This window comes from Blennius ocellaris (assembly GCF_963422515.1).
Source record: "Blennius ocellaris genome assembly, chromosome: 9".
Classification (NCBI taxonomy): Eukaryota; Metazoa; Chordata; class Actinopteri; order Blenniiformes; family Blenniidae; genus Blennius; species Blennius ocellaris.
In genome coordinates, this window is record NC_137658.1 from 20,360,486 (window position 1) to 20,432,574 (window position 72,089).

Sequence of the window (72,089 nt, forward strand, 5' to 3'; positions counted from 1 at the left end):
TTTGGGGGATTACAGGGTTTTGATGCCATGTCACATGCATGATTAATGTTTTTGAGATGATTTATTTCATCCATTCAGTTATTCAAAACGGAACTATTTCCAGTCTGTCTGATGCTCGGTGGCACAGTCAAAGTGGAGGCTTTTAGAAGAGCTGTAGCCATATTTCAATGAAACCTAAATGGAACTGGTATAACATCATTTCAGTTTTTTCAGTCGGTATTTGTCATATACAACTTGGAAAATTCATTTCATCATTTGTCACACTGAAAGGAGGACTTGCATGGCTTTATTTACCAAATGTCAAAGGTAAATGTTCCAGACTTCTCTCGTCTGTTTGCCTGTTTCCCTTTTCACAGTTGTAGATAAAAATGTTTGATTGGAACCTCCATTGAGCTTTTCATTAACTAGAAAACTGGCCAGAGTAGCTCTTGATTAAAGGGTCATATTAGGGAAAATTCACTTTCTAATGGTTTTCCGACAGTAATATGCATCCCCATACCTGGGAATGATGTCTCAGAAGTTAAGAAACTCTGTCTTCTGTCTCCCTGCCTTGTTTCAATTTTTAAAAAGTGTGTTGCTCCAATGAGCCAATTAGCCATCAAACCCTGTCATTGGGGGTTATCAAGGTAGGCCTTTCTTTGACCCTCCCACTATTCGTCAGCTCTGCTCTGGCACATGACACCATGAGAGGAAGTTCTTCCTGCTCTTCCCAAGATTGACATGTGTGGGCGGAGCTATTCAGCTCACACAGACATAGCAGAATCTGAATGCAGCTCCTATGATCCCATATTGAAATGGAGGAAAATCAAGGAAAAGCTGGATTTTGGGGCAATGAACTTTGAAAACAATGTTTTTGGACCAACAAACTCCATATAACCCCTTTTAGCAAAATCAATGGTACTATTGAATTATATCACCTTTAGAAGATTAGATATTTGATTGTACTAACTTCGTCTCATCTGAATCATATTCTAGGTACCAGTATCATGGAGTACTCCATAAACACTGCAGCTCTTGCAATGAAACCATGATAATTAATGCAAAGCCAAGGCTGAATCCACCCAATTTTATGCATTTCCAAGATTTCATAATGTGTGCAGAGTACAAAATGTAAAAAGAAAAAAAGAAAAAAAAAGTTAAGTTTACTAATGCAAATTTTCAAACTGAATCATCTTATTGGGGAGCAGTGTTCTTCTCCAGTCACTCCGGATGATGCAACCCACTGCAACAAGCCCAATGGATTTCCAAACATTAATCTCCATGACTCAGTGGGTGCGGTGTTCTCTTCTTTGAACTGAAGTGCTTTTGGTCGCCGTGTTTTTCTCGGTCCAGACTTTCCGCTGTGGGCACGAGTTACTCAGCGTGTTTGTTTGTGTCCTGCTTGTGTTCAACAGTGTGAGTGGGGGTCGCACCGAATTATAAATCTATAAACTTTCCTGAGTCATCACATTTACACTACGACGAGAAATCACCTGAAATGAGGCAGTCACACAATCAAACTATAATCTATTTCAAGCTGTCTTGTTTTGAATTGTTTTGAATCACTGAGTTTTGAATTTAAAAAAGAAAATATTTCTCGCCTCATTTCAAATCAATAAATCTGAAGTATCCTTACAGTAATGAATCTTGTCAAAGACTGTCTAGTTATTAGTCCTCCATCGGATGTTTCAACTACTTCTTTTCACTAGAATGAGTAATGAGGAGCTGCGCTTGTTATTTTTTTGTTTGTTTGTTGGACGGAATGTTTTGTAATTTAGAAGTTTCTAACTGTGCATATACATTCATCAAATGTGATTTTGAGCAAGTTATGGTCATGTCATTTTCATCATTGATACCTGAGTGTATTTTCTGTTAAAAGAAGTTTTAGTTCACACAATAATTGACAAAATTATTTATGGTTGCACTAGCTTCATGAAGCTCCATTTAGCCATCAACCTGCCAGTTTCCTGTCAGTATTTTTGGCCACCACAATCAGTTCGTCCGGTTCTCGGGAAGGTCTAGAGGAGTGAGATGCACAGAGGTGCTCATATTTACAGACGACAGTGTAGCTGACTGGGCCAAGAAGCAGGTGCGGTGATCACAGCTGGAGGGACGGTGGCTTGTGCTCGAAGCTGACTCACCTGGGTCCTGACAGCTGTGACAGTGGTATCATGGCGCTCTGCCGTCCCCTGCATCTCCTGGAGTGCCACTTTTGAGTTGCACCTGCTGGTTGGCAAAACAATGAACCTGCATGGTTTCGGTGTCTTGCATACAGACCTGCTCCACTGGTATATGGATGTATGTGAATGGTGAATATGATTAATGATGTAAAGAGATTTTCACTGCTCTTGTAGTTTAAAATTGCTATATGAGTGAAATCAATATACCATTTAACAAAAATGACAAGTTATTCTTATAATACAAATTAGCCGACTATATTTTTGAGTTCCAGCTCAGTGTGGCCAAGTGTAAATGAATGTGAAAAGAAAATTTTAACAGGAAGAAACTTGCAGAACCAGATTCAGTGGCGGAGACTTTCTGCAGAATCAGGCTCAGAAGGTTTCTGCTGTTCCTGTTGTTGTTAGGTGAAATAAAGAGAAAAAAGACAAGCAGAGAGAAGGTGGATATGGATTCATCCAGCGCCCAATAGAGAGAAATCATTCTCACTGAAAATTGCTTTACTATTTACATTCAGTGGTACAATGTGTGCTATATGCTAAATATGAAAGCTGTAATTAACTGTTCAGCCTGAAAATCCCTAAAGCATGAACTCTACATGATGAGCTGCATTCGGGACCAATGCATTTGACATTAGCCTCATTTGGAAAACAGCAGGAGAGAGGATTCTTCTCCACTGCAGGGGATCATTTAAGTATGCGTAAAACATTTCAGACAAATAATAAGACAAAAATACTTTTCCTTTTGATTGGAGCAATCCTGAAGCCAAGTTTGACTGCCATGTACTTTGTAATTTGTTGTAATTTAGTGCCACTGTATGGCCTAAATGTCAAATATTACAATCCAGTGGTTTCAGTAGACTTAATCCCTTTTTTAAGAAACACCAATGAACCACATGCTGCTTTGTAGTGATGTATGTCTTGGTTGGAACTGTGAAGTCATGATATGTCATAGTTTTAGTGTTAGTGGAGTATTCTAAATAAAAACTTTACCTGAACTCAAATAAAAAAACAAAAAACAAAAACAAAACTTGTTTTTAATCTTTCAAATGATTGTGTCTCTTGTTGTTAACTTGTAGTTTATGACTAAAATAGGAACCCAAAGTATTAAGAATTCATTAACTTTTAAACTAATGGCTTATTTTTGCAGCATTAAGCATTTTAGTCCTGATTTTTTTCCCCCCTTTATATGCATTATCATAGCTAGAAACAATGAAACCAGGCCATTTGGTAGTTTACATTTTGTTGTGTGAGGTGATACTGCTGTGAGATGCATTGCTTTGTAACCCGGGGGATTATACAGTAACAGAAGCCATCAAAAATAAAGCTTACATCCATGAAATAGGTCTGTTTATGCATGTCATGGAATTAGTTGCTTCTAACTGCGTATAGAAATAACTGTACGGGATATTCATTTAAGTCAGTGAGCAAAATTCCAAGCCACCATGCAAAATTCATCTCAAAAGGTGAATATATTTTACATCTGCAAAAAGAAAACATGTCAATCCAACAGTAACATTAGTTACACAGCCTCATTTACTGGATGTGAAGTAATTAAAATTAGTCCTCTTTTTCTTAACCAATCAAACCAGCTGCACATTGTCGGAAGTCTTTCATTGCCGAGGTATTCCGGAGAATCGTCAGTGGCAGCCGTCTCATGCACCAGCCAAAGTGCCACATGCAGCAGCCAAATGAATGCTCAGGAACGTGGCACTGAATGCACATTCTCTTTTCATCCTGTGCGACGGTGCAGGGAAACAGACAGTAATGTGCTGCAATGTGACAGCCTTTTACAACAGTTGTTATACTGTTATTATATGGTAACTGAATTACTCTGGATAATTTGGGAGGATAGAGAAAGAGTGGATAGAAAGAAGGTTACTGATGTCATATGTACTTTTAATTACGAAGATTTTTTTGTACTGTAGTTACTGGTTTAATGGTAACCACATATCTTCCATTTATTAGATAGATTCATGTGACTAAATGCTAATTTACTATATGAAGACATTTTTATGGTTATGATGAGTATCACAAGTGATTGGGATGATGAAAAAAATAACAAAAAACATCTAGACAGTGTCAAACCGGGAACTTCCCACTGAGAAAATTCATCTCGCAGTGTTCAATGAAGTGCCACAGATTTATATATGTTGTCTTCACTATGGAGTTTGTAAAAAAACATTATCACAGTCACTCAGCAGCGGGCCGTCAGGGCCTGCAAGGCCTTCTCTGCAGGCCTCAGAAAAATATCAGAATCACAGAGTGATGTTGAATATATTTTGTCCATGAATACTTATTAAATAATTCCAAATTGTCTGTCCACTTCCTCTCATCACTTCTCCCCCGGCTACACTGCTTCTACACATGTATTTCCATAGTAAAGCTTTTAAACAATCACATTTCAGCTGTCATCTCTATTTTTTTTCTCAATTTTACTGTCTTTTTTTTTTTTTTTTTTTACTGTGAAGCACTTTGGTCACTTTGTGTGGGTTAAATAAATCCATGTTGATTGATCATCTGTTGCCAGGGTAAATTAATCTGCCTTAGGCCTTCTCATTCAGTTCTGCAGGTGTCCGCAGTTTAAAGCAAGTGTCGGTCGTGCTGCTGCTTCAACCAATATGAAGTTGAGTTGGCAACTCAGGGCCTGCTAGCAGGCCTTGCGTGACATCAATGTTTTCATGCACTTTGATTGGCTCATCAGAGAGTTCACTCTCCAGCATTAGCTGGCTGCATCTGTTGTGAGCTGCACGAACAAAAGTATAGTTGTGTTGATTTAATAGCGGTTTTGTCAACTTACAATGGCTAAAGGGGAGGATAAACAGATTTGGTTGTAGATTTATGGTCAAAACCATTTTCAAGAGGGTCTTCTCCAAGAGGTCATTGAATGCACTGCAGCACTTCGAGCGCACGGAGGTCCAGTGCAAATTACTTGTGCTCGCCACAAACTCCATGGCAGGATTCATGATTGTGTTATTTGCCATTATATTATTTTCAAGACCACAAAAAGCTGACATTCGTCTCCCTCCTCAACCCTGAGAAGCTTCGGTAATACAAGCTGCTTTTGTATGAAGCTACAGCTGAAGGTGAGTTGTGAACTCCTGATTTTTTTGTGGATCATCATAAAGGTATTCACTCTGGTTACACAAGTGTTTATCTATGATCCAATTGCACTTTATACTGCATTTCTGCATGGTAACATGTTTTTTGTAGGCATAAAAATGTTATTGAGGGGTGGATTGACTCAGACCAGTACTAGTGAAGGCCTGAGTCTGAAATGCACAGCCCGCCATTGCAATCCATATATTCAAACATGGGTAGAGAGAGGTACCTTTTACATGGCAGTCTTTCAGGTGAAAATGCATTGTTTGATGTTTGAGTTTCAGAACAGTTTCGCATTTACACAGCAATGTTTTGCAAATAGATGTACATTTCTACGGAAACGGCCGAAATGATAAAAATAATGTGGTTAGCATTCCAAGTGAAAAGCTGGTGCTTACATGCTTGCAGAGAACAAAACGCTATAAACATTAACAATAGGAACACACAGACATCCGTATGGACAGGCCAATAAGTTGGATTGTTATTATGGTGACTGTCAATTATAAATCTACCGAGTCACAGGAGACTATCCATCCTCTTCCATCTACTGAGCACGTGCAGAACAACTATTTTCTGTGGAAACAGAATCAGTGTTTTCAAAACGTTACACCTTGGGAGCTGTTTTCAAAAAGCTGCATTTTCAGTAGCTGTCATTGATGTCGACACCCAAATCTTAACAAATGTTTTTCATTTAATTTTTGAATAGTTATGAAACAGCAGTATTTTTTAAAAAGGTGCCTCTCATGATCATATGAACTTTAAAGGCTGAATACAATATTATGTATGTGGTTTTCATGAGCACATTCATTACAGGTGGATCTCTTCCATTGTAATGTAAAAATATTTCATTGAGATTAAAACTCCACATCCATTAAAAATGAGATCTCTAAAAATGAGCCATTTTAGAGACTAAACTGCTTCTTTACACCCTGTGTGATGTTTTAGGATCATTGTTCTTTCTGAAGGTAGGAGAAATTTGAAGGTTCTGACTTTAGATTGCTCAAGAATAAGTGCCATTTTAAAGTTTTATCCCTGAGGTTTAGTTGAAGCATATTTCAATACCCCAAAATAAATTTAAAGAGATGTTGTTGCATGCCAATTACCAAATCAAATCAATTGCAAATTGTTGTAAGACTGACTGAGAACAGATATGTATATATTTACCGTTTCTAATATAAAATAATACTGTGTTTATACATCTCATATTGCTGTCCTTTATTCAGTGTATTATAAAAAAAAAAAAACATACAAAAAAAAGAGTTGATTCCTCATTGCCCCATTATTGTTATGTTTTCTCATATTCCGTAAAACGATCTGATTTGTAAAATTTTAAGCTACAATATGAGACTAAAATCTTGCCAAGAAAAGTGAACAAATACCTATTTGTGCCAAAAACTATAAAATCAATGAAAGTGTTACTTCGATAACAAGCTGTGATGCTATTTGCTGCATTGGCTGACTTAAAAGAGGTGCTACTCCTTGATCATAAAGTATGGTGCAAAGACGAAAAAAACTGCATTAAATGAGAAAGGTGAGTCACTTTGAGTTCCCCTAAATAAATACGGATATTAGTTGTGGAGAAGAAAAGCTCAAGTTAAAGACCAATTTGTGTGTTTTCATTTATTTATGGCGAAATGTATCCCTGCATGTGTGGCTGTTTATGGAGTAATATACCAGACGATAAAAGCCAGCGTGCACAGAACAGCCAAAAATGGATCTGCCAGATGTTCACTTTAAATGTTTTTTAACAAATATTTGAGTTGCCTCCTCGAGCAATGTTTAACTTGGATATTTAATGACCAGTATTTAGACTCATATTGTGGTGACTGTTTGAAGGACAAATCACTGAGGTTATTTGTGAACAATAAAGGAGCTTTTCTCTCTCTCTGCTGTTCCTCCATTAAAGCTCATACAAACCTCATAGAATATATATTGGGAGCACAGACAATGAAAATAAGAAAATATTATAGTCATAGTTTGAAAATTGGAAGGGGATATTGGCTGTCATTCTTCACCCTGGAGAGCTCCATCACTTTTCAGAATGAACATCTATGGTAGTAGAATGAAAATAACAAAATCAAGATGGACTGTGAATTATGTTCCGCCTACATATCAAGAGGAGGTGAAATAACATTTGTACAACTTAGTCACAAGCATACTTAGCCCGTTTATTGTTTAATAAGTAAGCCGCAAACAGAGCAGATTCCGTAGGACAGGATGGAAATTCCTGTGTAGTTCTGCACTCTCCCCGGGTCCGACACCAGGTTGCCGCTAACACAGAGGAGAGGACTGCTGCAGATTTTTTTTTTTTTTTTTTTTGCAAGTATCCCACATGATTTACTCCCTATAGCAGGAATGTGACTTTGTGCGTTGCTCCGTATTGGTCATTGAGCTATAAATCCATCCCAAAAAGTCCTAGACCACCACAAAGACGGGATTAATACATTTTAGTCCCAGACAAATCCTGAAATATATAATTTTCTTAAATGGCCAGCATTGCTCCAGACCTGGCCCGGGACCAATAAATCCTATCTGTTGAAATTGCAAACAGATCGGGGCAGATTTCTTGTCTGAGACAAAACAAATCTGCTCTGTTTGTGGCATTCTTGACTTTAACCGCTCAGTCGATCCAGGAGGATTTTCCTATGAGCCATGCTACATGCTACATGCTAGACAGGATTAAGGTATTTAAAGCTCTTTAATGGCAAACTGGAGCTTGTGGTGGCACACGGCAAGCTCGGTCCCTCTGTATAGCACAATGTGTAGACAGACACTACTCACTGCACTATTCGTACTGTAGGCTGTAAGGCTGGGTAGTGGCGACACTGAGGCTGTGCACAGGTGGTTCACCTAAATGCATAGCCTGTACATATTGTTTCTATATGGACTATAAATTAGGCTGAGTGGCATTTAATAAGTCTATTGATACTCTGTATCGGAACGTAGCTAAAGAGTCATACTCACTTATAATTATCCTTTATATAATGACATGAGGGCATCCCTGTTTATAAAGTGAGTTGAAGAAGAGCAGCCTATTGGAGCAACTGCTTGATGTTACTATGGTAAAAAAATAAAACAAGGGCGAGTCAATTGAGACACCGGGTTAATCTCCCACCAGATAAGTTCATCTTCCCCACATTGACTCGAACATTTATGACACATTCAACCTTTGGCAGGCCTCCGGAAGGTCAGTGATAATAATGCAATCACTTTAAATGTCTCTCTGGCAGTCTCTGCACACGTGCATCTCGAGGCACTCCTTTCTTTCATCATTTCATCGTCATTTTTCCTTCATTTTAGTCTCCTCCCTGAAGTCACGACTCAACGGGGGTAGTCCATTCATTAGGAAAATCCGCTTTGAGCCCCACAGAGGAGCCATATCAATAAAGGTTATGAAGAAAACTGGCTGAAAATTTGACTCTTTGGTGGCCAGAAGCAGTTTTTTGTATGCTTCTCCATTTGTCTTCACTGTTTCCAAGGGACCTTCTCACTAACCTGGATCCGTCCATGTGCATGCTAAGGTAAACGGACTTAAAATTCTGTGATCCAATTCCTGTTTCTCTCTTCATGGTCATTACAGACTCAGAAATGGGCTCCAAATGTCATCCACACACAATAATCTCTTTAGGTGAGCAAAACCGAAGATCCCGCCGGAACATTTGTCTTTGCAGTATTTATTTTATTTCACATACAAATGTCAGTCTGACTCCACTCTGTCTACTTCTCGCTCATGGATGCTATTAACAATGAGGAGAAATAATAAAAAAGCACAGTCATAAAACTGACAAACACTGAATAGGCAAAGTACGATGAGATGGATCTACAAAATAAAGTAGTGATTGGAAATGAGCCATTTATGTCCCAACTCAATGCCGCTGAAAAGGAATGAACTGTAGAATAAAGTTCTCATATTAAAGTTCTTATCGGGTATGCTCACAAGGACAAAGTATTGCTCTCTCATTAGCTCCCCAAAGATCCTCTGGGTGTCATCTCAGCCACTTCCTTTGGAGAGTTTACTTTTCAAAGTCAAAGCTCTTGATTCAATGACTTCGAAATCTGCACAGCGGTATGTTGGACATTTATCATGTGCGTGGCTACTTTTCTTCAAGTAATGAGGTGCTCTTGATCACACGATTTTTTTTTTTTTGCTCAGTACAGTTGTTAACATCAGGTTGGCTATCAGCAGAACAGATTTGGTGTTTGAAAACTTTTCTAACTCAACAAAACCAACAAAACCTTAAAACGATTTTGCCAGGACACACGTGAAACCATTTGAAGGCATACACACTTCTGACATCACTGGAAACCCTCTTGAACATCCATCCATCCATCCAGTCTATCAGAGGACACACACACACACACACACACACACACACACACACACACACACACACACACACACACACACACACACACACACACACACACACACACACACACACACACACACACACACACACACACACACACACACGTGCGTGACCCCAGCTGACCGAAACTGAGTGAAGCAGGTTGAACGGATGGATGGATTGATGGATGGGCAGATGGATGGATGAATAAATGTTGGATGGATGGAAGGTTGTATCTTTTATTGACTGCATGAGACCTGACCTGTTTAAGGAAGCTCTACGCAAAGCAATTTTGAAATACATTAATACATTTTCTTTTTATTGAAATCGATCTTTATTGTTTTACATTGTCTTTGATGTCAACTTGAAACACAGTCGACAATACAAATAAAATTAAACGATGCTGACTTTTATGGACTTTTAACTGCAGGTCATACGTTTTTTGCTGCCAGACTTCTTGCCAATTACTGGTGACGTATACGCTGCATGAACCTGCAAAATAAAGAATGATTGACATTTAAGAGCTGGATAATTAAACTGAATCACCCTGAAAAATGGAACAAATTCATAAAAAGATAAAAACATGATTTGTGCAGGATGTTCATTTGAAAGGCAATACGAGAGACAACAATTACAATAAAATTGACAAACTGACCCAGAACTATTTCGAACAGCCACCATTGACAGGAGGTTCATCAGTCAAACTTTCATGTTTTTGTCAGGTCAGTAATAAACTGCAGTACATTCATTATAAAAGTTATTGAATGCAGATTTGGAATTGATTTGAAAACATTTAATTTGAAGATGTGAAAAACACATGAAATTATCCAAAGCAACATAAAAAAAATATAATAATAACCAAACAAACACAGAACAAAGCAGAAATTAATAAATAATTCAGACAAACAACAACAAAAGATTTAACAAAGTATGTATGTGAAGGTATGTGAAGACAAATGAAACAGTCAACCAAATTTAATGCAACTGGTTGATTGGAGCCACTGAAAATGCAACTTTTTGAAAACGACTCTAGAAAAAGTGTAACTTTCTGAAGTGTTTCTACTGCGCATGTGCACCACTGCCATAGTGAATAGTTCTTTAGTGTGCTTTCATTACAAAAACAAAAAGAACACCCACTAGTGGCCTTACATGAAAACTACATTGTTTTCAGTGTTCCTGCAGTTCAGATTTAATTTCCACTATGTTGACTTGTCAATGCAATACTTTTCAAAAACAAAACAAAACTGCGTTTTCTCTTGGAATGTTGTGTGACCTTAATTTTAAGTAGATTCCAATTCTGGCACACAAAGAAATTTGGACACAAGCACAGAAAATATGCATTTCACAAAAGCTCCGGCATTACACTGCAGTCCTTAATCGTCCGTCAGGCTCTAACTTTTTGAGGGTCCTCTCATTGTTTACTGGACGAGACAAGAACCTGGAGATGCCCAAATTTTGACCCCATAAACAAATTAAAACACACACACACACCACACACACGCACGCACGCACGCACGCACGCACGCACGCACACACACACACACACAACTCACACACACACACACACACACACACACACACACACACACACACACACACACCATCTGCTTCTGTGATGACATGTATGTTAGGACATGCTGCAGTCATGCACTGTGTGTTAAATCTAGAATATAATATAAAATCCTCCTTTTAACTTATAAAGCTGGAGGTTCCTAGGTTTTCTAAAAGTAGAATGGGAAGCAGAGCCTTCAGCTTTCAGGCTCGGACACAGCCTTTACTTTCAATAAAACTTTTAGTTTGGGATGGTTCAGGCCACCCTGGACCGTTTTCTAGTGAAGCTTCCATAGGTCTTTTCTCTCTCTCTCTCTCCTCTCTCTCTCTCTCTCTCTCTCTCTCTCTCTCTCTCTCTCTCTCTCTCTCTCTCTCTCTCTCTCTCTCTCTCTCTCTCTCTCTCTCTCTCTCTCTCTCTCTCTCTCTCTCTCTCTCTCTCTCTCTCTCTCTCTCTCTCTCTCTCTCTCTCTCTCTCTCTCTCCTCACCCCAACCATAATAGCAGAAAGCAGCCACTTCTGAGCCTGGTTCTGCAAAGGTTTCCTCCTATAAAAATGGGATGCTTGCTCATGTGGATTTTTAGAGTTTTCTCTCTGTAAAAGTGCCCTGAATTGACTCTGTTGTATTCGGGGCTATGTAAGGGACTCTAAGTTGAATTGAATTGAATTTGGATACGACCAAAGGGATGCAGCTTAAATTGCCATCGTGTGCACAATGCGGAAATACAGTACAACTCCGAGCTACGCATTGTGTGAGTAACAGTGTGTGTACGTACGTGCGTATGTGTATGTGGTGTAAAGTTTGTGATCTGCAGCATTAGTTTTTTTCCTCAATTGATTCCATTAAAGCCATTGTTCTGCTGTTTCAATCAATACTGACTGTCCCGAGTGTGATCTACGTTTTTCATGTTTTTCTCTGAATTTGTCTAATATGCTACTGTAAGTATAATGAGTCATTTTAAAATGAGAAATTCAAAGCGCAAGCTCTCTTAGACAAAATGATGAGGTTCACTGATCTGCATAGTGCAACCTTCCAAAAAATTATAGATCTCAATATATACAGTGCATACTATCATCAACAGATGGAGAGAATGACACACATCCGTACAAATGTCTATGTACTCCCATTCTTAATTATATAAAAAAAAAAAGTATTATAAAAAAAAAAAACAGTGTGGCATACAATTAACTTAAATGTATTTAATTGTGGTTTCAGCACCATGGACAGCACTATCTACACTCAAACAAACAAAAAAGAAACTGTGTGTGTGTGTGTGTTGAACAATAAGCCCAAATGCATTAAATCATGTTCATGTCAGGTTGTTAATTGCCTGAATTTCATTTCAATGTTGTCAAAAAGTTTGTTTGGATTTTTTTATAACTAAAAAGAGTAATTAGGTTTTTTTTTACAATTAAAATAAGGTTTTTTTTGTACAGAAATGCAATTACTATTTATAACTGCATCTATGCCTGATTAAATATGACAAAGTTACATTCATCCATCCATTTATTTTTCATTTATTGTTTAGAACTGTGATTCCCAACATTTTTCTTGAGGGACCCGGAGGTTTACCAGGCGACCCTCCATCACACCCTGTGCAATTAGAAAAAATAAATAAATAAATGAAGGCATCTCATAACTCACCATTTGTGAAATACAATTATTTTCTGTAACATTGAGTTCCTTTTGACTGAGGATGAACTCTTTAGATTCACACTCTGTCTCAAGCTGTTTGGTGTCCTGATGATGCATGATGCAGTTTCAAACTTTTACTGGCCCGTTTTTCACTCAAAAAGATGCATTCAGTTTTGATTTTGTCCATTGGTTCAATGAAGCCATATTCTGTGTAACTATCTTGAAATCTGTTTTCTTTTGACCCATTCATCTTCCTCTTTACCCTGATGTGCTGCCATTTTGTTTCCTCCTGCTACTTCGTAAGCTTGCTTTGTGTGTTTTCTACAGACACTCTTGATGGTAATGTTTTAATATATTCTAAAATAATGAATACACTTTTAATTTAAATGCTTAAACTTAGTAGATTTGTGACATGAATGAATGACTGTTGAGGTTAATTGGCTTGCTCAGCATTTCATTCTGCTTCTGTCCATATTTCACACATCTAAGCCACTTTGAAGTTGGGTTTTAGAAAGCTTGCTAGAACCAAGACAAATCAGTTATCCTATTGATGCCACAACATAGAAATGACATGCATCATTTGTCACATTTCCTTCAAGAATGATCAGAGATGCAATGCACTGTGTGCGACAAACAAACAATTAGGTGAGCACTACATCCTGACACCCTCAAGATAAAGAAAAATTAGTCTATCATGTGACAACAATAACTGCGAGTCATTTCCCTGAAGTGTAATGAAAAGCCAGTCAGCTTAACTCATAAATAAGCCCTATTTGGTCGTTCGACCTAACCTGAATGTTCCCGATGAGAGCAATGACACACATCATCCAGTGAAGTTTTCTCAGTTTCAGATCAGTGGCATCATGAGATACTGAGCTTGATCAGGCATGACGAGGAGACAGATGGAGCCAATCAGCCAGTTCTCCATCCATTTCATTAAAGCAGACAATAAAAGACAAGTATCACAGGTGCTCACGTGGCCATCATTCCCCTGCGGACTCTTAAATGGCTTACACATTCACTTCTGAAAGCAAACTGGCTAATGAGTGTTAAGCCAGGTTTGAACGCAGAGACAGACCGACGGTCACGGCACGCCAATAAAGGGACAACGTTTGTTTGTGATGAATGATCTGATAGAAGATTACTGGACACGCTTTGGTGCATTCGGGATGCCTGTGGGGTCAGGTCGAATTTTCAATCCAGGCCTCTTGCAAAAATCTCTTACAGGTGTTTCGATAGATTCTTACAGACACAATTCATCCTTCCTCTTTTGTCTCACTGTGTTCACTCATTCAATAGGAGAGGTCAAGGCCGACAGAGTAAACCTTTAAAATAAAATATTGAATAGTATATTGAAAAGTATTAGAGTAATGCATTAAGGGCTTTGTGACAATCGTGAAGTGACAATCAATCCAAGTGGATTCCAATAGATGAATTAATAAAATAAACTCAAAAACAGCAGGAAGCCTGGTTCTGCAGGTTTCTTTCTGTTAAAAGGGATTTTCTTTCCCATTTCTCTGTCTCCTCTGCTTGCTCAGGTAGAATTGTTGTTTTTTTCGTGTTAAAAATGCAAATGGCAACCATTGTTGTTATTGTCCACCAATGAGCACATGCAGAACAACTATGTACTATCGTCATTGTGCATGTGACCAGTAGAACCATGTGAGTTAAGTTGCATTTTCCCTGTTTCCATGGAGACAGAGCCTTTTCTAAACAGACACTGCTTTCACTTGAGTTATAACAATTAACTGATTAAGCCCTGTGTGTGTTTTTGTGAAAATGGAAAACTTCTCTGGCATTTTGGGTGTCTGCTTCACAACAATGGTGCTCAGAGTGACTGAAAACTATTATAAAAGATTCTAAAAAATGTAAAAGGAATTACTGCTACTTTTGTAAGATGGATTCAAGGTGGAACTTTAACACTCCGTGGAAATGGGGGGAAATGCAACTTTTCAAAAACACTTGGTGGAAACTAACAAAAACACCACTTTTCTTAGATACTGCTACTGCATATGTGTAAAATGGCCATTGCAACTAGTTGTTCTGCACATGCTCAGTAGATGAACAATAATTTAACAAACATTCTGACTCCCAGTCCATATTCTCCTGGGACTTGGTAGTTTTATAGTTTTCACCATTATAACAATCCGACTTTGGTGTCCCATTGTTAATTGAAAAAACCTAAAAAAAACAAAAAACAAAAACCGTGGCACACAATGAGCTAAGTAACTTGTTTCAGCACCATGGACAGCACTGTCTTCACTCTGTGTGTGTGTGTGTGTGTGTGTGTGTGTGTGTGTGTGTGTGTGTGTGTGTGTGTGTGTGTGTGTGTGTGTGTGTGTGTGTGTGTGTGTGTGTGTGTGTGTCTTCCCCAGGCTTGTGAGTTGTGAGCTTGTCTGTTTTTTGCCCTAGTGTATCTAATCCCTGTTTATCTCCCCTTGATTATCTGTTGCCCTGAGCTGCTGTTTTTTGTTAAATAATTACTTTGGTTTGGATTGTTCTTTGTAGTGAGAAGTTCTCTGTTCTTTTGGATCTGTCCGCCCTTTATTGTAAGTTTATTGTAGATTTGGCTGGGTGTTCATCTGTATATTGTAGATTTAAAACTCTATTGAATGCAGTTATAAATTGCACAGTCGAAGCACAGAAAGAGGCTTCGGCTCACAAGCACCGGCATTCATGTTGGCCAGAGGATAGGATACATTCTTAGTCTGTACACAGGATTTCTGCCTAAAGGCAAAAGTCAACATTGCTTCAGTAGTAGATAAAGGTCCATCACTGATGTGGCTGTCAGGAATGAATATGAGGTGTTTTGTAAAATATTACCAAGCATTTCCTTCTAAAGCAATGCTCTCTAAATGCTCAGCAATGGTCAATTATAATAATGCAGTTATTTCTTCAGATTTATATTAGCTGCCGTGAGATAAATACGATACCTACATGACAAAAACCATTTCCGATAGAGTGCTTTTAGTCAAACAAGTGTAATTCCAGTGTAATTAAAAGTTGGCACAAGAGATAGTTGGATGTGTGGGACCTCGATGGTAGCTTTGGCAGTGGATGAGTATCACTCACTCCCTTTGAATCAGCTCATTTTTTCCATTAAAATGCAGCCTGCGGTGTGACACATTTGTTGAAGAGGCCACCTGGTCGTGCTTTCACCAAAAAACACAATGATTGTGCTTCATTTCTTTGGCTTCAAATTCAGTAGAGCTGCAGGTGAAAAATAATTTACTGGCATCTGGATTTAGGACTTATCATAATAGAACAGTATTCACTCTCTAATTTGCAATTTTGGGCTGGTGATTGAGTGACAAATTATGTTTCTATCGTAACTTATACTTCAAAAAGTTTGCAGAGTTGTATTAGACTGATTTTCAAGTGAAAAGTAGGACAAAATATGGTTTAAAGCCCAATTCAAATTCAAGTGAAAATGTATTGTTTTTGTGTTTTAGTTTCAGAAAAGTTTTGTGTTGACACTATTATGATTTAACAATGATATCCATGTTCACCAAACCAGCAGAAATTTAGAAGTTTACATGCCAGGCCCTGAGTTGGCACTGTTGTTAGTTTCCACAGTGAAAGCACACACACATGCATGCACAGAGAACAATATGCTATAAACATTAGCAATAGGACCGAGCATGTGCAAAAAAGCTACCTACTACCCAATTTACATGGGAATGAAGTTGGGGCATTTCCAATAATGTTAGCTTCTCAAAAAGTTGTATTTTCAGTGGCTTTGAGGACAGTTTTCGTGTAAATAGACAACATAATGCCAGAAATATTTTCACTTGAAATCATTGCTGTGTTAATAGGGCCCTAATATGCATTGCAACATACTCTGGAGATGTGTAAAGTCCTTGAGAATTCTTGTAGATTCAACCTTGCTGTGCTCACTGCGACTAGCACGTCCTAAAGTGCTCACCATTCTTCTACACATGTCCTCAGCATTGTAAATAACAACTAACAACAGGTGTGCTGAGAAGGGGGAAAGACTGCCAGAGGCGGGCATTCATCCAAACAGCTGGTTGAAAGCATCTGGCTAATAGCAGCCATACATCAGCTGGAGTTATGTATAGTCTCTGTGACTTTAACTGTCGTTCAAACCTTAATAAATAGTCTCCTCAGCCTGTGTTATATAATCTATAATGACTCTTCCTGGAAGTGAAGCTATTATACATGGGTATATATAGCCTGTTTGACTTTGGTACAAAATGAACTTGAGACTGAGGATATGTGGTGGTTTTCCCAGCAAAGGGTGATTCCACATTAGCAGCAACAAGAGACTGATTTAATTAGAGATGCTGGGAGTTTCACGTGGACCTGAGGGACAAGTCACTCGATACCAAGGTGTTTTTCTAAAAATACCATATACTCATGGCTGTTTGACTTGATCCGAGACAAAAATTTGGAACAGGCCCTATCAAAACACTGTGTTAAATGTAAAGAACCAAGCAGAAACTGAGATTTTTCAGATCTATGTTTTTATGTATGTCTATGAATTTGTCTAATATGCTACTGTAGGTATAATGAGTCATTTTAAAATAAGAGATTCAAAGAACAAGCTCTCTTATGTAAACACAATGCTGATGTTCACTAATCTGCATAGTGCAACATTCCCAAAAACTGTAGATCTAAACATATGCAGTGCATACTATCATCAAAAGATTGAGAGAATGGACATGGAATTACTACTGAATGCAAGCAAAGTCACTGAGGTTGTTAAATAACAGGAAACAAAAATTACCTAAAGGATAAAAAACAAATCATTGGTAATGAGAGTTACATTTGTTTGCAGTGCAGTTTGGGTTATTTTATTTGGGATTTTGGACTTTGAAGGCTTAAAGTTAGTAATGTTTCATAGAGGTTTTTAGATATTTCTCACCCTACAAGTATTTTTTCCAAACAACTCAACTAAATGCTTCACCTGGCAGGTTGTGAAGATGTGTAGTTGACTTACTGACCTGTAAAGATGTGTTAGACAAAAGTCTTTCAATCAGTTGGAATAGAATTGAACATGGCAGTGAAGTAGAAAATTACTATTTACCAAATGCAACCAACAAAGAGTGGAGTTTGTATGTTGAGGGATGAGTTGGGGTAACGCCAGCAAACAAATTCTTCAAACTACAGCAATACCTTTATTGGAGCTGAAATCCACTCTGACTTATTTGAGCCTAGATTTTGAACCCCGTCATTTTCCTTTGTAGGCTGAGTGAGTAGAAAAGTGCAGACACATCATCAAAGAGCCTCTTCAAATGATCTGATTGAAAGGGTTTTGGCAAATTGAACAGAGTTTGATAGTCTGTTCCACCACCAGGGAACTACAGAAGGGAAGAGATCAGCTCAGATTTGAGGCTTTGTTGTGTGAAAAATCAATAAAGTTGCTCGAGGACTCTATAGGGCAGCTTTGGCTTAGTGAGCAGAGCAGGTTGTCTCTCGGAATATTGTAGGTTTGATCCCTGAACCCCAAAGTGTGGATGAACTGAACTGGCTTGGATTGCAGCTGCCTCCATTGGCGTGTGCGTGGATGGGTGAAAGTCACTAATATTATCAAGCACTTTGAGCTGTAGAATCAGTGGAAGAGTGCTGTACAGTAAATTTAACAACTGTCAAGGTTCAGTTGTGGGTGTCCACTGGGATCGCATGAGGAGACATGATTCCACCACTGGCACTACTGCCATGTCAGGGTTTGATGATGTAACAATTATAGACACAATGGACAATCTGTTTAATCATATTCATTCTGTTCCAGTGAACAAAGATAGAAGCTATTTAATGCTATTTGGAACTTTGGAACAATGCAGTGCTATCAAATTTAAGATTTCAATAATTATTGTAGTTGTTAAAACCTGAAACATTCAAGTTGTTTTGATGTTCATGTTGTTTTGCCTCATCCCCATTGCCAGTGTGCTTGATGATTTGTTGTGAGACGTCATTGAAACGGTCAATTATGGGTTAATAGTTCTACCCTGTATATGGTCTTTCTCTTAACCCAAGAATATCAACTGAGCCTAATGTAAAAAGTCCACTTGCTGAATATAAGACATCTATGTAGTAATCTCTTCTGAGTGGCAGCCACGACCTAATTGTAATAAGTAAGATATTTTGGTTTGGTGTCTGATCCACTGGTTGGTTTTTCTTTGAGTTAACCTGGAAAGACAAAAAAAAAAAAAACAGTGGATCAGAGAGCAAACCAAAATTAAAGACATCATAGTGTGCATCAAACAACAAAAGTGGAAATGAGCAGGTCACAATGGTAGACAGTAGTATTTAACCAAAGCTAAATAAGACTGTCTGCAGCCCTGTTGCTGCAGTCACTGACTCTGCAGACCTTTTTTTTTTTTCTTTTTACCCTTTTATTGCACAAAGTAGAATCCTGCCAGATTTATACAAATGAGGAGCAGAGGTCTGATGCATCATGAAACTTTGGTAAATTTGCCTAAACTAGCTGCACTGCAGAGTTCATTTCTCACCTTAAATGGTTTCAGTAATAGTTTTAGCTGAACGGTTTTAGTATTAAAAGAGAATGCTTTTGATGAGTTGCCATGTCTTTTTAGTTATAACTGCAGGAGGAGACAGCCCTGAGTGACACTTCACTAAGAAAAAGTCCGGACAAATATTAATGTGCATGTTTTGAAAAAGAGAGACTTCTTTGTTTACACGAACTGTTTAAGGTGTTTGATCAACATGTTAAGTGTAGATATATTCCCTTCCCTTTTGAGTCTGTTTGCTCATGCAAAAAGAAAAGTGATTAATACAGATTTAAAATGGATGATATTAAATTGTTGTATTATTTGATAACCTCACACATGTTATGTGATTAATGCAAAGAAAAAGCAAATACAGGCGAAGGATATTAAAAAAAAAAGTTTTCTAACATATTTAAAAGGAATACATAACCTTTTCTCTTTATCACCAGCGAACGTGCCGTTCCAGGCTTGTTTGGTTTGTCACAACAGAGGTAGAACTAACGTTGTTAGCTTCTGCAGCAGAGTCAGGAGGTTGCAGAAGCTGATCCCTAATAGATTCACCAGGCGTAGCGGAGAAAAGGCTGTAATCCTTGGTTTAGCATTCTGACAATGGCATAGTGAGGACATGGTCGAGAAAACTATTAGTGCTAAATAGTGTGTAGCACATTTGCACTTCAGCTCAAGAGGCACTGGCTTTTGCCGTCGAGGGGTGTTATCAATGGGGTGAGAAGAGACTTAAGGATTCCACAGTGTTGAGACTGAATCAGCCACATGTGGTCCGGTCACATCTGTAAGGCTGAAGTTGTGTCTAAGTAGTTCTTTTTGGCATTGTAAGGAATATTGTTGCAAATTGCTTTCAATTAAATCTCCTGACACCCCCGCTGTGCAGGCCTTTTGGGATTTATTGTACATGTTTTTGAAACACAGTTATTGTGTAAGGGGTTGAAAATCGATGACAGAAAGGAATTTGCTTCCCAAACTCTTCCTGTACCTCTTCCACAGACATTTTACCTCGTGTTCAGTTGACACATGAAACCAGAGGTCAATGTACGCCTATTGTTAATGTTTATCATGTATTGTTCTTTTTGTGCAATGTGTGTGTGTGTGTGTGTGTGTGTGTGTGTGTGTGTGTGTGTGTGGTTTCATTACAAAAACAAAACAACCAACAGCGTCAACTCGTGGTCAGGCATGCTAACTCCATCAAAATGCACATCATTTTCAAGACATTGCTGGGTAATTGCAACCTTTCTCTGAAAACAAAAATGCGAAAACTCTTTCACTGGATCTTGGATGGAGGAGACACTTAGAGGCTGTCACTCAATCAAAACTTCTGGCAGTGTTTATTGATGATAATGACTATTTGATTGGTCGAGCATTCTGACTCTATAGTTAGCTGAGATGCATGTAATTGGAAGGATGTGTTTTATTTTATGTTGAAAACATTGCACTCACTGTATCAAGGACTTCTGTTGCTATCCTGTCAAAAGTGAAAACTATGTACAAAGGTCAACAAGCCAAGTTCAGCCAACTAACAGGGTTTGGTAAGCAGGAGTGATCGTGTTTTCAGAAGGTCAGGAATCAAACAGGCAGAGCAGAGCTAAAAGCGAGGCGTTAATTGAATCTCAGTCGGCGTGATGACAACATGTGTCTTCACACTAAACGTCTGTGGTTGCTTTATGTCTGGTATGTGCCTGACCCAAAACTTAATCCCTTCATTCTTCCAAGCTGAGCTGATAATGAAATGTGAGAGATTGAAGCAGCTGCATGAGAGTCCCCTTTATACCCAATGTACTATCAATAGCAGGGACACAAGAGGCGGAGACGTAATAGATTGAGGCTCAAGGGTTACTCAGGACGTTAACTGGAAAATGGCAAACTGCTTATTACTATCTCCCACTTCCTTAGCAGTACTCAGGTCCTCTTCGAGTAACAAAATGCAGAGGGACAAAATGCTGAGGCCACATTTGCTGTCTCTCCATCGATGACTCATATCTCATTTTCGTTTGGAGGCACTTTTTATTATGAGCTGCACTGGGCTCACTAGCCGCTGTCATTGTCATTTTGACATGATGAAATTACAGGCCTGTTAGCACTTTGCGACCCACAAATCAAGAAACTTTTTACTCTTGTTGAAGTGTTTGAACGGGGAAAAGAAAAGTCGATGTCAATCTTTTGTTTGCCTTGACGTTCACTAGAATACTGAAGTGCTGACATTTGAAGAAGGAATGAACCTTTGATTTTACAATAATATTTTTGCAAGCTGAACAAAGACGGACTGGACATGACATAGACTGTTTTTAAATAAAGCAAGAAGTGCTGCCACTGTTCAATAGCTTTTCGTTACATTTATATTGAGAGTGATGGGAGAAATCCCCAACCCAGCATCAGTCAGTCCTGAAGTTTATTGCCTGCCAGAGAATCACTGCTTATCTACAAATACGTGTATATGATGGATGAATATTGCAAATGCGGACATTCTCACAGTGTTCAAGTACAAATATTCTACTATCCCATAGACTAACATGCATTGTTATTTTTAAAAGCTTAACGTCACAATTCAGTTCAATTCATTATATTTCTAAAGTGCCAAATATAAGAGTCATTTTTGGGTTTTACAGAGAAAAACCAACAATTTCACATGAGCAAACAGTGAAAAGGAAAAAAAACTTTCTTTTAACAGGAAGAAACCTGCAGAACCAGACTCAGAACATCCATCCATCCATACATCCATAAATCTATCCAGCTTCTATACAGCTGGATAGATTGAAGGACAACATAAACAAACAACACACACTCACATTAACACCTCGGGGCAATTCAGGGTCGCCAATTAACCTCACATGCATGTTTTTGGACTGTGGGAGGAAACACATATTTGTCCACAAAAGTAGAAAAGGGATAAAAACGAATTTAACTCAAGATGAATCAAAACCTCAGAAATATCCATGAACTCAGAAGTTATACTTATTAAATGTTTGCTTAATTTACTTATATTGAAATGATGCCGAGATTGTTGAAGTTTTGACACTTTCCATCTATGTTTTATGTCACCAATTATAACTTCATGAATATTGCTATTGGCTGCTGGATTTGATGGTTGCAATATTGTATTCTTTCAGTGAGATGTATAATCTTGCCTGTGAAGGTTGAGTTCATGCTGAAAGAGGAACTCTCATTCTTGACTATGACTCATTTCAGTGTTTTCACACCCGCTTACATTAAATACATCTTTCACACATATGGTCTCCCTCAATGCCTGCTCATACTTTGCTCTCATGTACTCTCAATTTATGGCTGTTTTAAACTAAACTATCTCTGGATTGTTCTGAGAGTGAACTCATTTTTTTCCTCGGTCTGATTCTCTGCTTTTCATCAGTGTGAGACTGACTTCAAGCCAATCTTCTGCTTTGCGCCTTATCTAATTATTTTTAAGGTCAGGCTGGACACATGGTGCAGTGCAACTGAATTAGAGCTTGGGAACGCACAGACTAAAGAAAACGTCAGCCATGTCTGACCGAGGCTTTGATCTTCTTTCCAGAATCTGCATTGTGAGTATAGGGCTAATCCCTAATAATGCTGGAATAAATAACAACCCAGCAGGTAGATAAACAGCTTTTTTCACTCCTAAATCATAATTTATCTTGCATTAGAACCAACATTTCATTCACCATGAGAATGATGTCAATAAGGAAATATCAGCAAGAGATAAAGAGGTCAGAAGGTAGTTTCCTTGGTAAAGTCTGTTAAACTTAATTATAAAACAAAAAAACATACTCACATCAAATGAAGATATTATTTTCATTTCCTATGTCAATAATTGTAAAATTAATCAGATTTCATATTCACTCACATGTGCCAACAAGAACATGTATTGTATTCTACCCCTAACTAATACAATAAAATTATTATTCAAACTCAGCCACATAAGTGGTTCATGAAACTTAATTTGACCGTCACTACTAAAGAGGGTTTGGAAATGTTTTGAAAAGAAAATACGTCTTGTCAAAGAGTAGTGTCTGGCCATCTGAGTTGTGTAAAACACTCTGGGTCTTGTAGGGAGGACCGTACACTAGTTTTGACCAAATGAAGCTTCATGAACCACTGTCTTTATTTTCTGAAGCCACTAGATGGGACCATCTGTTCAACTTCATTGCCAGTCTTTCAGACTCGATCTGCAAACCAAGAGCACCATCTGGTGGATTCAGAAAATATAGAAAGTGGTTCAAGAAGCTTCATTGAAGATTCAATTGCCCATCACTACCATACAATGCTTTTAGAGATTCATAGAACCCTTTGCAGTCACCATTGTCTGCACGGAGCTGAATTCTCTTTGCTCGGCTCGTCTGCCATTCTTTTTGGGTCTCTTGAGCATTTCGTTGGAGGTTGTTGCAGACCAAATGGAAGGCAAAGTCTTCTTTTCGGTACAGGACAGTTGAGCGAGGTGGGCCTGATGGGCAGATATCTTCTTCACCAAAGATTCTTGGATTGGTTGTTTGAGATCATCAAACCAGTCTTTTTTCATTTTAGTGGAGAATCCAAGAACATCTACCAATGACTGCCAGATAACTGTTGTTATGTTTTCCCAAAATGTTTCTGGTGAGGAGCTTTCCTCATCAAACTTTGACAGTAGGCATCACTCTGGTGTATAACACATATTTGCAGTCTAACTGGTGCACTAAGATGTAAAAAAAATAAGGTGCCAGATTTTGGGCCGAGGGTACGTCCAGGTTGTTTTTGGACCATCCTTTTGCTGGAAGATGAGAGTTTTGTGATTTTTCTTTGTGATGAGAAGCTACATCTCAGTGCTGTTGGGATCTCACAAGACCACAGAAAGTTTGTTCATTTCAAAGGAAAGACAATTTTCATATGTCATGATACACAGTCATGACATATGAATTCTGACCCAGGAATGTGATTGACCATCACACCCAGTGGGGGGGACCTTTTGCCACTGCAGACCCTCCCCCGTTTTCTGCTGAAAAGACGCTTCCCCCATGCACTCAGCCAGTCACTGATTGGTTGAAGCTCTTAGGATTCGACACCTTCGAATCCACACCTTTGCAACAAAAGGCTGCAAAACCAGTCTCACAGTCTCTTGCAGTGAGTCGACCCCGAGTTGGTGGGTGGCTGGAAGCAGCTCTCCCAGTGTTACAGCTAACGCCAGAGGCCTGCAACCAGGGGCCTTTACTCCTCAACTCCTCTGCTGACCCGACCACGAGGGTCAGACCTTCCCAGGACCCGGAGACCACCACCCAGAGTCCGCTCTCCCATCAACCAAGGAAAACCAACCGGTTTCTCCAGGACGGGACCAGGGAAACGTCGCCTCACAGAACTTCTTTGTGTTTTCCTCAACCCGCAGGAAAACCATCACAGACCTGAGCGACCAGCTCCTCAGTCTGGACAAAAGGGACAACCAAGAGCTGCAAAGAAGGACAGCTCTTAAAACATGCACTCCATCTTCTTCTCCTCGGCCTGCAGAACCAGCCAACCACAATTAGCAGGAGATGCTAACTACAGGAGAAGACACCAGCTTCCCTCCAGCCAGGACAACAACCAAACTCCTTCAAGGAAGTGGTAACAACAACTGGGCATTACCTGATATTAGTTAAACCTGATGCTATGATAGAACTGTTTAACTTCATGAAGATATGTTGATTCTGTTACAGTGAATGCGTTCTTTTGATAATGATATTAGGAGCGGTCATCAATCTGTATACCAACGTTAGCTCTGCCACAGACACAGGGTCTGCATGCTAATCTTTGCTTTACGACCTGTTAACTCACAATCCTTCACATATCACATCAAAGACAACATCACACGGTAACTGAACACCATCTGACGACTCCTGACGTTTTACAAAACAAGTGCATTCACATAAACTCATTCCAGAAATGGTTCTCTAGCAGAGACACACAGGAAGCAGATGCAAAAGACTAGCTTCCATGTTCCATTGTTCTCTAGCACATGGTCGAGACCCAGGACAGACTTCCTGCTCTCTGATAACTTCCATTTGAATGTAGTTTCTTGTGATCCGCCATCTTGTTTTGTAGTTCAATCACACGTCTCGCACACACTCCCTCCACCTCTCTCTCTCCTTCTCTCTCTTTCCACACACACACAGACACCAAGCTGTATATAGGTAGTTAGAATCTGTGTTTATTTGTTTTCATTGTAAATAAATATAATTTTTGGAATCATACTTGCTGTTTTATTAATGTGCACAAGGGTGAATGAAATGTCGACCTCTTGACCGTGTTAAGAATTCCAAAATCCTTCAAGCTTTACTGTTAATTCTGGTAATTGGAATCAATTTAACTATTAATTCAAATTCCTGATTAACTGTTTAGTATATCTTATGAGACTGATATAGCTGAATTGGCTATTATTTCATGTTAAGACAGGTGGGGCTCCGAGGTATCTGATACAGATCAGATTAAATTTCAATAACATAATTAATAACTATCATTGATAAATATTAATCATTATCGATAGCCAACCACAACATATATAGTGATCCTTATGAGGTAAGAACACAGTGCAGAACTTTGATAGGAGACGACCTTTACCATTGGACTTACCAACATCGTGTTTCCCAAGAACCCCTTTCCATACATGTGAGTCTTGGCAATTTAAAGCATTTTCAAATAGATCCTTGTTTAGTGGCCTTATCCATTGTAGTTCACTGTTGCACATTGACACAGTTTGAGAATCAGGGACAAGTAGATGTTGGAAGAATGAGTAAATTGAAAATATTCAACAAATTTGATTTTAAAGAGGGCTCCACAGATGGTCAGTAACTAGCATCTGGCCATTAAAGTAAAAAGAAACCAGCTTTGAATTTTGATTGGTATAGGGCCCTTTCTGTGTGTAGTTTGCATACTATACCTGTCCATATGTGAGATTACTCCAAAATCCAGAACTGTGTGTTTCAGGTCACTTGATGATTTCACAACATATTAAAAGTGTCTAAGAAATGAAAGCACCAATATACACAGTGCCAGTTAAAGTAACATTGCTTGTGACTAAAAGATCGTGTTGTACCGTCAGTGGTTTGTGGAGGTGGATGTGTGCATACTTTGCCCAGTTATAGCGAGTTGCCCAACTCCTTAAACTGACTCAAGGGTCCCCCCCCCCAGGACCTCGACGCTCTGCTGAACTGCGTCATGTAGTACAGGGAGCATCATGTATCAATAGCATGATGCTGAAACACTTGTAAGGGAAATAAAAAATAAGTACACATTAGTATTTAGTGGCACTGGTCTCTTTAACTACATTCTTTGTGTTGTTTGTGAGGTTTATTGAACCAGGAACTAAGTTAAATAAATCATTAAACATAAAGTAAATACCAGGTATCCAGAATAGCAAATATACAGTATATATTTTTTCTTTATATATGATTTCAAAGTTTAACTTTTCTTCCAAAATTCAGATTGTCTTATTACAAATTTCAACAATAGTTTTATTAGTATCAATAAATAATGTGACAACATTCAAAGGGCGGCACTAATTGTCAGGGACGGCATTAAATACAACACAATACATGCTACAGTTGTATTTAAAAAATTGTTTTATTATGTTTTAATTGATGTATTTATTAATGTATTTCTACAAGCTTTGCAAAACAAACAATATGTGTTTTTTCCTCCGCCATCACTCAGAAACTTTCTGAGAGCAGGAGGGAGGGGCGGAGGGTCATACGAGGTGAACGTAGCAGCTCACTGAACGACTCTACGTACTGACTGATTCAGAGGAGCTGAGCGACTCTTTCGAGTTTCAAGCTGAGTCGGGCATGCGTGCTGAACGACTGAAGCATGCTGATTCGAGCGTGCGTGCTTAACGCCTCATATGAGCTTACACACCCAATAGCAGGTATGAACCCTGGCAGTGCAGCTACTTGTGTTAATAGCTGCTTTTCACAGCAATTAGTACTTGGACAACCAAAGTGGGTAATGTGATATATTTATACAGGTACAGTTGGAGTAGCTGCAGCACAACAGTGACACTTCTGTTTTCCTCTCTACAGCTGGACGGCTGTAGGAAGAATGACTCAGTTAATGGACGTGATGACTTGAGTCACTGGTCAGTAAAATGACTCACAGGTTTTGAACGATGTGTTCAAACTCACACATCAGTCGTTTACATTGTCTGTAGGTCTGTGGTCGGGTGAATGAGTTTTTTTTCTGTCGAGAAATGTGACAGACTGCCAGCTTGTCCTGGGATTGGCAATTCTTTTCTTCAATTTCAGCTAAGATTAGCTCCAACTCCTATTGGCCTTTACCGCAATTTTTCCCCCTGTGACAAATCAACAATTTTCCTCAACATTACAGGAAAATCCAAAATTGGAGTAAACGCGTAATCATATGGCCATAAGGTATTCAGAGCTAACAAGGATTGTCAATGAGTGAAAATATGTAGAAGAACCAGTTTACAGCCATTTGTTGCTTTTGGATTTGGCTTTATATGCTGCAGGTGCTTGAGTCACAATTTTATCATTATAACACTTCATGTTGAAAGACTGTCTCTCTGATTGTCTCATGCAATCATTTTACTGACAGAGAGCCTTTCTTATCTAAAGGTGCAGAACCCCACAAATCAACAGATTTAACCCTTTATCTGGCAAATGATTATATTTGGTAAAGTGGTGATATTTCTTTTTTTTATGAAAGTATAATCTCACATTGATGACAATTATGCATAATTAAATTGGTCAGTTGAATGTTGACATAGAGTCACATAGTGGGCCCCACTAAGATGTAGACAATGGGGGTCCAACATAAAGCCTATGGACCAAAATTGACCCACAAGAGGCTCCACCACCAAACCGCCAAGCAAATGATAAACATTTCAAAGAAAACATTGATTTTCTTTAAAATAAATTCTTAAGAGTAGGGGACACAACATAACACAATGACATTAGGTGAGATATTGGTGATGCTGCCATGGAAGAAAGCTATTTAAAGGTTATTATGGCACTAAAGGAACCGGTCCTATAACAGCTACTGAGCGAATGCTGACCAAAAATATTTTTGCCCATAATATATCATGTGTGAATGTGTCATTCACATGAATTCTTGAAATTACATGTTACAAATTACAAGTTATTACAAATTACAATCTTGTGACAATTGTAACACTTTCCTTTGTGTGCAGTGGCACTTTAATTATGCAAATACTTGGTGGGGCCAGATTTTATTTCAAATCTATTAATAGCAGAGTTCAATGACACTGAATACCAAAGTAAAGTTGGTGCACAATGTTTTTGCCACAAAATTATGAAAACCATACAGTCTACAATTCAGTGAAAAAGTTTTGTACTAAAGATAGGGGAGTAAAAAAGTTACAACCATGAGCTTTGCACAGTGAGACATGTGGACAGATGTGCAAAACTCCTTAGCAACAACTCTGAACTCATCCTCTACATTAGAGATTGTATTGCTTCAAAAGTTACACAGTGCTGCACAAATCTCAGGTCGTTTGCTGCTCCACAACAGTCTCTGCTTTTAATTAAAACTTTTAATTCAGAGATAGATTGTCAATCCTGTTCAACGTCCAGAGCAAGCTAATTCTAAGCAAGCGACGATGCAACACTACAGTAGACCCAACCACCGGAAATTGTCAGACAAAATTATGCAATATGGCAGCGCCCTAGTTTTGGTGTGAAATACTGTCAATATATGCTGTCATCAGGTGTTTAGCCAATTCCAATCAAGGTAGGTTCCTCTGACCCTCCCACACTTAGGCAGCTCTGCTCTGTCACATGACTCCATGAGAAGAAGTACTTCCTCCTTTTCCCAAGTTGAGCATATGTGGGCGGAGCCAGTCCAACTCACAGAGAAACAGCAGATTCTGAATGCAGCTCATCTCCAATATTCAAATGGATAAAAATCAAGGAAAAGATGGATTTGGGCCATCAAACTTTGAACGCAGCATTTTGTACTAATTAGACCCATGTTAAAATGTTGACAAGCTGTATAATATGAACCCATTAAAGAATTAATAACATATGTGACATGCAGTCTAAATGTGGTTTTAGAAGTAGTGTTTTGCAGAATACAAGTCTACTTTCAAACATTCGTCCATGTCCAAACCAAGATTTGAAGTGATAGTGTCTTTCATAACACTCATTTCTATATATATATATATAATAATGATAAAGTTTCTACTTTAACTCTGATACTTCAAACTTTTCTCTTTCAGCCTGAATTTTGAGAGGTACTTCCTGTCAGGATCAGTCAGATTGCACTCTTGTAATTGCTTTGATCTATTATTCTCTTTTTTCTTCTTGATCCTAGATGAAGCCCAACGAGGAAGAATTTTAAATTTCCTATCTTGTCTAAACTAGCTAAAAATGAAATGACAGGTGACTCTGCCCCCGAAATAAGAGGGGCTTGGCTGGGATATACCCAATGAATAATTCAACTTCATGTTGTACAGAAGCAATCCTTAAACTGGAGACTTGCTTATGTGGGGGGTACTAAAACTTTTATTTGAATGATTATTGCCGTTTTTGCTCAATCATCTGTATGTATCTATTTTTTTCCTGTTGAAAACACTCAAACAATTGCAACAATCCAACTTCCTCTCCTTTTCTCTCTATATACATGGATATGTGTTGCTGCCTCGGCATTAACCAAACCATTAGGGCTCAACCAACAAACGGAGAGAGGCACGGACATGACGCTCTTATGAGCTCATTCAGCAGCTACTGCATGGCCACAGAAGCAGAAAGAGAGCCTAATGAGGGGACAGAAAACAGAGAGTACAGAAAGAGTGACAAAGGACAGAGGGCAGCAGTAAGGGAGGATTGGGAGAGGCTAATGAGAGGCTGTACATACCCAGAATGTCACTGACACAGCAAGACTGGAGCGGTGATAAGAATCAGCTGAGCGGTGGGCCATGAAGGGCTTGGCACACACGGACGCATGCAAGCACACACACAAACACACAGCTCACATGTGATCAAGGAATGCAAAGAAAAGAGGAAGTGAAAGGATACAGGGCTAATGAGGGTTCACCCATTGTCGCGCAAGTACTAGCGTGATTTTGTGCCGTCACTTAGGAAAACTGGAAGAGTGCCGAAAGTGTGTGCATGCGGTGGTGTGTGAGTGGTTAGCCAGTCATTACCTGCTCATTAGCACAGCGTCAACAATGAGAAGATCGACATGTCTGAAGGAGGAGAGAAAATGTTGAGTCTGCTTTGATTGACTATGAGATGAAACAAGAAATTATCATAGCTTGAGGTGTAAATTACTTTTTTTTTCTGTTGTTCTGAAATTATGACAGCACTTGCTTCAGCTCCCGAGAACTGCTCATCCAGCCGTTGCTATGGTGACTAGAATGTCAGCAGGGAGTGTTGTTTGACTCCTGACATTTGTGTATTACATGAAACACACCCTCTCAGCCGGGTACAATAGTTAAAAGATGTTATCTCTGCTGATACCTGATGAGAATCATCTTGTTCTGCACTCGCACACCTCTGTGCAGTCTCTGCATTTAGATGCTTTCTCCCTGTGGACAAGAGCTGTAGGCAGGCAACTGGACTTTTTATCCAGCCGCCATCACAAGATGAAGCTGGGTTCTTAGAGGAAAACATGCTCCTACCAACAAACAAAGCTACTGATCATTTGTGCCTTTTCTATGTGTCTATAAGTTATGTTATGGAAAGTTTGTTGTTATTTGTTTACAAAGTCACAGAATGAAATTTATTTAAGGAGCTGAGGTAATATTTGCATACAAAATTTCCCCAAACACATCATAGCTCTGTCACCCCTTGTCCATGGCCCAGAGGCAAATTTTTGGCAAAGTGGTACCATCTGGGTGGGCAACGTCTACCATATATTTTCTGAAAGCTAACATTCTCAGGTGTCTGAAAAGGCATGATAACCTTTTCAACTTGGTAGCTTTTAGAAATTACAGCTCGGCAAAGATCAGAAATTACAAGGCATAATACACATTTCCTGAAAGCCCATAGCCTTGCCTTTAAGATTACATTTCTTTGGAGCTATAGAATATATGTGGCGGTATCTAGAGCATGTTATTGAAGCCATATCCTTAATTGTGTGCATTTTCTGACATTGACCTTGACTTTAGAGCATCAGCTTGACCTTTAATGCTAGAGTACCATAAATTGATTCCCCATATCAAATAATATATCAGTAGGCATATATTGTAAATGTTTATCCTTTGTCTGCTGAGCTATTGCAATTTTAAATTTTCACAGCTTGCCATATTTTTTCACATTTTCTGATCTTTGCCGAGCTGTAATTTCTAAAGGCTACCGAGTAATATATGGTAGCCTTTGCTCATACAGATACTACCATATCGACCTCTGGCCCATGGACTACCTATTTGATGTTGAAGTCGGTTGTGGGTTGATGTGCTACTGTGAAACATCTCACTCCAGGTCAAAAATGTACGATCACAGTTAACATTGTGGACATACTTCTGTTGGGTTCTCCAGATGTCAGATAGGCTCGAGCCAACAGACAGTTTTGCCAGTATCTGGAGATTCCTAGACTATCACAGAATAATTGAGATATATCCTTGCAGTGGATCCTGGACAGACATGTACTAGATTACATGCAGGTATGTTCGATAATCAGGCAGCATCCGGACCATCCAAAGTGGTTGTTCTTAATACTCAGGACCAGTTGTACAATACAATGTAGAGTGACCATTCTACGGAGTAGTTGCCTTTAGGTTCAGCTTGATCTTGTACTGATTCGTAACTGACCCTTGGATGTCTTCCATCAACTTTTATGAAGCAGCCTACAAAATGTTACTGAGTAGGGGAGGGTGGAGGAAGAGGGAAAATCCATTGTTGTGGTTATTATTTAAACAACACATCATCAGTAGTGCAAAACTAACCTGTCTCATGATGGTTACGGTCCATATTAGTGGGTGAACAATCCACTGTTTGGTGAAGTGTGCTTCAAAAGGACAGGAAAAGAAGTGATGGTGGATGTTGAAAGAGATCCACCATCAGACCTCGTGGTGGTTTTGTCAAACTTATTGAAGAATATATTGCTTGTCATCTTCTTCATCTCATTTCTAACCTCTTGAGTTTTTCTGTCTCATCATTATGTGATGACAAGACTCAACACTTAATCTAATCATTCCATGGCAAAATCAAGCAATCATTTTTGGTTGATCACCCACAAAAGACATATCAAATCAATATTGTATGCAATTTAGCAGGCTTTATATTCAATCTTTTGAATTCAAACTCTAAGTCTTTTAGTTTTCTTTTTTTTAGTGCCCATGTGGGCTCAATGCAATATGCCTGCTGTTTCATAACTCATACTAGGGCTACATCCAAATCCGTCTCATCTTTATAGTTCATGTGGATATATGGGAATGATTGTATTTCACCAAGTCTTAACTATATGGTTTGGCCAAGTATGCCCATTGCTCATTTTCCTATATTCTTCTATATATGGGTAATATTTTGATATATACAAACCTGAACACATGTGGTCAGCCTATATATATTTCATTGTGTTTTGTCATATTAACCCATTTAGTCAACCCATGTGGGACTATACTGAGTTTCCTATTCTAGGTGCATGCAAATATTTCCCATTATTGACTTAAATCCTACCAATAAAGGAAGTTCATATAAATGAACTCAAATGGGGCCTTCATAGAGTATCTATTCAGGTACCATGTCAGCTGACCATTTTCAACCCAAGTACACTTTGCTAGCCAAGTAGCCCAATCAACCAAACCATGTTGGGCCCACAGATGCATGTATGCTGGTCAGAAATTAAAAGGGTCTTTCAACAATTAACAATGGTAATAATTGTTATTTCACTCTGTCATGACCACAAACATTTGCTTTAAAAGTCAAACATAGACAAATACACCTACATGACTACACATTACATTCACCTGTTTAACTGCCCATTAATAGAAGCATCACAAAGTGGCAACCTTTTATACATGCATTTATACATGTATGGAGATATGTTTGCAGCAGCCTGCTGAACTTCAAATTGAGCATCTGTGTGAAAGGAAGGTAACTAAAATGTCTTTGAGCGCAGCATGGTTGTCATTCCAAGTATTTCTCACACTACTAATATACTGGGATTTACATATGCAACCATCTGTGGTGTGAAAACAGTATGACAGCATGGATCCATCCTGCTCCTGTTGTGACAGCAAGGGAGGGATTTTATTGGTACTCTTTCTGCTGCTTAGTACGAACTGAGTGCTAGAAAAAGCTCAAATGTGACAATGTGCACATACATGTGGATGTTGATCTGCTAACAGGACACACTAAGGATCCCAGACACACATTATTTATTTAGTGCATGGAATATTGAATGTGTGTTCCAGAAAACACAAACTAATTTTTCAACCTTGCTGACAGTGGTAAATAACACATACATATCCTTATTTTTGGTTAAAAAAGTAGACAGTAACAAGACCCCAAAGACTTTTGGGGAGCAAAGGTGACCATTTGTTGAACGAGCTAACTAGCAGTAGCTCCCCAGGCTCCGCTAACCCTGCAAACAACCTCGTGGAAACACAGATGGACGAAGACATCACATCACTCATCCTCGAGGCAGTTAAATGAGTGGAAGGCCTAATGATCGCAAGGTTTGACAACCTAGAGACATCACTTGCTGGACTTAACACTGCCCTCACTGCAAACTCTGCCTCATAATTTGCATGGAGAAGACCCAAGAGGAGCATGAGATACACATCATCGAGTTAGAGAAAAGCTGTGATGCACTGTGCTCTCAGAACAAACTCTTGAACGCCAAAGTGAGCAATTTCCAGGGGCGATCGAGAAGGAGAAACCTTAAAATTGTGGGTCTGCCACAACTGAATCAGCCCACTCGGCAATAAGCTACAAAATCATGATTGCTAATATACATAATAACCTCGTTAAAGAGATGATAATGCAGATAACCCTTTTGTTGTGGTTATCCTGTGAAACCACGCAGGAGAGTGCAGCAGCATCTTCCTCGACCTCACAGCAGATGTGATTAAGTACCGCAGAGAGCTTGATGATGTCAAGCAGATGTTGAAAGAAGCTGGATTTCAACATGAATTTCTCGTCTGTTCCTCACGCACAGAGATGCTACTAAAGTGTTTGACACAGGAAGCACACAGGTACGCCACAATTCACATCCAAGTTGCAACTGCAACCCCGGCTTAAAGAGACATGAACCACGATGACATGTGCAGGCTCAACACTACACAGACTTTGCTGGTGAAGTCTCCCTTTTTTTAAATCTTTGTTATAGACCATGGTTTGGTAAATTGTACAACTGCACTTCCCATTGTTCCTTGGCGGATTATTGTCGTACTCAATCAGCGTTATTTCACAACACTCAGGAACACCGCTACTGTTATGATTTACTGATTGCATGCTCTGTTCCAATTTAAGTCACAGGGGTCCAGGGAGACTAAACGGGGGAAAGCGGATGATCTTATTTTCTCACCATCATTTTTGTTCTAGTTGTTAATCTCAGGGCTTCCCTGTACTTTTAATATTAATGTACATGGGGTATATGTGCATGTATGAATATGTGTCTGTTTATGTATGTTCATATACATGTATTTACCTGGTTGCAATATACCCAGTCTATACATTTTGTGATCATACCCCTATATGTGAAAAGAGGTATGCAGACAATGTTTCTGTTTGTCGCCAGCCTCAATGTTTTTACATAAAAAGTCATAAAGTATTTGAAAATAAATTAATTGCATCTGTTTATAATACACCAGAAGAGGATGTTGTTGCTATTGTAGTGAGAGGAGATTTACTCAGCAGGCTGATCATTGATGTTAATATTGAATAACAGTTGTCCTGACTGTTAATGCTTTAATTCATTTCTGAATCTCTTCTGTTGCTTCTCTTTTTGGCACAGCTTCGACTTTGTGACAGATCGTCTCCCATGTTCTTTTCTTGTTGAGACAAATTCACATATATTTGCACTCGCACTCTGATAACTTCTATTGACAAACATGTCCACCTCTGAGGTGTCACATTGCATTTTTCACTTCAGTTGTGTTTGTACTGTCTTGGCTGCACATGTCAACTCTGTGCTGTAAGTAAAATAAACTCGACTGCACAACTCTGTTGTTTCTATTCATCTTTTGAAAACTCTTCTACCATTATACAAGGCAAGGCAACGCAAGTTACATTTATTTATAGAACACCACATTTCAATTCACATCTTTCTACAAAGAAATAAATTCAAGCAAGCAATTGGGAATCGCAATCTAAAATGATTAAGACTGTGAAAGACCTCTCACATTCTCTCTCAAATACTCACTCGTGATATGCATCCAACAGAAATGAAACATTTTTACACGTTCAAAGGAAGTGCTTCACTGGGTCACTTCAAAATTTCAAGCATGTGATATAATTGTTAATGGTTTACGATTTGGTTTATGGCAATCTATGTTGTAACTGTAACTGTCAGCTACAGGAGGAGATTTCCAGTCTCCTGTTGCAAGAGTAAAAACTATTTTGACAGTAAAAGGCTCTCATTTGTAAACCTTACCTACAGACCCTAACAAAAGAAATCAATGTGTGAATGATTATGCCTGTAGCATGCGCTATGTAAGAGTTTACTAAAACCAGGCCCATTGTGTCTTAAAGAGGTCATATTATACAGCTCCTAAACACTTGGTCTCACTGGTGCAAGTTACAGTCAAACTTTATTGCCCCAAATCCAGTTTTTCCCTGATGTTCCCCCATTTGAATATTGGATCATAGGAGCTGCATTCAGAATCTGCTGTGTCTGTGTGAGCGGGACTGACTCCTCCCACACATGCCCATCTTGGGAAGGGGAGGAAGTACTTCCTCTCGTGGTGGCATGTGCCAGAGCAGAGCAGAGCTGCTTAAATGTGGGCGGGTCAAAGGGAGGGCCTCCCTTGACTGGGATGACACTATATAGCAGGGGTGTCAGACTCAGATCCTCGAGGGCCGAAGCTCTGCACGTTTTCCACGTCTCCCTCCACTGAATGTCCTGATGCTTCATCACCAAGTTCAGCACAAAGCCAGATAACGAGCTGCTCATTGGAATCAGCTGTGTGGAAGCAGAGACACATCTAAATCGTGCAGGGCTGCGGCCCTCGAGGACCGGAGTTCGACACGTGTGCTATATAGGGTTTGATCTCTTGATTTGCTCTTTTTAAAAATTTAAATCCATGTAACTGCTTAAAATCTCTTAAATTGATTCAAAATGCTACCTTTCAGCCTCTCTCCCTCACTCTCTCTCATAAGCCCCTACTTCTACCCCCTCTATCTTCCTGAACCAGGAAGATACCAGGAAGATAGAGCAGGTAGACGTTTGAGGGCTTTTCTCTGTTAAAAGCACCTAGAAAGGACTGTGTTGTATTTGGTGCTATATAAACAAAGTAACATTTTCGAATTTCGAAAAAAGCCAGACTGAGAGAGACGACAGAGACTTGCTTTACTTCTGGGGCATCATTCCAGGTATGGGGACGATTATTACGGTTGAAGTGAAGTTGAATTGAAGAGAAGTGAATATGCGGTTGTGTCATCATGTACTTTATGTTAATAACAGTGGATCATAATGCCTTTTTTTCTGGGACCTGCCCACTTTCCACTCTACAGCCAATCTTGTTCTACCTATTGATGAAGCTCACTGGACTAAAACAAATCTCAACTTCATAAATTACTTTTACTTCTACTGTAGGCATTCAGTCACTTTAAAATCATGTGTTCAATTGTTAAACACATATATAAAAAGCTTTTTGTAGTTTTAAAAGGCAAAAGACACATCTCGGTAAACAAGTGATGTGTGAAGGTAGTTTTTACTTCCTTACTATCAAAAAATAGGCTTTGCCTTAATGCATCCCGTTCACCCTGAATGCACATCCGTCTACCTTTTCCCAGTTTAGTAATTGTGTGAAGTTGCCATATCAGGGCTTATTACCACATAAGCATGTTTGCCTTGCTGTGCAAATGTAAATGATTCCTGGGAGATTATACATATGGGAGAGGAACATGCATGAGGAGTCAGAAAGGAGGAAAATCTCTCATTTTAGCATACTTGTGCTTAAAGTCTTTTCACATGACTTGGCTGGCCTCAGTCATATTAAACCACATAATGTCTAGACTGGCACAGAAGTGACACAGTGAAATGTCAGGTCAGGATATGCATATTAATGTCCTGTCAGGTTTTATAAGGAAGAAGTAAGCGGTACAACCATTTTAAAACCATTTTCAATTGACAATAATAAATTACTGGTGTTGGTTGGATCCATAAATAATAGATCCCCCCCCCACAAAAGCTAATGTGAAGAATTACTTGACTCAGAGCAGCAAAGAAAATGTCTTATGAAACTATTATTGAGCATAGAAATTGCACCGGTGAGGTACCAGGTACTAAGCATTTAATGACTCTTTGCTTTCTGAAGGTGAAGATGAGTCAAGGCTTAATGCAGACTAACTGAAGTCATAGATACTTTGTATTTATTGATACCAGAACACTATTTTATTTTCCTTTAGATGCCCCCCCTCCCCCACACTATATTTTATTGCATATGAAAACCTCTCAACCTGAGCGTGAAGTACAAGCCTGAACTAATAGAAACAGATGGGAACATAGTGTGTGGCTGCAATAACTTTCTTTTTCAACGAGGAAAACCTGTTTCATTCCCAAATGTACATCTCGTAAAGAGCGGCAAAATGTCAACACTGACACTGGTTTTGGATTTCCGACATATGTAAGTCAGAGAAAATAACATTCAAATGAATACAATTTCATTTCTATAGTGACAAGTACAAGACAGGCATTTCAAGGGCTGAAGAATCAGACTCAGAGAAACAGACTTTCTGCAGAATCAAACTGAGGCCCCTTTGCCACCAAGCTGGTTCCAGGACAAGTTCGGATCCAGAGCAACAGTTTTTGTGTTTTTGGCTCATGGCTCTTAAAAATGGTACCAAGCAAGCACCAATTCTTTTCTGGGCTGGAGCGAAGCATCAATATGTCTGTGGCTGGGGGCGGAATTATCGAGACTGTTGGAAATGCAGAACTACCATCTTTCAAACAACAACTGAGCATCTTAAGTATTATTTCAATTCGCAATGGACAATAAATTAAAGCAGCAGTGGACTGACCTTACACAGTGGTCTAAAAAACCCACTGGAGAAAGCCTCTCTACCAGCAGTGCCGCCACCATCTCGTCAACTAAATCAGGAAGATAATAAAACACAATAGGGAATGGTTAGATAAACTGTCTTATTAAAATTAACTGATAAGGTTTGTTGACAGACCCAGGTCTTGAATGTGGGTGTCAAGATTTTTACAGTGAGCCACAATGGCTTCAAACTAAATTCAGGCAGTGTAAACAAGTAAGTTTGTTTTAGAAGCTTGCTGAAAAAAAGAGTGACAGAGCCACATGAATATAGGTAAATGTTCATTTAGAAAAATAAAGTAGTTTTTTCTAAAAATGAATTGGGGAGGTGTTAAAAGAGGAAGTGGGGTGACGCACGAGAGGTAAAAATGTTTGACAGGTGAACTGTCAATGGGCTGGAGCCAATAACGAAAGCCGACTCGACTCCTTCGTCCGTCTCACCTTTCGTAGCCTCCACAACATATTGTATATTGTATATTAAAGTCCTGTGATAGTGGGGTGGTCTCTTTGAACTTCACCGGTGATTTTTCAGTTGGAGTCCCCCAGAGCTGGAGGATAGTTTCAATCAGGCAGTAACTAAACCTCAATCAGTCTGCCAGAGTGATCACAACCTTGAATTCAAAATGACTGCGTTCCTCCCAGAAGGCTTCGGCTCAGCGAGGCGTTGCCGCAGAGCAGCAAACAACTCCTCAATCCGAACGCCTGCCAAGATCAAATTAGATGTCCTCCTGTCATCACCTCACAGTCAGAGGGCGCAGGCAGAGCTGTGCAGTCCTACCCGCTGCCTCCTCAAAGCCCCGGTCTCCATGGGGTGAATTAGAACATTCGGCACTGCAAAGATCCCTTTGTAATGTCTTCTAATAACAATGATTCGTCTGATTTGTTAAAGTGGGAGGAGAGACAGAGAAACACAGCAGGTGAGAGACAGATACACCAGAATGTTTGATTTTTTCTTTCCCTCTGATTGAATCCAATTTTCTTTCTTTCAATTAATTTGAGCTCATCGGAGAAAACTCTGTGATGCACAATGAATATGCAAGCACATTGTGGTTATGAGTTGCATGGAATTCCTGCCTCGTGCTCATGGAGTCACACACTAATGAAGGAGTTCCTGATTAAAAAAACAACCACAGAACTCATCCATCCAACTTATGTGCAGCGTTATCTAATTCAGAGCCATAGGGTATATGTTGCATATCCCAGAAAACTATGAACACATTTCAAACTGGTCTACAAAAATGTATCAGTGTCGGAAATAACATATTATGTAGTGAGATGGTACAATAGCTTTTATCAAAAAAGTTTGGAGAGCTGGTGTTTACTCCTTTTCCTGTTTACTGCATTTCCTGCATTATCAAATTCAAATGTAGTAGCAACAATAAAGACATCCTCTCATAACTGGCATTAGTTTGGAAGTGTCCACTGAGCTTAGAGTGTCATCAGCAGGTTGCAAGAGAGATACAGGGAGACTGGAAGAGCCACCGAAAGATGTAGAAGTGCTCTTTGTCCACATCCCTCACCGATGACCACTTCATACCCCAGGTGAGGGGTAAGATGAACCAAGTTTCCAAGTTTGGGTGTAAACTGACAAGCTGAGTTTTAAAATATAAACTATATTGTGCTAATAAACAGTGTTAAAAGTTTTGAACTTGTGATAATAAACCACCAGTTAGTATAAAAACTATGTATTCAAAACAGCTATTCAATATTCCAACTGTAAAAGTTGCGGGGAAATAGAAACTGCTGCTCCCTCCTTCAGTTCCTCCAGACTGTTTGAGGTTGAGGTAGCTTCTTCGGCACGTCACTCCGTGGGAAAGACGTCTCATCCTTTTCCTTGAATGCAAAGGGAGGTTGAAACCACAGGTGCATCACATAATTTTCCACCTCCTCTGCTTGCTTCTGCTGTTCCACCGGACCCTACTGTTTTAACTTCCTTTGCTTCGCATTTTTTTCATGTACCTCTTCAATGTTGACCTGTCAACGTTGACAGTTTAACAGTGAACAACCACTTGCCCTTCAATTCGTTTTTTGGTAACTGATAACAGGATGGTATATAAAAGCAGGAGGTGTGTGACTCAGTGATGATTAGAAAGGTCATAGGCTCCATCCTCCTCTACACCTGTCAGATCAATTTCCCTGCTGATCATCAGGATTACATTTGAGTCCAGTGACCACATGGTCATGTTTAATACATCTGCTTCATTCTTACTGTTAAAGATCCAACAAGCTGGCGAAAAAATTCATCTAAGGTTTTTCCCCAAAATATCATCACAGCATCGCAGTCACTGTAGATTTGTCAGCTGAAGCATCTGTGATGAGAATCTGCAATCAAAGCAAAACCTGAAGGTGCTCTACAACACTGAAATCTGGTGACATTGAAAGCTATTTGAGAGAAGGGACCGACATAGTAAGAATTCTCAGGCAGGCTGTGGGATTTAAACCACATTTGCCTGATGTATTACAGTTTTTCTCTATTAATAAGACACCGTTTCTGAAAAGTAGCACACATTTCCAAAAACAATGCACCCTATTGTCTTTATAAGGACAGAATTCACTAAGTACTACACATGTGTGTCAAAAGTGTACTTTATTGTTAAAATTTTAACTTTGTTTTCAAATTAGCACACACAAAACAAAAATAGGACACTGCACTGCTAAATACAAAACAGCCTTCTCTCACTGTGTTTTCACAATAAGAAAAAAAAAAGATACAGTCCTAAAAAATGTTAACTTAAACACAAACGCATCCTATAAATGAATCAGAGGGGGCCATTGCAGTGCCTAACTGTGCATTACAAAAAAAAAATAATGTTAGACAAAAACATACAGCACTGTATTGTACACAGTATGCAAATATTTGCACCATGTCTGCATCAATTATTTCAGCCGAGTCAGGCCACAGGACCTCTCAACCTCACAAGCTATGTTTTCTCTGGCCAGGCAACATGGAAAGAAATATAATCCTACAGAAGAATCCTGTAGAAGAATTCTATAAGATTCAGAAAGGGAGACTGTGTCGGCAGAAAATCAGATCCCATCTGTATTTCGTTGGGCGTCGCTCTTTGTCCTGCTTCTTTCATTGTCATTCCATGAATCAGCACAGTATCAATGACCGTGGCACAAATGTCATCTGGACTTGTATTTCCTTGTGTGGGTCGTTGTCTTTGTCTACGTCTTTGACTTGGTTTTTGTCTGGGTCGTAGTCCAGGACCAGTTGCAGGAGCCGGGTCAGATCCTGGACCAGGTGCATGGGAAGGTCCAGGTGTGAGTTCTGGCCATGGTCTAGGTTGTCCATGTCCACGTCCTATTCTTCCGCAATGATCTCTTACTCCTCTGACATCCATTTTGAAAAGCTAATGCAGTTTCTCAGCAGGTTTTATAGTGTGCAGTTCATTGGCAAGTGTTTTCAGCTTCGACCTGTTGTGTCTTAATGGTGACAGCTGTGTTGTAACAGTGTCTGAATTCTCCCTCCCAGTGTTCACGTTTTGAAAAAATGTGTGCTATGATTAAAAGGTGTGTTCAAATGAGCAAGAAATGTGTTCAGTGTTTTGCAAAAAACAATGCAAGTGTTTTGGAAACTGTGTAAACCATGACTAGTGTTCAAGGTTTTGACACCTGTTATCGAGAAATGTATGCAGTCAGTTGGTGGCTGTGTGTAGAGAATGGAATTTAGTGTCTTATCAATCGAGAAAAACTAATATCCAACAAAAAGCTTGCTAAACTGCATGCTTACTTGTTTGTTTGTGTTTTGAGGGCATGTTATGCCAGATTTATTAATAAGACCATACATGTAATGATTTAATTCATTTTTCAATTCAAACGCATTGTTGTCATGAATGTACACGAGTCTCCTAAATCATGACTGTAATGTCCAATTTATTAAAATATTGGAATTATATTTTTTGATAAAATATAATTTATCTAGAAATTATTTTGCCATATTGTGAAAAATATAGAACAATGATACCAATGCATGTATTAAGCTTGAAATAAACTGAAACGTTAAAGCAAATTCAGACGTATTTGTCCAGAAATGTATTTGTTTTATCTGTGCACCTATGGAACACCATATGAGGAGCACTATATTTGGAGCACCATCCCAACATGATGGCTGCATTGACGTGTTAAACTGGAACTAGTCAGTATATACAATATATGTATGAGTAGTTACAGTTAAAGGTATGCAGTAAAATTCTCCCCCTGGCAGCATGAACAGCCAATGCACAGTTCTGTGGGTCAGAGCCGACATGCCGTTTAAATTTCTGAGCTGAATATCTGAATGTTGCAGCAGAAATGGAGACTCGATGGACCAGTGGATGTTGTTCCAACCTTCTTTTTTACAGTTTGTCTGAATCCCTATGAATTGCAGCCCAAGTTTCCTGTAATTAACTGACAATAGTGACACCTGCTGTAGTCTTGTGCTGCTGTGGTCCATTTACTTCAATGTCCAGTATGATGTGTGTCCAGAGACAATCATCTGCAGACTTTGCAGGTAGTGGGTATTTGATTTCCTATTTCTTTCATCTCCAAGCAGTTTAAAAATGATCCTCTAACATTGACATTGCATCTTGCCCTGGAGAACTGCTGTTCACTACATATTTTCTCTTTCTCTTCCATACTGTAGAGGCCCTGAAGGTTGTTTGAAAATCCAGCAGAACTGCACCTCGTGAAACATTCACACAAACCTAATTCATGACATCCTATACATCTGGGATTTCCTGGTGAGGTAGGCAATCTCATGCAACAGTATGACTTAATGGTACAGCATTTTTATATCACAACAGGGTTATTTTTATGCAACACTGATATATGGGAAAACAGGTTATCAAACTGCCGGTTTTGTCATTTGTTTTTCCTCTATGGCGGTACTGAGAAAAGCACCCCAGAAATCAAGCTTTCCTTCAGTTTTCCCTCTCTCGCCTCTTAAGTTTCCACTTCTACTCCCTGTGAAGCTGCCTATCCTGGTGAAGTCCCATTATGGCCACGAAGCGTACAGTACATGAATAAGTTAACAGCACTCTCACAGGCTCAATGTTCCAATTAATATTTAGACACATGCACCCAGACAGACGTATTTGTTCTTGCTCAAGCTCAGTTTAGAATACATATCCATACATAATCACATGGAATTACCAGAGTGTAAGCAGCGGGCCACAGCAGTAGCATTCACCTGCACGTTTCATGGTGCTGGAATTGGTGAGGTGGTGGCAGCCTCACAAGCAGATCCAGAACATTCTTAGTCAATTATTCCGTGAGCATTCATGCTAAACTGATGGAGGTATTCTCATCTACCAAGGCTCCACTCCCACCTCCTACTTGTGCTTGAAAAAAGAAAGAAAAAAAAAAGCTTCAACCTGGGACAGAACACAATCCCTCATTGTGTTGTGTATGGGTTTGTGGGGCGTGGGGGTTGGTGGGTGGGTGGGGATGGGATGGGGGGTATCCAGTTTAATTTTGGCCTTTTTGGTCCACTGGAGGGATCTAAATTGAAAATAAACATGTTCCACATAGCTGGCACAACATTTAGTGTACATCAAGGCTGCCTGCACATGAAATCCAACACAATCATGATCGTTTGACACCCAGGGAAATGCAGCTTCAGCTGCTATAGCCATGAAGAGGTGCAGTAACAATGTCTACATCAGCGAAAAAGAAATCAAAGCGTGAATCAAAGTTATTACCCAAAGAGTTAAAAGATAATTTCTTATGTTTGACAATATTTCAAGAGTATGCGATTTGGAAAATTCCAATTTAGTATACAAATTTTGGAACAATTTTCAGTGTTATAATCCTAGAAATATTGCTTATTACCAAGAGGTTGGAGGAGAAGAGCTTGCAGGAAAGTAACTGCAATATAATTACTTTTTTGGCCACTGTAATCCCTTACTTTACTTGTTACTTAGAGAAAGTAATCAGATTTGAGTAATGCGTAACTTCGAACACATTACTGCCCATCAGTGTTGTTAACTATAAAAGTGCCGAGCCACGCTGCGAGCCGTTTTAAAATAACTGTCATGGCTCCAAGCACCAATGTCGTGTAAAAGGACACAAAATGCAATGAAAACAAGGTGGTTTAAACAATGCCTAATATACAAGATGGAGAGAGTTCAAGGGAGATGGTGTATCAATCAATATGCATCATGAATAAATGTGATTCTATTTCTAAATGCTACAGTTGAAATTTCTCCAAATCATTCTCCACTGCACACTGATGTGTGATATCATGTTCTTTTCCTGCGCGACGGAAAACTGGCTGTTTATTTAGCAACTTGGAATGTTAACCCCATTAGCAGATGGTTGTGAGAACAAATTGCCTTCTCGCTTTACAAATCCCCACATACATAATTCTGCATGGCCAAGCTTGAACATTGTAAGAACAAAGAAAAATAGAGCACCCAATTTTGAGTGGAGGTGCACTTTAAATATTTCCCAGACATGTTTGTTTGTATACCCTACAGATGCTTTCTAACAAATGGAACACTTTGCTCAAAGCTCCTCTGAGCAAAACACCTATTACAGGCTCAGCAACAGAAGCACCTCATATTTTGGCATTTTGTTGAAACCGAACTTGCATTCTTACTTTCAAACTTTTCTTTCCTTGACGCCTCGCATATCACACAGAATGTTGTTTTTAATACAGTGATTTTGACCACACTGTGAGGACGACCCTTGTGGTCTCCTGTAAGGGAGTTTCAGGAGCTGCCATGAACTGAAGGTCCAAACAGAAGCATCACATTCGTCAAGCAATGTGTTCCTCCCATCTGCAGAAATATAGTCAGGACCAATAAGGTTTGTACTGGCTGAGTTCATAGCCAATAGTAAAGACATGAATGAGGTTTAAAGTACGCTGCAAGGCCAACTTGTTCCCACAACAAAACTTAGGGCAGATGTGAAGCAACCAATCCTCAATGCATGTGTGGAGAGCATGCTTCATGTTAACTTCTCAGGCTCATGTTCAAACTTACCTTCCAGCTCAGTGTCGGACCAACCGCAGACCAACACACAGATTCACCTCGCTGCAGCCAAACTGAGGTCGTCCTGAATCTGGCGCGTCTTCACCGTCCGATACTGAAGTAACAGAAACACCAAGCGTCACCACCTGAGTCCACATTTGGGGAATGTGGACGTAGGGAATGGGTGTTCTATTTGTGCAAATCTATGTACGCATGTGTATATACACTTCACAAATTAGTCTGCATTCATCACTACCCGCGAGTGATGTCTGAGGGACCTTGTTGTTATTGTTGTTGAGCCATTTTTGTTTAAAATACACCACAAGATGCACTGGGTGGTGCTGCATTGGACCCCAACATGATAAGCTCTAAGCGTCTATTTTCTCATAATTTTGCAAATCCATTGCACATATCAAAATCATTCATTGTATATGTAAATTGTGGAAAATAAAATGAAATGAAAATGAAGTTGATCATTAAGAGAAACTGTTTTATTAAGATGATTATTTTTGATGAGGTTAAATATTCCTCTGGACTGAAACATATATTTTCTCTCGCAGAATCATTTTATATTGTACATCACCATCTTTCGCCTTTTTCAGAGGAACATTTCTCGCCACAGCTTTTATCCAAACCTGGACATCAAAATGTGGGATTATTACCTGTGGATTAAACATGGTGAATTGAATGTTTCTATCACCTGGAAAAAAACAATTGTTAATATTAAACACTCGAACTCAACACTCCACCTCAGACTGATACCCAATATAAATCATACATTCGAAAGATGAAAATGTCTGAAACCTTCTCTCCAAACCAACTCCCCATCAGGTAGAAGAGGAATTTTACAATCCATTGAAATTAAACTGAAAGCCAATTCAAGAACAGAACATATTTACAGTGACACACAACAAAAGCACCTTAACATTGTACAGTGTTATGAATGACTTCTTTAACCAGCACCCTGATTTCAACCAATATCTCAAGTTTAATTCCATGAATTGAACCGCAAGGACTGCGTTTGACAGAGTGCAGTAAAGGTGGTGAGATTGATTGTGGAGAAACAGTAAATAAGATGAAATGGATCCTTCATAGCCTGATTAGAAAAGTGAAATCTCAACATTCTGAGTATTTTCTTGGACTCTCATTCAGTTTTGGTTGACAGTAGAAGTCAGTTGTATTTGCACCTTTCGTTAACTTCCACACGGGCACTGGAAGGAATTCTGTCCCTTTGCTGGTCTCCTCCGGTAGCTCACAGTCAGAGAACAGCTCTTCCACACTGGCCACAGTGCCATCTCTCTCCCAGTGTGGTTCCTCAGCCAAGCTGACCTGGGTTATACTCAACAAATAGAACCAAACCCAGGCAACTATCATCTGTCCTGGGGGCTCCGACATGCTCTAGTCCAACAAGCTTCTCTCTGCCCGCAGAGAACGACTGAGACAGGCTGGAAGCAGCCGACACACCTGAGGCTGAAGTCCGCTCACGCTCACCCGGAGCTGCCTACTGGTTGGATGATTGGATGGTTGGAACTGGAGGTGACACTGCTGTCATATGAGCTGCGGTGTGAACACACTGACCTCACTTTCGTACCAGAAATGTTCTGGAAAAAAAGTATTCAAAGGAGAAAATGTTCAGCACATTCTATGTTGGGATTTTTTTTGGATTATTAGCTTGATTGTTGGTTCAGTGATCTATTTGTCATCCACCCCGTTAAACATTTTACATCAATTTCAATGCATCATGATCAGAATCAAGGTGTGAAATGACTGGAATTAGGATCAAGGTCAACATTATGACCAGTATCAGGCCTTGTGTCAACTCGGTCGAACCTCATATCCCTTTACCTTTGAGCAGTGCTCACTTTGTGGACTTCTTTAATGACACAATTCTGATTATTAGGGGGAAAATTAAAGACTCATTACCCAAGGCTGTCACAGGCCTATCAACGACATCTTCAGTAGAACCTGATTTACAGTTATCCAGCTTCCAACCTCTCTAAGTTATTCTCAATTATGATCTCATCTAAACCAACCAATGTCTGTTCAATCAATAATAGATCAGATGAACCCCTCTTTAGTAACAGATTATGTACCACAAGGCCTTTAAAGTTATTTACCCTCTTTAAAAAAAAAAACCCACTTACAACCTGCATACAATTCTTGTCCTCACCATTGAAGTGCAGGGCCGCTAGTCTTAAACCAAGAATTTTTTTTGTAATTCTTAGTGGGGAAGACAGGTCGGCTCTATAATGAAGCCCTTGGAGCACGCTGGTTACTTCCACAGTAGACTAGAATAGAGATAGTGCCACTATAATGTAACATATAGACATATGACATTTCAAGACTTGGGATTCACATTGATCATATTAGTAGTACATTTCTATAAGTAACAGATTAGTTAGAAATCACTGGAGGGTTTTATTTTTTTATATTTGAAAATTAAAATTAATTGAAGTAAATCGCCTTTAGCCCACTGATTACAGGAAAGTAAGTGTGTGTGTGTGTGTATGTATATATATATATATAGTTGGCTGCCATGCAAGGTGCTCCATCCATCCAATAGGACTAGTTCGGGGGTTCAGTGGCTTGCTCAAGGACACTCGGACATGTGGACACTGAGGATTGGGGAATGGAATCTGTACCCTTCCCACTGAGACACGACTACTTGAAGTGTACCATAGCTGATGCGATGGTTTACAAATAACTAAAAGATCTCCAGCTCATGGAAAATATTGCATAGTACTGACTGGAACAAGCAAGAGAGATCACATCACTCCAACATTAGTCATTCTGAAGCGAAATGGATACAATTTAACATTCCAACTTGGAATACTCCTACCAAGCTACACCATATCTTAACGAGCTGTTGGCCCTATACGTTTCCAGCACAATAACGCAATCTTAGTGCTGCCCCCTGGCAGTTTCTAGAGTTATAGAAAATGGAATAGGATGCAGAGATTTGAGCCATCAAGCTCTTCACATATGGAACCAGCTCCAGTTTCGGTTGGGGAGGCAAACAAACTATTCTTAAAATTAGCCTCAAATCCTCAATATACAATAGAGCCCACAGTTGGGGCTGGTCTGGGATGCCAGGATCATTTTCCTGGGAAATGTTTTTCCTCAACTGTTGCCCAAGCATCTCTGTAAAAGTAAAAATAATCTCATGTTGGAATGGCTCCTGGGTAAGCAAAATTAAGGGTACAAAGACATGTCTGAGCCAATACATTTCTGCCCTTTTCATCAAGACAGACCATGTGAAACTAGACAGAAAATTGTAATTTTTTTTCCCATGTGGATTCCTGAAAAGATAACATTGAAGCAGCAAGACTCCGTCCTAGCCTCTCTGGTGAGCAACAATAATTGAGGCATCCACTTAACTTTGCACAACATTTTATACTCGTGTTTCTCAGTTTGAATTTGTACAATTCTCTGGTAACCAACATTTCAGAGGAGAAATTTGGCTGAGCTATTCTTCCAAACCTGGATGAATAAAATAAAGGGAGTCTCGGGCTCACTTTGTTCCTTTAAATGGAAGAACAAATCAACTGACCCATTAGAATAGTTACATCACAAATCCACTGAATCTTCAATGAAAATAGACCTTATCAAATAAAATCATTTATTTTGGTGAGGCAGTATTGAAAACAAAATTCTCAATCGGCAAATGTGGAGGTCTTTTCCCTCACTGCTGAGGATGGCTTGGCCTCACTGACTGCTTGGGCTTCCTGGGCCTCCTGGGCCTCCTGGGCTTACTGGGCCTCCTGTGCTGCTTGGGCTTACTGGGCCTCCTGTGCTGCTTGGGCTTACTGGGCCTCCTGTGCTGCTTGGGCTTACTGGGCCTCCTGTGCTGCTTGGGCTTACTGGGCCTCCTGTGCTGCTTGGGCTTACTGGGCCTCCTGTGCTGCTTGGGCTTACTGGGCCTCCTGTGCTGCTTGGGCTTACTGGGCCTCCTGTGCTGCTTGGGCTTACTGGGCCTCCTGTGCTGCTTGGGCTTACTGGGCCTCCTGTGCTGCTTGGGCTTACTGGGCCTCCTGTGCTGCTTGGGCTTACTGGGCCTCCTGGACTGCTTGGGCTTCCTGGACTGCTCGGGTGTCTTGGTCCATTGCTCCTTGAGCTCCGGCTTGTGAGCAAACAGCACCTTGAGCTTCCTGGAGGGCTTGGGCTTCTCTTCGGCCCACGGCTTCCTGGAGGCTTTCAATTTCTTGCTGGCCCACGGCTTCTTGGAGGGTTTCAGGTTCTTGCTGGCCCACGGCTTCTTGGAGGGTTTCAGGTTCTTGCTGGCCCACGGCTTCTTGGAGGGTTTCAGGTTCTTGCTGGCCCACGGCTTCTTGGAGGGTTTCAGGTTCTTGCTGGCCCATGGCTTCTTGGAGGGTTTCAGTTTCTTGGAGGGTTTCAGTTTCTTGGCGGCCCACGGCTTTGTCTTGTGGGCCCACGGCTTCTTGGAGGGTATCAGTTTCTTGCTGGCCCACGGCTTCTTGGAGGGTTTCAGTTTCTTGCCGACCCAGGGCTTTGTCTTGTGGGCCCACGGCTCCTTGGCCTTCAGTTTCTTGCCCGCCCACGGCTTCCTGGAGGGCTTCAGTTTCTTGCCCGCCCACGGCTTCCTGGAGGGCTTCTTGGAGGGCTTCAGTTTCTTGCCGGCCCACGGCTTCCTGGAGGGCTTCAGTTTCTTGCCCGCCCACGGCTTCCTGGAGGGCTTCAGTTTCTTGCCCGCCCACGGCTTCAGTTTCTTGCCCGCCCACGGCTTCCTGGAAGGCTTCTTGGAGGGCTTCAGTTTCTTGCCGACCCACGGCTTCCTGGAGGGCTTCAGTTTCTTGCCGGCCCACGGCTTCCTGGAGGGCTTCAGTTTCTTGCCGGCCCACGGCTTCCTGGAGGGCTTCAGTTTCTTGCTGACCATCGGCTTCCTGGAGGGCTTCAGTTTCTTGCCGGCCCACGGCTTCCTGGAGGGCTTCAGTTTCTTGCCGGCCCACGGCTTCCTGGAGGGCTTCAGTTTCTTGCCGGCCCACGGCTTCCTGGAGGGCTTCAGTTTCTTGCCCGCCCACGGCTTCCTGGAGGGCTTCAGTTTCTTGCCCGCCCATGGCTTCCTGGAAGGCTTCTTGGAGGGCTTCAGTTTCTTGCCGGCCCACGGCTTCCTGGAGGGCTTCAGTTTCTTGCTGACCATCGGCTTCCTGGAGGGCTTCAGTTTCTTGCCGGCCCACGGCTTCCTGGAGGGCTTCAGTTTCTTGCCGGCCCACGGCTTCCTGGAGGGCTTCAGTTTCTTGCCGGCCCACGGCTTCCTGGAGGGCTTCAGTTTCTTGCCGGCCCACGGCTTCCTGGAGGGCTTCAGTTTCTTGCCGGCCCACGGCTTCCTGGAGGGCTTCTTGGAGGGCTTCAGTTTCTTGCCCGCCCACGGCTTCCTGGAAGGCTTCTTGGAGGGCTTCAGTTTCTTGCCGACCCACGGCTTCCTGGAGGGCTTCAGTTTCTTGCCGGCCCACGGCTTCCTGGAGGGCTTCAGTTTCTTGCCGGCCCACGGCTTCCTGGAGGGCTTCAGTTTCTTGCCGGCCCACGGCTTCCTGGAGGGCTTCAGTTTCTTGCCGGCCCACGGCTTCCTGGAGGGCTTCAGTTTCTTGCCGGCCCACGGCTTCCTGGAGGGCTTCAGTTTCTTGCCGGCCCACGGCTTCCTGGAGGGCTTCAGTTTCTTGCCGGCCCACGGCTTCCTGGAGGGCTTCAGTTTCTTGCCGGCCCACGGCTTCCTGGAGGGCTTCAGTTTCTTGCCGGCCCACGGCTTCCTGGAGGGCTTCAGTTTCTTGCCGGCCCACGGCTTCCTGGAGGGCTTCCTGGAGGGCTTCAGTTTCTTGCCGGCCCACGGCTTCCTGGAGGGCTTCAGTTTCTTGCCCGCCCACGGCTTCCTGGAAGGCTTCAGTTTCTTGCCCGCCCACGGCTTCCTGGAAGGCTTCTTGGAGGGCTTCAATTTCTTGCCGGCCCACGGCTTCCTGGAGGGCTTCAGTTTCTTGCCGACCCACAGCTTCCTGGAGGGCTTCAGTTTCTTGCCGGCCCACGGCTTCCTGGAGGGCTTCTTGGAGGGCTTCAGTTTCTTGCCGGCCCACGGCTTCCTGGAAGGCTTCTTGGAGGGCTTCAGTTTCTTGCCCGCCCACGGCTTCCTGGAGGGCTTCGGCCTCTTGCCCGCCCACGGCTTCCTGGAGGGCTTCGGCCTCTTGCCCGCCCACGGCTTCCTGGAGGGCTTCGGCCTCTTGCCCGCCCACGGCTTCCTGGAGGGCTTCGGCCTCTTGCCCGCCCACGGCTTCCTGGAGGGCTTCGGCCTCTTGCCCGCCCACGGCTTCCTGGAGGGCTTCGGCCTCTTGCCCGCCCACGGCTTCCTGGAGGGCTTCGGCCTCTTGCCCGCCCACGGCTTCCTAGAGGGCTTCGGCCTCTTGCCCGCCCACGGCTTCCTAGAGGGCTTCGGTTTTTTGCCGGCCCACGGCTCCTTGGGCTTCAGCTTCTTGCCAGCACAAGGCTTCGGTTTCCTTCCAGCCCACGGCTTCGGTTTCTTGCCAGCCCACGGCTCCTTGGGCTTCCTGGAGGGCTTGGGTTTCTTGCCAGCCCACGGCTCCTTGGGCTTCCTGGAGGGCTTGGGTTTCTTGCCAGCCCACGGCTCCTTGGGCTTCCTGGAGGGCTTGGGTTTCTTGCCAGCCCACGGCTCCTTGGGCTTCCCGGAGGGCTTGGGTTTCTTGCCAGCCCACGGCTCCTTGGGCTTCGGCTTGTGGGCCCACGGCTCCTTGGGCTTCCACTTCAGGTTGTTGGTCCATGGCCCCTTTGATGCTTTGCACTTCCTGGACGGCTTCGGCTTCTTGGCGACCCATGGCTTCTTTGTGACCCACGGCTTCTTCCACTTGTGCCTCTTGGATGGCTTTTGCTTCAGCTTCTTGGCCCACGGCTCCTTTGATGGTTTTTGCTTCCTCGATGGCTTTGGCTCCTGGAACAAGTGCTCCTTCGATGGCGACAGGCTCATGCAGGCTGGCGCAGAGGACGGATCCACACAGGCCTGCATAGAGGATGGGTCCACAAAGGACAGGTTCACACAGGATAGTGTCGAGGTTAGGTCCACAAAAGATGGCGTCGAGGATGGGTCAACACAGGATGGGTCCACAAAGGATGGCGCCGAGGATGGGTCCACACAGGAGGGGTCCACAAAGGATGGCATTGAGGATGGGTCTACGCAGGAGGGGTCCACAACGGATGGCGTTGAGGACGGGTCTTCGCAGGACGAGTCAATGAAGGAAGATGGAAACATGGTACCACTTTCTTCGCTTTCTTCTGGGCTGTAGTTCTTAATATGAAACAGGTCTATGTCCCAATAGCCCCATGGATATGGTTGTTGCACAGCTCTTCGCCGATGGCGCCCCACATGTCTCCTTGTTGTCGTCAAACACACTGCCAGCATGGTAGCCAGTTGGCCAGCAGAATCCAAAAGCATCATTTCCAAGTAAGAGTCCTGTGGAAACATTCCAAAGTTAGTTCTGTTCCCAAACAAGCACAAACTGGTATGTGCTTGAGGCCATTCTTACCACGTCCACGACTCTGGAAATATGTACCACCACTGCATCTGGAGTAGTGATTGTGTTAATCACTGTTCCCACTGCACCATCTTCAGTCACGGCCTCCACCCTCTGGAGGCTGGTTCCTAGAGGCAGTTTTACAATCACATCTGTGGTCCTGCACCTTACCAGTGGTGCTGCCAGTTTCAGTCGCACTGCAGGATCCTGGCAGGTGGCCACAGCTGTCATGTGGGCCTGCAGCAGGTGGTCGAAATAACGCAGCTTCAGCTGGTGAAAGCGGTTTCCATTTGTAACCTGCAGACAAAGGGAAGACATCAACAGGCAGCATCTAGGAACTAAGCAACAGCTCAGCTGGTTCTAATTTTCCCAGTGCAATTTAGAGGCTACAGCCAAGCATTTCTACATGACACATTGAAAAATTGCCATCCTTCACACACCCATGAACAAATACCCAAATGTCAAGCTCCAAATGTTATCTGTAATAATTTGCTTTCCTCCAAGAGCAACATAAATGGCCACAAATCAACCAGTAAGTGACATTTGTTTTGCAACACTGCACATTGACTGCAACAGGCTTCTCAATGGCTCAAGAACTCCGTTGCTCCACCCATCAACTGTGCCTACCTCTGCCTTGTCCTCCATAAATATCATTGGGACCCATCTTCCACAGATCAACATTTTCTGTACAAGTCTTGTTCAGTATGATTATTACTTTGGTTAGTATAATGATTATCAACACCCATTTTCATTGTCATGACTTGCCAAGATTACCATCAAGGCCTCTACATATTTCAAAAAGAACAAACTTCAGTTGCCATCAGCCAGAAGACTTATTTTCATCAGGACTTCCGAGAAGAGGCAGTGCAAACTTGCAGGCCCCACTCCCTCACCACAGCAAGAGGATGTGAAGCAACAATTCAACTACACAGCTCATTTCTTGCTTCAAATGTTTCAGTAATAAATGAGCTTGTATCTGAGCCACCATATTGTTCCAGTTTTAACTGCAGGAGCTGACAGCTCTGAGTGACATGTTCAGGTGGATCACTAATGCTACATGTTACCAAGTTTCAGGGCTCACAATAATTTAGTAGGCTACATGCTTAACATGGATTAAAATACAACGGATTCTCATTGGTGAGGAGGAGCATGCCTGCACAGCAGTGAGTAAATAAATGTCACACAAAGCTCTGTTGCAGACTGGTGGTGGCCCATGTTGGGATCTCAAAAGACTAAAGGAAAACACTGAAGCTCCTATGCAAGAAAATGCTCCCCTCTCCAGGGACACCGACTCCCATGCCCTCAAAGCCAGTCAATAATTGGTTAGGACTCAGTATTTGACAATCCTTATCAAAAACCTTGGAAGCCTTTATCTCTCACTCACTCTTGCTCTCTGGACTTCCATCGTTTCAGATACAGATCAGATTACATTTTGATACAATTGATAACCATCTTTGATAATTGTTAATTATTGATTTATTTGTCCTTCTGAAGTATGAATTGGTATTTAGAGCCCAACCCATGAAATAAGGTCTCATTTGTTTGTGGTTGATTTTCTGTTCACTCCCTCCTTGTCCTTTCTTTCCTCACAGCTAGAATCAAAGCCTTTACCCAGGATTCCACAGGGCAGCCATTGTAAGGGAGTTTCAGGAACAGCCATGGGCCAAAGGTCCGAAAAGAAGAATCACAGCCGTCCGGAAGTGCCGATATGTTCCTCCCATCTGCAGAAATACAGTGAGGACCTATCAGGTTTGTACTGGCTGACTTCAAAGCCAACAGTGAAGACATGAATGAGGTCAATTGAAGCCTTCATGAACCACTTTCTGTATTTTCTGACCACCAGATGGCACGCTTGGTTTGAAGATCGAGGCTGAAAGACTGGCAATGAAGGGAGCTTTCAAGCATTGGTTGGACAGTTCCACTTATTGGCTTCAGAAACTAAAGACTGGTTCATGAAGCTTTCTTTGGCCATCCATAGTTAAAAGTGCTCTACCAGGTGAACATGCTGCCACAACAAAACTGAACAGTTTGAGCGATGGCAGATGTGAAGCCACCAACCTTTACTGCATTTGTGGAGAGCATGCTTCATGTCAGCTTCTCAGTCTCGCGTTTAAACTCACCTTCCAGACGCAGCTCAGAGTGTCGGACCAGCCGCAAACGAACACACAGATTAACCTCGCTGCAGCCAAACTGAGGTCGTCCTGAATCTGGCACGTCTTCACCATCCGAAACTGAAACAGAAACAGAAGAGTCACCACCTGAGCCTATGAAGGTCCTGTTCTAAACCTCCACATGCTCTACAGACATTCTTCAACCATATGGAAAGATAAGCTCCAGCGTTAATGTGAAACTGCTCCAACTGAGGCCAAAAATATATTTGTTCTGCTGCTTTCAACTGGCGCAAATGTTTACTTCTATGCACAAAGTCAAAATACCAGTGAGAATTTCTTTAGGATGGCAGAAGTTTATGAAATTAAACATTGTTTTATTACTATAGTTATTCTGTTGGTGCCAGGTCAAATATCTCCTTAAACTGAAGCATGATTTTTTTTTCCACATTTTGTGCATGTGTGCAATATGTCTTTATTCCAACAAAATAGATTATGTTTGACTATACACACACTTAAACAAATACACCCTCCAATTGACATGTTTAATATGGGTAGGAAGACATACAATTCAACCCATTCGTAATATTAATCTTATACAATTATTTTCCTGTATCAAAAAAGTTATATATTGAAATGTATACTACACACACCAAGTTTTGCATTCATCCATTCTTACAAACAATGCATCCCTTCCCAATATGCATGTTAACACCAAAACCAAAGTGACGGCCAATTGAAGCTTCATGAAACACTTTCGCTGCAGCCAAACTTCACCAGATGGCACTATTGGTTTGAAGATCAAGGATGATAGACTGGCAAGTGTGCTTTCTAGCATTTGTTGGACAGTGCTACCCATTTCCTTCAGAAATTAAAGACAGTGGCTCAGGAAGCTTCATTTGGCCATCGCTACCAAACTACTACATAAAGTTCACCTACAGTCCTTTCTACCGTGTTGGACACCCATATAGATTCACTGATTTTCATCACTGTACTTATTTAAAATCAGTCAGATTTATTTTTCCAATTTGTAAACAGTCTCATGCTTGGACATAGTTTCAGCTCTTGGCAGAGTTTGTTCCAAATCTCATTCCAATGACTGAAGCACTCCTTCAAAAACTCTAGGTTCTGAAGTTCGGATTCCCCCTGTAGTCATAAATGCTATATCAGTAAACTGTTTGCCATTTCAAATTATACCAGATGTGGGAGTTTTAATAGGCTGGACTTATTTGATGAGGCATTAGTGTGGTCCCAGAATCTTTAAGAACCATCCTGATGGTCCTGGAAACCTTACGAACCAGTCTGATGGCACAACAGAGTGTGGATTTGTAGGTGTTGTCGCAAACTTCTACACAGAATTCAAATATGGCAGTATTCGTGAATATTGAATATGTAGTGCCTTGTTATTTAAAATAGTATTTTGCTTTGCCGAAGACTGAAATACTTCTAGATTTTGTGGTTTGAATCCATTTAATGCAGGGTTTCCAGTAAATGTCATGCACCACCAGAAACAATTTTTGGAACTACCTCTACTTTTACACCCTCCATCATAACATTTGCATCTTTATTGACCTTACAATTAAGAAAGTTTGAGCTTAGAAATATAACAGTTTCATCATGTACAATGTGCACCACAACAAAAACCTTCAAGTATAAATTTATAGATTATGGTAATACATTATAGGTCTGGCCCACTCAAGACGAAACTGGTGGCCCCTGAAATAACATTTTCTATATACATATAGGTTCAGTTATGTGCTTTTTAATAAGTATGCTTCTCCCATCATATATTTGGTTCATTCAATGTCTTATCAAGAGCAATCCCTCTGAAGAGCGGACACATGCCCTTTGATTCAAGACAAGTGTGTGCTATAGTCTAGATGAAAATTTCTACAAGTTGATACAGTGGGCTGAATTTCTCTTTCACCTGAATGAAGACTTATAATAAGCAGTTAAATGTTTTGAGATCTCAATGCTCCATTACAGACTGAGATCCTATCAAACTATATTTGAACCGAAACTTCCTCAATAAACCAACCCACCGATCACTGGACATGTGGAAAATCACGTTTGTCAGCTGCTTTAATTGAGTGTGCTATAAAGGCGGTGGAATTAAATGTGCAGAAACACAGTAAATTAGTGGATTAGACAGAACCTTCATCTCACAGCCTGATCTGAAAAGCAACCTTTCAACATTCGCCGCCTTTCCTTGAATGCTCATTTACTTTCTGTTGATAACAGTGGCAGTCAGCTTTATTTGTACCTCTCATAAACTTCCACACCGGCACTGGGAGGAATCCCGTCTTGCTGCCGGTCTCCTCTGGTAGCTCACAATCCGAAAACAGCTCCTCCAAACTGGTCACTGCTCCATCTGTCTCCCAGTGAGGTTCCTTAGCCAGGCTGATTCGGGCTAGAATCAACAAACAGAACCAGACCCAGGCCCGGGCCCAGGCCACCCTCATCTTTCCAGGGGGTTCTGTCATGCTTTGGTCCAGCAAGCGTCTCCCCGCCTGCTGCGAATGATCGAAATCTAACTGAGAGAAGCTGTAAGCAGCCGACGCCCCTGAGGCTGAAGAAAGTTCATGCTCACTTGGAACCGCCTACTGGTTGGATGATTGAATGATTGGAACTGGAGGGAACACTGCTGTTGTTTGAGGTGCGGTGTGAAATCACTGACCTCACGTTCGAAGCAGGAATGAGAAAAAAATCTTCAACCCATTCTATACTGTGATGCTTCTTTGTAGGCCTTTTAGTTTATTTGCCTGTTGGTTTGTTTGTTGGTTCACTGATTATGTCCACCTTTCCAATGCTTTAAATTCGTTTGATTCTATCATGATCAGAATCAAGGATAGAAATTCTGATTTGCATTAGGTAAACGATGAAGATCAGCATTGTGGCCAGTATGAATATCAATATCAATACCTGCATCAGGACTAGACTAGTGATCAGGACCAGCACCAGAATCAAGACCAGCCTCAGGATCAGCATGCCATTGCAGATCAATGCAGACAACAACAGTGTCAGAACCAGCCAACAGTTTGGCCCCTCAGGTTCCTTGCAGACTCAGCACCACAGATGGGCACTGATACAGGATCAGGTTGGACAAACTTCAGATTGAGACATCAGCATGTCTTCTGGATGGAGTTGTGAACAACTTCAAATCAAAAGCAATAGCTAATTTTATAGTTTAATTTGAGAAGCTTATTTGGCATATTTGCTTTCAGTAAACATTGTTTCTGCTCCAAAAATGTTTTATTTCTTGTTAGGGAGGGAGGAATTCCTCCTTTGGTGGAATAGCTTGCACACTCTTTCATTACGTTGTGGTGGTGAAACAGATTCCAGTCGGTGTTGAAAGTAGACATCCTGTAAGGCTGCATCCTCTGATCAGGTTTGAACATTCACAACTGGCCACTGAACATCCATATAGATTCATTACTGGATTAGACTTTGGGCTGGTAGTAAGTGAAAATAGTCTGGCTGAAAGTAGTGCAGCGAGTGTTCTGACGCCAATAAGCAGGAGAGAACCCATGACTTTAATATTTGCTTTACTTCTTTCGTGAATTTGAGAATCAAATTTAACATATTTTTAACTTATAAAGCTCTTCACCAGGTTCCACTATGTATTGAAGAGTAGTAAGTCCCCAAAAGTCGTATTTTATTCCCAGTGGCAGATTAAAAGCAAACAGTTGATAGTCCTGGTTTTATTCTTTTGTTTTTTAATCTATCAACGTGCCTTTGTTGGGCCATCTGAATTGTTTCCAAGTATTATGACCAATGTAATTTTGTCATGCAGTGATTTCAGACAGCTGTAAAAGGAAAAGGACATTATGATAAGCACCGGCTTTTCCAAACTTTTTTGAGGTGTATTGCTGCCATTATATTCAAATGAAATGGTAAAATGCTCCTGTTTCAATATGATATTTTTAGGTTCATTCAACTCGGCACCTTAATTTTTTGGGAGTTGAGATTGTTGATTATGTGACCTGCTTTCCAGTGTGTCCAATAGCATATCATAATATTGTGGAGATGCACCGAATACCACTGTATACAAGCACTAATCTTTAGCTACTTGCAGACACTGAGTACCAATATTAAATGCCATAAAGCCAAATTCATACTCCATGCGCAAATTATATTTGAAGGTTATGTGTTGCCGCAAACCACCTCCACACAATCTCTGCATCAATGATACACACACCTCCAACAGCCTTGAAGGCTCCAGTAAAGTATTGCATTTAATGGGTGTGAATGTCAGTGCACTGTGCTGTTTGTACTCTAGACTGATAGTTGGCCAGATTGCTGAAACAATTTTTCACTTGCCTTATAAGTACCAGCTTTGGCACACAAGCGCTCCAGAAAATGCTCTCTCAGAAAAGTACATTATCCATCTAAAAAAATCTAAATGGCCACCATTTTTTCAAGATGACCGCCATTCAAAGTAGTTTTAAACAGTGTTTGAACTATGAGGGACTGAGCTTAGGACTGTTGGACTTTAACATTGTTGTTCAAGTCTGTATTTGACAGATCTCTCTTCATTTACTGCACAGCATTACAACATGTGTCACTTTGTTTTTGAAGATATTGAATTGAATTCACTATATAGCATAACTTTTCCACTGCTGTTTTACAGTTGTGAATCAGTGCGAATAAATGCATCAAAATGTTTCATTTTCATTTCATGTTTCACTTTTAAATCCACATTTAATGTTAAAAAAAAACATTACAAAACTACACAACCTGCTATTCTGTTGAAGAAAAATGATCATGTGCGTATATTAAAGGTATACAGGAGGATTTTCAGGAATTTTAGGAAAGAACCGCCCTCTCCACCGTTTGAAAAAAATGCGCATGCGCAACACTGTACCTGCTCCCGAGACGGAACGCCTACTAAAACGCGTGCGAGAGACATGCACGAGCCCGGTTCTCCTCGTGCACGCTCTGTTTACAAGTCACAAGTCGGCATCGCTCACATAAGCTCACTTTACAAGAAGATTTGCACCAGAGGGGGTGAAACTGTTTAAAAATGTCCGAGAATAATGCGTCGGGTCGGCCAGCGGCATAATGAGGACCGTGTGGAGTGAGCTGCACGCAGGGACGAGCACGTGCGACGGGCTTACGTCATATATCACCAGAATGATTGACAATTGGGAGGACCAGTTATTTTGATGATCCACCCGGAAGAAGAAAATCCTCTACTATACCTTTAAAATATCCACGTTTTTTCATACTTGCTGATGTTTCATGAATATCTATCTTCCAAATGAGGGCAATTACATGAATTCCAGCGTGACCCTTTCATTGACATGAATACTAAGCAGATCCAATTCCAGTCAAATACCTTTTTTTTTATACGATACTCCAGTTGTGCCAGAAATAAAGCTTAGTCATCAGTTTGCAAACACAAAATGTCAGTAGCAAGTCAACCACAGAGCAGAACAACAAAGAAACAGCAGCCAACAGTTTCAATTAATGATGCATGTGTCTTGCGAGTCGAGCAGCTGTCTCTGACTTCATCTCATGGCCTTCGAAATGCGTTCTGATTGGAGTCAAACATTTGTGGAAAAAAAGTGTTCTTAAGTGTGAGATTGTGCTGGACTGTGTGATCACGTGGGTTGTAGTCACTGTCTTGTCTTGGTAACTCACTTGCAAATGCAATTACATAAGTTGTAAGCATCTGTCAACCCCCATTTAACAAATGACAGACCAAACTCCTGCGTGTGAGTTTCTCAAAAGCTTTAGCCCCAAAATAACTGTTTTGAACAATTTGCAGCTGATTGTTGTGGTGGGGGGTGAAACTGGGAAAGTACGCAACATTTTATTTGGCACCCTCAGACCCTGTTTACACAATGTTTCAAGTAAAAAGTGTGTAAAAATGTGTTTTTTGTTTCAGAAAACAATAAAACATTAGTGTGTGTGGAGAATAACTTAACGGGAGCAAGAAAAATGAGGAGCTGAATGCGGTGTCTTATTCCAAAAACATGGCTGAAAGAAAACATATCATTTTCACAGAAAGTGTAAGGAAGAGTTCTTTTTCACTACTGTGAAAGCAACCTGCATGTGTCTAATTTGCGGGGTGACTGTGGCAACGGCAAAGCAGCACAATGTGGAGATACCCTTCACTGCGTGTCACAAAAGCTACCATGCCAAGTACCGACCAGGAAGCTCGTTACAGGCAGAAAAAGCCCCCTGACCTAAAGGCAGCTCTGGATAAGCAGCAGTGTTTTTCCACGAAGCTGGCGAAAAAAATCCCAAAAAGCAAACGAAGCCTCACTTTGAGTGGCACATCTCGGCATTTTCAGACAGGGAAGTTTTCAAAGAAGCAATGATGATTCTTACAAACAGAGGAGAAAATGGAACTGATCTCATCTCCACTCTCTTCGATGTCCAACTGGGGGCATCTTTGATGTCAGCTATGTCCAGTGTGATGAGTCTGTGGAGAGCAGCAGTACAGCACATCTGTTGGTCTTTATCTGGATGGTATTTCAAGATTCACCCACAAAAGAACTCCTGACACTACTGTTCTGAAAGACAACTATGAGGGGAGTTGACATTTCTAACGCGTTGAAGGAGTTTGTTGTGCATAAAAAGGTACCATTGGAAAAGTTGCTAGCGGTGACGAGAGATGGGGCTCCTGCTGTGATCGGCCGACATATAAACTTCATCTCTCACTGTAAAGGTGACCCAGACTTCCCCACATTTCTGCATTACCCCTACATTGTTCACCAGCAGGCGATATGTGCAAAAGTGATCGGGTTTGGACACGTGATGACCCGTGTAGTGAAATTCATTCATTCATTAACAGCATCTTCTTCAAAGCGAAACAGCACAGGATATTCAAAGTCCTTATGGAGGAGATGTCAACTGAATATGTTGACCTGCTGCTACGCACAAAGATCAGATTGCTCAGCAGAGGACAAGTTTTACTTTTGGGTGAGATCAGAGTTTATGTAGTCCAAATGACAAAACCTCCTGTTGCTGGAGGACACAGAGTGGACACTTGACCTTGCATTTTTAACGGACATTACTGGAAACTAAACCAGCTGAACTGGGAGCTGCAAGGCAAAGGTCAGACTGTGGATATGATAAGTGCCTTAAATACATTTGAAGCCAGGGTGTACATATTCGCTTGTGCATTTACAAAAAACAAAAATGTTCTGCTCGTTCCTGCTGTGCAGTCAGTGCTGAAAGACAATGCTTCTGAATCTGAGACATTTGACAAAGCTGCCGAAAAACACAGACACTGACAGGCAAGAGTTTGAGAACAAGATTTGTGACCTTGATTAAGTTGAGCCATGTCTGTCATTCTTTTCCAATCCTTTCATAGCGTGCATTGCTGAGCAACTAAGTGCAACATTCAACTTGAATGCTGGACGGGTGGAGATTGAAATACTAACCATGTGAAATGACCTCCACCTCAAAGCCTTCGAGGCTGCACCAAGCTTTTGGCGCCTTGTTGACACAGAAAAGTGCAGTGGCGTGTGCACAGTAGCTATGAAGGATGCAAGCCTGTTTGGTTCACCCTATCTCTGTGAATCAGCATTTTGCAACATCACCTTCATCAAGGCCAAACACAGAACACTGATGCACATGTGCAAGACTCACTCAGAGTTTCAGTTTCAAATTACCAGATCGCACCAGATGACAATACACTGGTGAACAGCATGCAAAGCCAGTCTTCCCATTTCAAACATGTTGTCAGTGCCAGCAATGACATGGAAAAGTTGAAATCTAAATACAAGTTAAATTATTGAAAAACTGTGTTGAATTCAAGTTTTTTTTCAATGAAATGTAACAGTTCTAATTTTTCTTAAACATAACCAGATGTGTTTATTTTGTGTTTTTAAATGTGATACCATTTATTCAAAAATATGAAAGTTGATTTGTTTTAAGCGAATTAATAAAGTTTTCAAACATGGTGCAACATACTTCATGATTGGTTAAATTAGTTAGTCAGTGGTTAGTGAAAATTCTTTCGTGAAGGACATAAGACCTATGAAGGAGCTCTCAGTCTCAAAAAGGTAGGCGAGCCCTGCTGTAAACAATGCATGTTGAGCAACCCTTTGGCATTGCTGGTTGTCTTTGTAATGAAACAACAAACACATGCACACAGAGAACAATACGCTATAGACATTAGCAATGACAGTACACATACATTCATATAAACAGATGAAAAAGGTAGATTTTTATGACGGTGACTCTCAACTATAAACCTTCCAATTCCCAGGAGAATATGGACTGGGAGTCGTGACACTCTGGAGGCACAAGTTGCTGTTATTTTTCATCGACTGAGCATGTGCAGAAGAACTAGCCACTACATCTCTGGAGGTGCACATGTAAAGTAGTAGCGTTTCTGTTGCTCATCCGAAGACTGACCCTGAGCTCGAGCTGGGGGATATTTGGCCTTTTATCAATATCTCAGTATTCTTACGCCATATCACATTACACAATATCTCTCTCTCGATATTTTGCCTTAGCCTGAAATCAACACTTTTGGTGCGTGCAATCACACTAGTATAAGGGTTCTCTGTCTACATTAAAATATTCTTGTTCATACTACATTATGATATGCAAAGGTTTAATTTGGATCCAATAGGGGGGAAACAACACAAAGTGAATCTTGTCAAAACAGTATTTATTAAACAGCACAATCATGAATAATTGTTTTTCTCTCACTTGAGTATATAACACAAGTAGAGCTTTCGCTGAAAAATATTTGCAACCATGCAGATTACATCTTGCATCTCAGGCTACGGCAGAGGGTGGAGGGGACCAGCACCGCCACACGGAAGACATTGGACCGTAGGCAGTGGGATGGCTCCAGATAATTAATACCTGCGGCTAAAACCTCCAGTATGATACTCAAATATTCATGATATAGTCATTTTCTATATCGCACAGAGAACAAGCCGTGATACATTGAGTATATTCCATATATCACCCAGCCCTACCCTGAGCATATTCAAAAAAGCTGCATTTTCAGTGGCACAGATCACCATTGTTTTGAAAACGGATGCCCAAAACCCTACGCAAGCTTTGCAATTTCACGTGAAAGTGTTACTAACAAAGCCTCAGTCTTTTCTTACCTTTGCCGCAACCTGCTGGGGAGTTAATGAAAAAATGTCCAAAGCTCATTATTGCCCTTAATTGTATTGAGTATCAAAATCATTTTATCACATAACTTTAGTTGTGAGACACAGAACATATTTCTCTCACAATTATGTGAACCTTTATTCTGTATTTGTAATGCAGGTTGTCTATTTCTTTATCTGCTTTAGGAATCATGTTGTGTTTATATACAGTATGTTTGAGATTTGCAGTTGTGTTGCCCTGTTTGGGTTGTCCCTGTGCAGCCTATTCTATGTGTAACTTTCTTTTTGTTTGAAAGTTCAGCTTGCAGCTTCTATGATGTGCTCAGGAACCTGCACATCCTTCATGTGATGGGTATTCGCGTCATGATCCACATTTAGATTTTTTTCCATGATGGTGGTGATGACCAAATACAGCGATCTTGGGTTGCCTTCCTCTACAGGCTGCTTGAGGAGTCACCATAATACAGGATGTGGAAAGCTGTAGGGGAAGGTGGCCAAGAAGTTGAGGAGCCTGTTGGATTGCCTCCTTCTCTGTCTCAACTGTATCCAGTCCCAGCTACATCTGTATAGGTTGCACATATACTGATTGTATGATCCTCCTGATATCCCCCCATGTATGTATTTATAAAGTGTTTCCACCTTTTGCATGTAAACTGACATTATTTTCAAAACATTATAGCATTTTCACTTAAACTGTTGTGTAAAGGTATTCTGCAGCACACTCCTCTAAAGATGGGATTTTTTGGGGGTTTATTTCTTTGGTCATATTTTCCCTTTTCAATTGACATTTATGGGTTTTGTGAATTGTGTTCAGTGGTTTTATAAACACTCCACCAAAGTGTGGAAACATTGCAGTTACTGTAGTTTCCATGGACACTGAGACGTCACATAGAAGTGACAAACATATGTATTCGAGTTTATTCCTGTCTGGTTTCCTGCTTTCACTGCAGCTCAATGCAACATGAGGCAACCGATATGATCATACAGAGTGCATCTGCGCCCGCAATGATGAAACTTTTTTTTTTTTAACTGTATTACAATTGTGAAATAGGTAGTGCTCTCACCTCACAGCAAGACATTTCGGGATCAAATACCATCTGGGTGGAGTTTGGAATGCTCTCCCTGCATGTACGTGGGTTTTCTCTGGGCACTCTGGTTTCTTTCCACAGTCCAAAAAACAGCCATGTGAGGTGAGTTGGTGACCCGAACGTTCCCCGAGGTGTGAATGTGAATTTTTCGGACGCAGAGTTTTCAGCATCTGACCAATCAGACACACGGAGAAACGATGCAACGCAGCTTACTTTTTACCATAGAGGAGCAGATATTGTCTAAAAATATGAAATTTTAAAACACATCCACCAGGCTAAAAGCAACACTGTTGCTGCAGCCAAAGCCAGAAAACCATTGACTTGTTAATGTATAACTTTGGGAGATTATACGATATTAATTTATTGGACAACATAAACAGCACTGTGATCACTCAGTTTTACTTGATAACGGCAGAAAGGTTTTTAGGCACAGCTTCCTCACTACTTGTCTTTTATTTATATTTTCTACTGAGCTGTTTGAGTTTCCCGTGAGTGCGTTTTCTTTGGAATATTATTTCCTCACCATGACGAGTAGATGCGTTCCATTAACTCCTATTTCTGCAGTTCTGTCGTGACCATTACTATTACAGAGTTGAGTACAAGTCAAGAACAAGAACAAAAACATTCAAATGTCTTTGAATATTCTTTCTCCTCTCTACACTGACCTGCTCAGCTCTGAACATTTGGTGCTAAATAAATAAAGTTGAATTGAATTGAATTGAAAAAAATGCACCACTCAGAATCATCGAAGAATGGGCAGGTCATTTTCCAAGAGATCTAATTGGTAAGCAGGCAGAATTTTAACCTCTTTATCCAGAACATAACCTGGTCCGGAGCAGGTTTAACATTCAGAATAAGTCGCTGGGTTATTTATCCTGGTAAGAAGTGGACAAATATGGAAAAACCAGGCTTAATCCCTGAATTTACCTCGATAAGTGTCGTCATATAGGCCCCAGGTCACATGTGACGAGTCCTGGTGCAGACTCTTTACATTTGTCAGTATCATGCGTTTCGGGCTAACCACTTGGGTTTGGATTTCATTGCATTGCATTGTGTCAATTCCACTAAAAGGTCACAGGACCTGGCACACAGTTATTACCTCAGTCTGTCCCCAGACAAAGGCGAGGACAGTATCCTCTGCACAGGCCGCTATAAACATTTATATACACTGTCTCTGCACACCACCAGGCACGGACGTCAATGTTCTTTTTTCATAGTTTCTTTCTGACCGGTGCATTCTCTCGAACGAAAACAGTGTGCACTAGTGATTTTTGTGTATGATGTATTTTCCTGTGGCGCCACTGTCCCAGGGCACAATCACAACGCATGACTGTTCACACTGCAAAGCTCATGTGGCCGGATGCGTCACAGAACACCTGATGAAGTTGTTTGAGTGAAAGCAACTGTTCACTGTTCTCTTCAGGACCCTTCGCATGTCATTGAATCTCTCCAAATGCATGTTAATGTATTTGTCCTGTGAAGAACTGGAGATCTATCCAAAGTGTACCCTGCCCTCGCCCATAGTTATTGAACAGGATAAAGCAGTATAGTGGACAGTGGGATGGATGGATGGATGGATGGATGGATGGATGGATGGATGGATGAATAAAGCAAACAAGTTTGCTTATAATGATTCCCAACTTTTGTCTTGAGGGATCCACATTTTTCCCAAGGTAAACTTAGGCAACCCCCCCCCCCCACACACACACACAGCCTGTGGTAAACAGAAAAAGTTGAAGTCATTCTCATAACACTATATGTAAAATGCTGTTTTATTTGTTGCTTTCTGTAATGATGAGGTTCTTTTCTCTGAGGATAAACAGCCCGTTTTATGTAGAAAATATTTATGCTGAGTACCATATTAGGTGTTGCTGGTTCGATTAATATCCAGCCCGACAGCCCATGACCTCACAAAACCTTCTGTTATTGTGTGTGTGTGTGTGTGTGTGTGTGTGTGTGTGTGTGTGTGTGTGTGTGTGTGTGTGTGTGTGTGTGTGTGTGTGTGTGTCTGTAGCAGTACTGTACATGTGCAGCTCAGAAAGCAAACCTGTATTTGATCGTTTCCCGTCGCGGCTGCATAATTGATAGCTGAGCTACAGTAACGCTTTCCCGCACATGTTGCATTGTATCTTTGTCAGTCTTTGGCTGAGCGCCGTTCACACACGCCAATCGCGACAATGCAAACAGACAATTGCAGAGCGTGGGGGAAGAGCGAGAAAGAGAGAAGACAAAAACACATGCATAATTACAAACAGCCCTGTGAAATATGTACTTTGCAATCTGCTGCGTGTTGTTAGCAGTCACTCCTCATTTCAGTCAAAGCCTCTCATTGCTTTGTTTGTGCTTTCTGCTGACTTCAGGAGGGAACAGTTGCTGTTCGATGTAACCGCCTAATGGCCTGAGGCTGTAGGAAGACTCCATCTTTTTCTTTACCATTTTTTGTAACTTAGTACAGTGTTTCCCAATCTTTTTTTGAAAGTCCCAAATTTGTATCACTGTAAACCTAGTTAACCCTTTACCACATCCTGTACAATTACAAAAAAGGATGAAGGAGCCTCATAACACACTATATGTGAAATATGATTTCTTTTGTTCTGTAATGATGACTTCCTTATCTTTACTTTACTTTTGATTTACACGCTGTCTCAAATTGATTGGTAGACTGGTGCTGCATCAATTTGTCGTTTCAAACTTTATGGGGTGGATGTGGCTGGCTTGGCAGAGCGGTTGATCTCTCAACTGGAATGTTGTAGGTTCGATTCCCCATCAACACATGATGAAATGTTGTTGTGCAAGACATAAACTGCTCCCAGTGGATGGATTGAGCACCTCACATGGTAGCTGCCTCCATGTGGTTGAAGGTGTAAAGTTCTTTGAGACTGCTCAAGTAGTTGAAATGTGATGTCATTCACTGCACAGGAAGCATTCAGCTCTAATTCAGTCCATTACTTCCGTGAAACCATATTATATGTAACTCTCTTGGTACACTTTTTTCCCCCCCTTTTGACCAATTAATTTTTCACTTTCACCTGATGCACCACTAAAAGCTCACCTTAGTGTATATTGAAGAATACATGTCTATGTTTAACGCGGCCATATCCTTGCAAAACTTTAAAACTTAGAATTAGTAATGATGCACTTTTAATGTAAATGCTTACACTGAGCAGTTCTGTGACATATGAATTAGATACTGACTCTGCGATTTTTAAGACATAAAAACAGTTATACCCCTTAAAATCAAGAGTGCTTCACCACTCTTCCTGAGGACACAATCGGTCACCAGTCCATCGCAGGGATAACATAGAGACACTCACTATCACCAAAACACACATGAGCAATTTCGAGAGTAAATAAAGTGATAGCCTTTGAGTCTACAGCCTCAAGCCTTTTCAGGAAGCAGAAAAGTACATTTATATTGAAAACTGAAGTGTCCTCATTATCTACACCAGAGCAATCAATGCAGAAAATGCCTTTGATTCAAATAAATTGGTTATTTGTTATCAGGCTTCTACAGAGCTTGGTGTTGGCTGTTCAGAAGGGGCTGGGCTGGAGAGTCTAGTCCAATCTTTCTCCTCTTTTAAAAGAAACAAGTTCTGTTTTAAAAGGACATCTTCCCCTTGTCTAAAATCAAGGTGCATTTCAAAGAGTCAAAGTCTAGCAGAAAGAGCCTGGGTCTAAAATGTTCCTTTTTCAAAATTAGATGTCTGAAATGAAAATCCCAGGTTGTGTTTAAAGAATTTCGTTCTGTCTGTAGCGAGTCAGTTATGATTAATAAAGTCATGCTAGAAGGACATTCTGAGGTGGTTTAAGAAGTCGGGAAAATACATCAAAGCTTGACCTGTCAAGGGTCTAGAGGTAGTTTGAAGTGTTCAAATCTGGAATAAATTATAAGATTGTTTTCCATTGTTTTCTTTCTTGATTCAATGTTAAATGATTTATTCAAATAATAAGTAGGTAGGAACCATTCTCAGTTGTGATCACTGCTAAAATAAAGCGGCTGATAATAGTTTAGTAGTAAGTACAGTAATAGTTTAACATTAAGTGAAAATGTTGAAACTTTCACAATGATCGATGCAACAACCAAACAAGTTGATTTTAATGGTGGTGAAATAGGGTACTGAAAAATGGGAAAACAATGTGGCTTTGTTCCAGGTACTCTAGTTAATTTCTACAGTCCAGGAGGTTAAATGGTGACCCTGAAATCGCCCCTTTGTGTGAATGTCAGTGTGTGTGGTTTTCTGTCTCTATGCGTTTGTCCATCACCCAAAGTTAGCTGGGAATAGCTCCAGCACCCTGTGACCCTGATTATGGATGGATTATATAATATTGCATACCCAATTATTAGGAAGCCAATCTAAAAACACAATAAGACCTTTTACAGTAATTACCTTCATCAATATGAATTAACAGGCTTTAATCATAACTTGAATGTGATTCACAATGTCTTTTTTTTAATGGATTTTCCTTTTTTTTCCTCACACATTCACTAAGGAGATTCTCCTCCTATCAGCAATTACTGGAGATGCTCCCTTTATTCTGTTGAGAGGCATTTCTCTCGCAGGGGTCAGGGTTCACGTTTTGCTTCTTGTGTTCTTTTTGAGATTCTCATTCTGTGTCTGGTTTCAGGCCAACTTTACGCGTACCCAAATACGTGTAAACGCCTTGGATTGCTGGGTCCTTCAGTAGCTTATGTTACCAAAAGCACTGAAATAAGCATGTGTGGACAGGTTGCATTGGGAGTGAGTCCTTGTGGATTTGTTATGGAATGACCCTTTAGGAGCTGAAATTTAATTTCGGCTTTGACCCAATCAGCAACCTCCAAAGTGCTTCACATATGATCTGAATATCAAGCAGCTGATAGAGAGCAGGAAAAAAAAAAACCTCACAAGATGTGTCTATCTTGCAGCTCATGAAAGCCTTTCAAAATGTGTTCAGCGGTACACTGTTGTCTGTGAAAATGGAACCTTGGAGGAGCACACAGACGTAGAAAGTGGTTCACATTTACTTGTAGTTACAATGTTGATGCAGCTGTCATCGTGACAGATTGCTAAAAATAAAGTCCATCCCTGGAGGCATCTGCCCTTTGATTTAAAAATATGCCGTTTCGTTCAAACTCTAAGTATGTTTATGGAATTTTTTCTCGTGTTGTCTTCTGTATTGACAAAAAGCAAGTGTCACTTTTTTAATTCCCTTTCCTACCACTTTTCCCTGCTGCCAGTGATTGATATACTGTATTGGCCACCTCACGAGCTCTTAGATGCTTTGAAATGTACTATTAAGAGGCAATATGATGACACACACACACACACACACACACACACACACACGCACACACGCGAAATGTCAGTCAAGCTGGCAGCGAGTAATCAGTCTGACACTTTTGACAGTCTCACTGGAATACAGGCTGGATAAATAAAAATCTGAAGTGTGTGTGTGTGTGTGTGTGTGTGTGTAGGTGCGTGTGCGTGTGCATGTGTGTGTGGGCCCTCGATGCTTGAAGCCAGAGGGATTCAGTATGAATCTCTCTATATGAGGCTCCCTGTCACTCTCATCCACCTAGCATATATCCTAGGAAGGATCTATGTTGTGTACATACAAAATACAAAATACGTACAAAATAACATGTTGACTTTAATTAAAAAAATATGCAAACTCATTGCCTTACAAAAGCTAATTAATGTTAACTTAAATTACTTCTTGTGAGTTTGCCGTACTCAAAGTAAATTCAAGAATTTAGATTATGGTAACTCATTCATCATATTAAACTACAAACAATAATGTATAATGTAAACTATGTATATAGCCATAACTGCCCTGGGGCAGAATGACGGAAGCGAGGCTGCCACCCTGCACCCTCATCAACCATTCACTCTCACACTTCATACACACAAAGGCTGTTTGAGGTTCAGTGTCTTGCCCAAGGACACTTTGGCTTCTAGGCATGCAGAGATGGGAATTTAACCTGTAACCTTACGATTGGGAGAAATTATCTTTTTTCATTCATTTGTATGTTAGCATTTACAGTGTGCAGTGTGGTGTTGGTAACATGTTGCTATGTTTCACCCTTTTTGGGACAACCACTGCACCCAAGTAGTTCATGACACGCTGGCTCTGGTAGATTTATTTTTGGAAAAACTTAATTTAATCCTTCCTTTCCTTGATGGGTTAGATGTGCACTTGATAGAGACCTCTTTGGTTCTGATGGGGGATTTATTGGCTGATAAAAGTTACCATCTGAACATGAGTCAGATTTTATGTGTAACATTTTCAATATATCTAAGGTAACTGCTTGGTATTGTTTTTTTAAATGCTCATACAAGTAAATATGTAGCTCACGATACACATACGATACAAATAATATCAAAACTATTTGTTTTGAATAGCCCATAGGTTCTTTTTTTAAAAAAAGAGGAAATTATTGTTTTACATAAGCATTTGTGAAACAAAAAACTTTACATTCTGTAAATAATATGGACAAATACTTTTCTAATTTACTTTAATAATTAAACGTAAACTTCATGAAAAAAAGTAAGTAAATAAGTAACCAAATGCTTGAACCAATTATAGTGCATGTTAAGTTCATTCTTAAATGTCACTCACAAGCTAGATATCAGTAACTTTTTGTTCATGGGATAAAGAGCAGAACTAAATTTGTGGGATGGATTCATGTAAAAAAAAACAAATGCTGCCTCTCTATAGTGCCAGGAAATTAAATGGAATTGTCAAAGATGAGCATATAGAGATTACTTAACATACTGTATCCAAGATGCCACATACGTCCAATAAGCAATTGTCAAACATAAATGTTATGTACAATTGTGAATATTATCAAAAGGTGATAACAATACTGAACATGTACACCGTATAAAACAACAACAATAAATACTGAAAAACTATCAAAATAACAATATGTACAGAATAAAATGGGAGTAGTT